The sequence below is a fragment of the Leguminivora glycinivorella genome, chromosome 4 (assembly GCF_023078275.1).
Source record: "Leguminivora glycinivorella isolate SPB_JAAS2020 chromosome 4, LegGlyc_1.1, whole genome shotgun sequence".
In the NCBI taxonomy this organism is placed as follows: domain Eukaryota; kingdom Metazoa; phylum Arthropoda; class Insecta; order Lepidoptera; family Tortricidae; genus Leguminivora; species Leguminivora glycinivorella.
In genome coordinates, this window is record NC_062974.1 from 16,966,315 (window position 1) to 17,038,403 (window position 72,089).

General features: G+C 38.5%; 2 protein-coding genes and 1 long non-coding RNA gene across 3 annotated transcripts; 1 reads left to right on the forward strand and 2 right to left on the reverse strand.

Annotated features, from left to right (window-relative positions):
* Positions 1–5,291: 5,291 nt before the first annotated feature.
* LOC125225542 (integrator complex subunit 6) lies at positions 5,292–34,975 on the reverse strand. Its single transcript, XM_048129302.1, is given in 17 exon segments — positions 5,292–6,948; positions 7,904–8,027; positions 10,614–10,789; positions 13,652–13,817; positions 14,628–14,864; positions 14,866–14,952; positions 15,175–15,375; positions 16,888–17,097; positions 17,482–17,676; positions 18,061–18,291; positions 19,076–19,228; positions 19,375–19,557; positions 20,088–20,308; positions 30,596–30,776; positions 33,669–33,908; positions 34,544–34,621; positions 34,715–34,975. Coding segments are annotated over 17 exon segments (3,030 nt in total). The 5' UTR covers positions 34,832–34,975; the 3' UTR covers positions 5,292–6,718.
* Positions 34,976–36,533: 1,558 nt separating this feature from the next.
* Positions 36,534–54,283, forward strand: LOC125225729 (snurportin-1). Its single transcript, XM_048129571.1, has 8 exons — positions 36,534–36,868; positions 37,086–37,176; positions 37,999–38,169; positions 38,958–39,149; positions 40,619–40,749; positions 41,409–41,557; positions 42,746–42,897; positions 52,802–54,283. The coding sequence occupies exons 1-8, from the start codon at positions 36,726–36,728 to the stop codon at positions 53,009–53,011; spliced, it is 1,239 nt and encodes a 412-aa protein (XP_047985528.1). The 5' UTR covers positions 36,534–36,725; the 3' UTR covers positions 53,012–54,283.
* Positions 44,211–46,946, reverse strand: LOC125225730. The gene is made up of 3 exons (XR_007177007.1): positions 46,798–46,946; positions 45,151–45,153; positions 44,211–44,575 (listed from the first exon to the last, which is right to left on the reverse strand). It is a non-coding gene; the product is annotated as an uncharacterized LOC125225730 (long non-coding RNA).
* Positions 54,284–72,089: the final 17,806 nt, after the last annotated feature.

The following is a 72,089-nucleotide window of genomic DNA, read 5'->3' on the forward strand; positions in this document are numbered from 1 at the left end:
AATATCTTTAAAAGCATTTTCCAGAGCTGCAGTTAACACAGGCCGTAAAATTTTCATAGGCCCGTCCTGAAACTGCGCGGGAACATAAATTGTAGGCGTGTTAATACACTGGAGGCGTTGTGTCATGAAACTCAAGAGAGGTGCTCCGGTGCGCCTTTTGTATGCCCGGGTGTGACTAAATAGGTACCTACAGCCAAGCACGATATATACCGGAACTAACAGAGTCCATACAAAAAAGTGTACCCCTGAAATGTGGGTATTTTAGGAATAAAACTAAATAGCGCTGTTTCGCAGCCTGGAGGTAGCAAAAATCATATTTCCCCAAATATTTTTTCACCTCGCTAGCTCGGAACGGACTTTTTTATTCTTTAAAAACAGATAGCAATATCGCATTTTATCCACAAGAGTGCAAAGAATATTTGAAATCCGAACGTGTCATTAGTTAATTTTTTAAATATAATTTCTTGTAAAGGCATGTCCCAGACAGGACAATTTTCTCCCTGTGCTTAAATTGTCTTAACAAATCATGTGATGCGAACGTAAAAATAATTTCATATCGAATTGTATCCGACTAAAAACATTAAATTGAAACAATTTTATAACATGATTTTACCATAAAACACTTAAAATCGTACAAGAAATTGTATTTTTGACTCTTCCATTGTACTTATTCAGAACGCACCGTAAGTAACATTGCAATCTCAAAACGCGTGAAACAGAACGCACCCAAATAGAATTTTCTTCTTGATTCTTAATTTGAAACTTTTGTGGTGTCGGTCGGTGCATAGTGGAAATTGTAATAAACGCAAATTGACTTATTTCTGTGCAATTATGTTCCAGTTGTTTTTATTGCGTGTTTCCTCGCTTTAGTGAGGTGAAAAGTTATGTGTTACACACGGGATGCAAAGTTATTTTACCTCGTGTGTATTGCAACACTCTCTACGCTCAGGATTCTATTTTTGAACTACTCGCTTCGCTCAGGATTCTACTTTCGAACCACTCGCTTCGCTCGTGGTTCAACCATAGAATCCATTCGCTAGCTCGTAGTTCAACCCTAGAATCCATTCGCTAGTTTGTGTTGCAATTCCACACTCGGTTAAAATACAACTTTGCTCCCTTGTATAACAACTATTGCGTGTTTTTAATTTATTAAAAGAACAAATGACATATACGACTGATGACATAGACACGCGGATTTAAAGCACGTGATAGAAAGTATTTTTTTATTAATTAAGGCGACGACCTCTAAAATATCGTACTAATTCTTAAATATCATACATGTCTAAAATACGAGAAGGCATAACTGGCTCCACAGATATGCCGTTCGGGCCCTATTGAGTTTATTGCTAACCGCCCTTAAGCCACCCATTATTGCTACATGCTTCGCACACCTTTCAGGGTATGCGAAGCTCCTAGAAAAAAGATAGGTACGAGTACCTAAATAATAATTATGATCCCGTGTCTAAAGAATGAGAATACAAAAATAAGTTAGAGGGGTGCTAACAGCTTTATGTTAATCTCTACATATCGCCATATAAGTAGAGATTCTTTATATATAGCAAATATGCACATGCGTGAATCACTCGCAAGTAAACATTTTACGATACTTTAAAAATACTCGAGCGAAAGTTACATTTTAAGAAATAAGAAAACTTATGCAAAGGGTACCTTGGCATGAACTTTAGACATGGCATATCTAGCCTGCCGAATAGACCGAAAAATACAGAATAGGTAAGAGTTACGACTTCCATAAATGTTAATATTGCAAATCATGTAAATTATAGACTTATAAGTAATTTGAAAACAAGGGCACCGCATAGGGTAAACTCGCCTCATTCGGTGACACGCCTAATTCGATGATACAAGCTTTGAAGCACTATTCCGAAAGACGATTTTTAGGTGTTTCAACGAATTAGACCGTTTTCACATTATCCGATCCGATATCGGATGTCGGAAAGATTTCAATACAAAAAATCCAAGATGGCGCCTGTAATATATGGGATATCGGTCCGACATCCGATGTCGGATCGGATAATGTGAAAACGCACTTAGGCGTGTCACCGAATGAGGCGAGTTTACCCTACATCTACATCAATTATAGGTTCATCAAGATAGTTCACATTAAATTAAACATACATTATGGCACATAAAGACTGTACACGATAAAATCCGGCCATGCATGACATGGAGTATTTTTTCCCGAATCCACATTTTAAGTAATTTTTGTATTTTTATTAACCAGTATATCTTAAACTATATAATAATAGTAGCTATTCGTTGTAAAACTCACACTTACTCGTGAAGTGTGAGTTTTCGCCGAATATAGTCGATAGTAAATTTCATTTTTAACCCCCGACGAAAAAACGAAGGGGTGTTATAAGTTTGACGTGTCTGTCTGTCCGTCTGTCTGTCTGTCTGTCTGTTTGTCTGTGTGTATGTCTGTCTGTGGCATCGTAGCTCCCAAACGGATGAACCGATTTAGGTTTAGTTTTTTTTGTCTGAAAGCTGAGTTAGTCGGGAGTGTTCTTAGCCATGTTTCATGAAAATCGGTCCACTATGTCGCGGTCGGGGGATTTTTCAAAATTTTAATTTTTTGTCCAGCGTTTTTTTGTAACTATTTCAAAGCAGTACACATCTTTTTTGAAAAACCCCCATAGATGTAGATCGTCGGGAAAACCTCGGCACTTATTCCACAGCTGGAGCGTCCGCGTCAGGAAAATGATTGAAGTGCTTGGGTATAAATTGGGTAAAGATATTGCTCAGGGCATTATATTTTATTCATTATAGAGGTATTATGAGCAGAGTGCGTAGCCGAATGCACAAACGGTCACGAAACGCTCACGTTAATATCTCTTTCGTATCTATCTATCTCTATCGCTCTTGTGTACTTATATTGGTGCGACAGAGCCAGACTACATTTCTGAGGCGTTTCGGTGGCTAACGGCTACGGGTTACGGGGCCTGGCCCGATCAACGTCAAAGGGAGGTACAAGAGGCTAGCTAGAAGATAAAGTTATTTGTGAAGATCTTGCTGCTCCGGTCATCTTTTTTGTGAAAAGTATGATCGAGTTTCAAAATAAAATAATCGGCGCAATGTATTTTTAGGTAGGTATATGTATATAATATAGGTTTATAATAAATAAAAAAATCACATATACAGTTTATGGAAATCTATATAATGTTGATGACAATCCTATCACATTCACTGCCATGTCAACGCCACTGTTTTACTAAAATCCTACACTATGCCAGTAGAAATTACTATATTTTCATTCTCATGCTCATGCTTCGTTTTGAACACAACTGCTGCGTCGCCGGCATAGGCCGGTAATTTTGTTTGAAAATTTTATTGCTATTTTTAACCGCCGCCTCAAAACTCTCAAGGAAGGTCGTCTGTGTTTTTTTTTATGTTTGTTCCACGATATCTCAGTCGTTACTGGACCGATTTTGAAAAAAAAAAATTTATTGAACGTATATGCATACAGATTGGTCCCATTTTTCTCAGAACCCAGTTCTGATGATGAGATCCTGAAGAAATCGAGAGAACTCCTCAAATCTGAAAGGCACACATATGGTGATTTTTGTGTTTTTTAAGGAACAGCATGCATTTAGGTACGGAACAGTGACATTTGGTGCAGTGGAACTGCTGATGATGGTCAGAACGGAACTTCTCAAATCTGAATGGCACACTTATAGTGACTTTGGTATTTTTATAAGAACAGCATGCACTTACGTCCAGAACAGTGACATTTGGTGCAGTGGAACTTCTGATGATGGTCAGAACCGAACTCCTCAAATCTGAACGGCACATCTTATAGTGCCTTTGGTATTTTTATAAGAACAGCAGGCACTTCCGTCCAGAACAGTGACATTTGGTGCAGTGGAACTCCTGATGATGGTCAGAATGGAACTCCTCAAATCTGAACGGCACACTTATAGTGACTTTGGTATTTTTATAAGAACAGCATGCACTTACGTCCAGAACAGTGATATTTGGTGCAGTGGAATTGCTGATGATGGTCAGAACGGAACTCCTCAAATCTGAACGGCACACTTGTAGTTACTTTGGTATTTTTATAAGAATAGCATGTATTTAAGTTCAGAACAGTGACATTTATTTAGTTATGTTTGTTAAGAATATTGAGTTTTCAAGTAAAATTTTGTCAAGCTTAGATTTCTTATAATCGGATTCATGAGGAATTGTTGAGGAAACTCCTCAAACCTTAACGGTATACGTATATTCATTTGTGTTGCCATCAAATAATTAAAGTATTAAAAGGAGTTTTAAGAATACCTACAGATTTCTACATAATCCAACATTCGCAAGTAGCTTTCACCAGAACCCCAAAGGCGGCGGTTTTTTTTTCTTAAAAATTATAACTATAAAACTCCCGTGAGACTCAAACATATTTAAAAATATTTTAAGCGGGTTACTCACGTGTGTCACGTGTACGTGGTATGCGTCGCGCTCTCGACATGTAAAGTCGGGGTCGCTACTCTTGAGAAAGATCCTCGAAAATGGATCGAAACATGTCGAACGCTATATCGACTTAACACGTGAGTAACCCGCTTAAAATATTTTTAAATATATTGCTATTCATGAATTCAGTTATTTACCTAGTTACAATCAAACCGTTATATCATGTGGGTTCGTTAAGCGTTAAATATATATTAATTTTTGTTTCGTAATTTTCTTATAGGCGTATCACTTAAAACCCGCATTGGTAACAGCGGGCAGTAAAAACCACATTAACCGGACAAGCGCGATAAAGCACGTCATTTAGATACTGGAATGGATACAAAACGTAAATAAATCTCTCTGCGCAGTAAATAACAGACGCCATAGAACGCGCCTAATAATGAAATGTGGAGGTTGCAGTAGTCGCCATATTAGAATTAGGTATATATTTATGTAGACCGGTGGATATATGAACGTTGTGATTTAGTGATAGTCGGTCTGTTGAACATTCAGGTGAACACCTGAATATCGTATTATGCATTACGGAGAAAGTATGCTCGATAGAGGTAGGTACTTTACATTACACAAATAATTAGGTACCTATGCAAATATAATAGCTTATTTCGATTTCTGAAACCAATTCTATTCTCTTCGTCATCTGCATAACTTTACCTGCCCTGCCATTAAAAAAAATATCCTGAAACGCTTTTTCTATTACCACAGTAGTAAGAGCTAAAATTTCCAAACAAGTTATTGAGGCATATTTTGAGGCACAAACGCTTGTGATAATGTCACGACAAATAGGTATATGGTGTACTAATAAAAACTCGTAATGTAAAAATCCAATAAGGATTATAATTTATTTAAAAAAGATATATACACTTTACAATTGACCAATGCATTGAAGCATCCTACACAGACATTATCATTGGTATAATACATTATATTTATTATATACAATATTTTTACAAATCTCTGAACACTATTTTAATGTCATTTTATGCTTTAAAATTCACAATAAAAGATGATTTCATTAAATGTATAGAAGTTTCAAGTTAAAGGTGGAAATTCATTAACAATTTAAGTACTTATTGCAATTTATTTCAAATGATTCCACAAATGAATCATTATCTTAAACTTACATATTGCTTTTCTCAATACAACTATTATTGTGAACACAAAATGACAATAAAATGAGTTCAATTTGATCAAAACTCAGACTGACACATTTAAAATGAAGTTCAATGCAGATAAAATAAATGCTTTGGACATCATGCTTAAGTGGTAATACAATTACTGTTGAGATTAGGAAGACAAGGCACGTCTTCCAATGTACTGAGAGTTACTTAGTGTATAAATTAGTGATATTATTGGTAGAAGGCGGAAACGTCGTCGTAGGGACCCAACTATGGTTCAAACACTGATACCATTAAAATAAATTGGTAAAGGAGTACTAGAGGTCTTGTCTAGGTACTGCACCAATGGACATCTCAATCTAAGGAATGTATTCTACGACCTAATATTAAAACTAATAAATTTTAGTGTGCCCCATAACAAGATTCGCGTATTTTTTTTTGTCAAGACGATAAGCTTAGCACGAGAATACGAGAAATTTCGTACAAAGTTTTGGGTTCCTATCTTTATTTCATGCGCGTAACTATAAAGCTTTCCCGTCCATGATACCAGCTTTCAACGCATTCACTGGCAACGTCTTTATAGGGCGTAGTTCTTAGCAGATTCCAGAGTTTTACCACTTTGTAGGGAAAACGAACAAAAACCGCACCGAAAGGATTCCCAATACTCAATAAGTTATCGCTATTGTGCGAGGGATAGCAATATAATTACGCACGTGGATGTACGAAATTTAAAGATTCCATTTATATCAAAATAAACTGTACAAGTAGGTCGCAGGATACACCCTTAGAACATTCAGAATGGTACATATTGACGACCACAGAACGCTTAAAATATTAAGTATGGTACCTTAGGATATTAAACAAGAACACATTTTAAGTAAATATTATTGCATGTATCACATTACATTACTTCTCACTGTGTAAGCGTTTTGTTCTGTTGCTTATATCACTATAAAGTGTTAAGGCAAAATATTTGCGGTATACGACGACATAACCGATAACCAGGCATCCGATGTCGATAGAAATCTCTTGAGCGATAACTGGTATTAAAGTACCCACTTTATTGCGCCTTTTTTATTACGGCTTGTTTCCAAGTCCCGTACGTCCGTCAATTTCACGTAACACTAGCTGTAGTTGTTAGTAGAGTTACTATACACGGAATTGGTTAATCTTTTCATGTTTAGCGAAGCACTGTTACCGTTCTTCTCTAGGCCAGCTAAAAAGTCTTCCAATAGTTTCGCTAAAGCCTTTCTTTTGAACCTTAACGATTCGTTTATCACTCCACGTATTAGTTCTTTTTTAACGTCAACACTGCCTTTCAATTGTTTTAATTGTTCAAACAACTTCGCGAAATCTGAAACAAAGTAACACGTATTAGAATAAGAAAAGTAGCTTAATTTATCCATATCTAAAAATATCATAGGAATTTCAGAAAAAAAGGGTCTTAAACTGGGTACAAGATAAGAGTGAGAAATGTCGGGATTCAACGTCGTATCACACGTAGAAAACGTCCTTACCTAACTACAATTAGGTCGAGCGGGACCTTTGCCAGGCATGGCACTACCGGATCAAAGTGATAAAGAAATGATAGCGTAAATGTTCGGACGATTGCGGGTCATTTCTGGAGAATAACTCAACCTGCATAGACGAAATGGCAATCGCTCACCCGAAGCATATTGTAGAGTTTGTTCTCAGTGAGACAAGTGAGGAGTGTCTTTTCAAAAGGGCTTATTTCCATTTTTTCTATTTTTTTAAACTATGAATGCAGTTTTTCTTAGTATAGAAAATTACGCGTTGTTTTGAGATAAAAGTTTAAAAAGTCTCGCATTGATCTTTAAAAAAAAAGATATAATCAAAGTTTAAAACACATTTTGAAAAATGTGTAATGATTATTTATGTGGATAAACCAATGTATGTATTACAACCACATTCATATCAACTAACGTTAATACAAAATCCAAAAATAAAATAAAACTATTTTAAAATAATAACATTTACGCTACAAGGCCACAATAAAAGGGCTTAATTTCCAAAAGTTCGCATCAAAAGTGCTTAATTCTCAAAAACATATGGTAATTAAATATTTATTTAGGTACACATGTTACGTTTGATGTAATCATAGCATTAACGTCAACTTACAATATTACAATTTTGCAAATTAAATATTAATTTCAAAATCAATACTGTGGAATTATGTTTTTCTCGATTTCCCAAAAAAAGATCAAAGTGGAAATAAGCCCTTTTGAAAGGACACTCCTCAAGTGACGTACTCGAAGTGAGCAAGTAAAAATTAATGCTGGTATACTAACCTCTACCAGGCCGACGCACGGCTCGATACACTTCTGATCTGACAGTGAGGTTGTGTTTCCTGATGTCTGCGAGCTCTTTTCGAGTCGGTTGAGCAGGCGCTGGTGGCGGGGATGGTTTTTCCACCTAAAAAACAAACAAAGAAAAATAGATAGAAGTCAATATTTTAACTAGGGAATGCAATCTCGACGAGATTGGGGCCCAAGCGAGATCTCGGGAATTCATGAAACCAATCTCGCGAGATCTCGCCAATTTCGAGATCTCGCGAGATTGGCCGGTTTGTGGGTTTATTCTTGTAAATAATCACAATATAGCAATGAATAAGGATAACAATAATAAGAAAGATTGCTATTATGAAACAAATATTAATCTTGACTATTTTTTTTATGTATTAATTACATTGTTTAACATAAATTATGTACCTCACAACTCACAAACTTATTATATTAATCTATACAAACTTTTTATAAAACTTTGCAGTATAGATTATCATGTAAGAAAATAAAATAAAATTATTCACGAATGAGTAGAAGCGTGCCAAATTCAAATTCATTGCCATGCCAACCGCGAACAGTACACAGTAGAGACTACTTAAAAATTCCGCAACGTATGCCTTTATTGATGAAAGGATAAAAATTCAAAAGTCAAGGTTATCCCTACCATCATTAAATAGACCCACATAAAAATATTAGCTGTCCTCAATTAAGCCCACGGGCCCAGTCCCACGGTAAGCTCAAGAAAGCTTGTGTTGTGGGTACTCAGACAATGGCATACATAATATACAAGTACTTAGATACATAGAGAACATTCATGACTCAGGAACAAATATCGGTGTTCATCACACAAATAAATGCCCTTACCGGGATTCAAATCCTCTCGGATCCGCGATCCGATCCGCGGCGTAGCAATCAGGGTCACTATCCGCTGGGCTAGGCCAGACCGGTCGTCAAAAATATAATAATAACATATTACATTAGTGTGACTATTAAAAAAGGAATAAAAAAATATTTAATACAATAATTAGATTTTTGAGTGTAAAATAGAAATTGTTATTGGTTGCCTAACAAACGATAGCCGTAGTAAGGTTGTTGTAGGCTTCTGCTCTCTCGACATCCAACAAAACTCTGTGCACGAAAATTCGTAAAATAGATGGTTATATATACACAGATACACACAGCCGTAAGTGTAATACCATAAAGGCGAATCACGCAAATAGCCCTGGCTGACACCCTTTGAATTATTTCGAAACAATCTCAATCTGTCATTCGTCATTCCGAACTGAGATAGGTAAATTATTGAGAGAAATAAGAGTTGACGAGTTCAGTTAAATGATATAGTTCATATAAATCACTTATAACTTGCGAACGAAATATGTCTAGTCATTTCGCGAGCTTCGAATAAGACGTTTTATGCTTGAGTTCAATCTCGTTGATCTCGCGAGATCTCGTCGATTTTTCGGCCGAGATCAATCTCGCTAAAAATGACCGAGATCTCGTACAAAAGAGATCTCGCGAGAACGAGATTGCATTCCCTAATTTTAACGTATTTACGATATAAGTGAGACGAAACTTTGCTACAGCATAATTTATACAGAATAAGAATTAAATCGCACTTTTTTTGCTTTCATGGTGTTGGTGGTTCTTGGTATTAACTATAGGACTAACGGTTGTTTCCAGATATCCTTGAATTCTTTGCATTGATTCAATAAAGCGCTTTAGCGCAAATCCCATTAGCACATTGCATTATCCTATTTCAATGAGATAATTTGTTCAAAAGTTACACTTTTAAAACTTTTATTTAATGTTATAATGCGAATTTTAGTAAATAGCATAATTATAATATTTCAAGATGCAAACAATTATGAAAAAAAAAATGCTAAGTCATAATTAAATAAGTCATAAAACTGAGGAATCTTCAGTCTAAATAACAAGACACAAGAAGGCTGCAGACTGTACTCGAGCAGACGTGGTGTGACAAATTAACAGTAAATCGAGGAAAATATTGCCTAGAACGCGGCTTGACGGTCCGAGTTGCATGTAGGGAAATTGTTTCGCGGGGTATTTCGTACCGTGTTACTCCTAATGGCGGTGGATTCCTATCAATGTCCTTAGCAGAGGCACGTCAATACACGGACCGATTTGTTTCGCGCGGCAACATCCTCGCGAGGTATCTTCCGTGTAGATCCTGTATTGGATGATTCTTAACTTCCGTTTCGACTGTTTCCTCGGTCGGGCCAGCGTGTCAGTGCCAGAAGCGATGCCCGGTATGATGGCGTTGATCTCCAGCTCCTGAGAGTCGTGTAAAGGCGCTGGTGCGACCACGGGTGCCGCCTCAGGTGAGCACATCAGCTTGCTACTATCCTTTCCCGAGGCCCGTTACACAGACCGAGTTGTTACGCGTGGCTATAACTTCGCGGGGTGTCATAATCTTTATGAATCCTATATTAATGGATGCTTACCTTCCGTTTCGGCCGTTTCCTAGGTCGAGCCAGCGTGTCAGTGCCAGAAGCGATGCCCTGTATGATGGCGTTGATCTGCAGCTCCTGAGAGTCGTGTAAGGACGCTGGTGCGACCACGGGTGCCGCCTCAGGTGAGCACATCAGCTTGCTACTATCCTTTCCCGAGGCCCGTTACACGGACCGAGTTGTTACGCGTGGTAATAACTTCGCGGGGTGTCATATTCTTATCAATCCTATATTGGTGGATCCCTTACCTTCCGTTTCGGCCGTTTCCTAGGTCGAGCCAGCGTATCGGTGCCGGAAGCGATGCCCTGTATGATGGCGTTGATCTGCAGCTCCTGAGAGTCGTGTAAGGGCGCTGGTGCGACCACGGGTGGCGCCTCGGGCGATGGCGAGCGCGGTAGCTTGCCGCCCATCGTTGTGTATGCATCTGTGGATACATTATACAGTCAATGTTTTACTTTTTAAATACACATGTTAGTCTAGTTCCAGTTACTTAGCTAAGGATCGTTTTAAAACATAAATTCTACAATAAATTGAAATAGATATCATACACGAAAGAAAAAACGACAAGGGCCACTGGTGGCCGAGCTGGGAATCGAACCCGGGTCTTCAGCTTACGCAGCTAACGTCATTACCACTAGACCACCCGCCCGCCGTGGTACCCGACGATATTTCTCTAGTGTACGTTATCTCTGATAAAGCTAGGCGCCTTTTCAATAAAATAATTTGATTAGTTGTAAATTCTACTATGTTTGATTCTTTAACGCCGCACACTATAGGCGTACATCACACGTGCGTCATCGTTTACCTTCCGCATTGCATGTTGAATTATTAAACCATAGCCACGCGCGTTTGTTGATATCTTTAGCGGTCAAAGGTATTTTTTGCTAGATAATTATTAATCTGTACGTATGTACAGGATAGAAGATGAAATTAATTTTATCAGTTGTACAGCATATTCAAAGATAGATAAATAACTTGTAGTTAGCGGCTTCGATCATAATGACTCTTAAATACCGGTTTTTAATGTATAATAATTAGCAAGGTTAACTAACCGAAGCAAACATGCATTAAAAATGTACTTCTCAAATCTCACACAAAGATCAGACAGGTCATACGAAACGTTGAACCGTCATTTATAAATTCATAAATATGCAAATGTGAAGTCGCACAAATGAGGTCACGAGTTGATTTTAAAAATGCTGTCAAATAAAGAGTCATCCTGTTTACAGGGTGTCCACTACTAAACCCAAAAAAAAATCCCTGACTTTTCCCTGACTTTCCATGACCATTTAAGAAAATTTCCCTGACCAAATTTTCATTCTTTGATGACATTTTACCACTTTTGCTTAGGGTTGCAAAAAACGTTTTTTTTTAGTCTTGAAAAAAAACCTGAAAAAAAAGCTGTTTTTTTAGGGTTCCGTACCTCAAAAAGGACAAACGGAAGCCTTATAGGATCACTCGTGCGTCTGTCTGTCCGTCTATCACAGCCAATTTTTTTCTAGGATATGTTTGATTTGTAAGTACGAAATATTAAAATTTGCAAGGCAGTTCATACTTTTGTACCTACGGTTTTTTTACCTTTATGTTAGCTATTAAACTTTAATTTCTGGTTTTATAAAACTAACAGTAACGAAATCTGTAGTTGGTAGTTATCGCCATTTACTTTAGGCTATACCAGAGCGAGTTTGAGTTTCGGCGCCTTTGGATAGTTTGGATGGATACACCACGACAGAAAAAAATATCGCGAGCGCAGCGAGCGCGAAATTTTTTCCCCTTTTATACGTCCCGGGGCTGATAGTAGTTATTATGTACATAACATAGCAAACAAAATGGAGTACCTAGTCTATCAGAGCAGAGTCAGGAAAGCAGGCTTGAAATGAAAACGAGATTCCGAGCGTAGTGAGCGCGAAGTATTGACTAAGTAACTAAAATACATGACCTAAGTCGAAATAGCAAACGCGAGCGAAGCGAGCGTGAAATTGCATTTCCAAGTGCTTTGAAGTACTCTCATCGTAACGCTCCTATGCTCCTTTGACTCATTTTATCAATAAAATTGCACCTCTATGTGACGTATTGCGCCATTGGCTTTATGAGGAACTCCGCTTTGGATTGTCGGACAGATACTTAGAATTTGGACAGCGACGTAACTTTGTCTTTGTCGTTTTCACGTCGCCCTAGCAAAAGCACCTACCTTATGAATGTTGTACATGGTGATATTGTGGTGCAACTTTCCAGTTCATCTAAATCACAATAACTGAATTTATTCCCGACCCCCCCTCGCCATTTCGGAATATGTGGGTGGGGCACGCAATGTAAAGAAAAAAACCTGGATTTTTCAGCATCTACGATTTTGGGCCGTCTATTCCGGCTAAATTAAGGACAGCTAGAGCATGAAGATGAGGGATCATTAGCAATCACTGGGATGGAGGCCAGGTACTATACTTGTCATAAAAAGTCTAAAGAGACAATTCTAAGTTGCCTTAAAATTACTACCGGGAATCCATCTTTGCTGTCATGGATGTGGCCAACCCAAGAAATCATATTATTATTTCAATACTTTTAGATTTTTTTTCTTGGTGCCAAATTTTTCCCTGACCTCCAAATCATTTCCCTGACTTTCCCTGACTTTCCATGACCACTATGAGCTTCCCTGACTTTTCCCTGACTTTCCAGAAAGTGGACACCCTGTGTTTAACTAAATGTGAATTTCTTGATACGTGCCGGTGGTTACGTACATCTGATACATCAGAGCGGCAGGGACGCGCAAAAATATCTGAACATGCCTTAAGTAATCGCCTTGTTAATAGAGGCGTGTGGATATTTATGATCACCTTGGCCGGTCCGATATATCTGATGGCGACTGTACACGACGCTCGTACGTAGATACTAACAACAACACTCTTAGCTAACCATCGGTAGACTATGTCTTTGTAATAAGGAAAAAATAAGGATTACAAATGTACAGCTAACAGTATCGTCGATGGTACGTGCGCGGCATATTAATTAGCAACTTACAACTAACTTTCTTAATTCCTTAGTTTCTTATATTTACTTTCCTTCCTTTGGTATGACAATTATACAGACCTTAGGGAGTATATCTATCAAACCGGTACAGTTAGTATCGAATAACAGGCAACACAACTTTATTCTTGTGATAACGAAGGTATCTTACGATGTGTCAGTCGTTTCGGTTGACACAGTATATTAGTCGCCGCTGATTGTTCACAATCAGCATCTAATCACACTGAAGTGTGTTGTAGGTAATAAAGTTGCATAAAGTGCTCACCTCCGTTGAGGAAGGGTTTGACGACAGGCGGCAGGTTGGGCGGCGCCACGGGCACCGCGGGCGCGGCGACGGCGGGCGCGGGCGCGGGCTGCGGCGCGGGCGCCAGCGGCGGCTCGCTGGGCGCCACCGGCGCGCCCGGCCCTCCCGGCTCCAGGTGAGGAGGCTCCTGCGAGTAGAAGCGGGAATTTTAATTAGATATACGCATTTTACAGTATAATAAGGCAGCGCGCTGATTGCATGCGGTAAATTGACTAATTATAAACGGCTTAGAGCATGCTGAGGATTTTGTGCGTTCAATTTTCGGGCCGTGAGGGTTACAATTTTGAGTTACATTTTTAAATTCATACATACATATTTTATATGAATCGATATGAAAAATATCCTCTTAGTTACAGAAAATTCGCTTTTGAATAGACAGGTAATACCTTACACAGTGAGGTATGTTAGTGTATAAAAATGTATGTTACACATTTAGCCAGTAGCGTCGCAAGATAATTACTTCGTCCGACAAATGGACAATTTAAACGTTACAACTAGGGAACAAATCAAATTATTTTTATTGAATATTTTTTGATTTGTTCTTTTTTTATTTGTTCTTTTTTCAAGTAGTCACACTACTATATATAAATTATAAACTGAAATAGATATCATACACGAAAGAAAAAACGGCAAGGCCCACTGGTGGCCGAGCCGGGAATCGAACCTGGGTCTTCAGCTTACGCGGCTAAGCTGCAGACCCGGCTAAGCCGCGTAAGCTGAAGACTCGGGTTCGATTCCCGGCTCGGCCACTAGTGGGCCTTGCCGTTTTTTCTTTCGTGTATGATATCTATTTCAGTTTATAATTTAAACGTTCCCCAGTCGAGGCAACGGCACGTTTATATTGGGTATTTGTCGCGTGAAGATATCGCCCCACATCTCGTTTTATGATTAAGGGAATTTTTATATCACTAGCTGGTATATGTGTGTATTGTCATACCTCAGGCGGACGTCCGGAGGGCAGGTCGGCGGGCACGGGCGCCAGCGGCGAGGCGGGCCGCCGCACCGGCTCGGGTGCGGGCGCGGGGGAGGCGGGCGGCGTGGGCGCGGGGGCCGGGGGCGGGGAGGGGCACGGCGAGGGACACGGGGAGAGGCAGTCGGAGGGGCGGCGCGCGGTGAAGTGCGCGGGGAGCGGGCCGGCCTTGCGCTTGGGCGGCGCGGCGCGCGGGGGCTCGGCGCGCGCGCTTGCCCGCGCCGCCCCCGCCGCCGCCGCCGCCGCGCACGCCGCCCAGCCCGTCGATGTCCGCCTCGTCCACCATCATGCGCTGCAACGACGTATGTACAAGTTAAACACTCGTCAAACGAGACGCATTAAAAAAAAAACAAGAATATTCGGAAAAAAATTTATTTATATAGTCCTCAAAAGACATCGCTTCCGATATCATATTCGAATTATATGTAGGCAGGCATACAGACCTATGAATCATATTTCTATGACATAGAAAGATTCAGGTTCAGATAAAATGTGTCAATGAAGAATCACATACCTTGTCTATCTTGAATGGATTTCCGAACATATGTTGTCGCACGGGCTGCGTTTCGATCTCCCTGAGTTGAGGCGTCATCCGCTTGAGATACTCCTGGTAGTTCCCCATCTGAGCGACCGGCATTGAATGTAAACTGTCTTCGTCTACCAGCCGCGTGTGCGCCAGCGATGGCTGCAGGAAGTTGGCGCGCATCCGGACCACCTGTAAGTATAATGTACTGTAGTGGGTTGGAAGTGTAACGGGTCATAAGTCAGGTCCACATAGGGCGAGCAGCGTCACGAAGCCAACAGCCAATGTAGATATGGCTCGGCTGAGGCAGCACGCGCGTCTTTGTCGAGCGAGCAATCTACCTCGGCTGAAACAGGTGAAGGATAATGCCTCGCGAGGCTGCCTGCTCTTTGTGAACTTATCTGAATAAGGACCAGAACAAGAACCAGACCTTTCAACGTCACTGCACACTCATTTTGTGTATGTATTATCTGTGTAAGATGTGAAATAAATTGTATAGACTTTTTATTCGAATATTACTTGAGGTGTAAACTAAACCTAGCCCACACAACTTTTAACGGAAATAATTCTTGGCTCCGCCTGTAAAGAACATCCGAAAATAGAAGAACCATTTTTGACCAATGTGAAATGAAGACCTTGGCTATCGCTCGGTCAATACATTTCAAGTACATTACAATTTAATGCTTAAAACAAAAAGGTCGGTTGATCAGAATGATGGCCTTGGCGACATGTTTACGAAAGCAGGATGGATCGATAGCGCACGCACTCAAATGTCACTTGCGCACACGTTTATCTACCGAGCAAGTAGTGTAATATTTTAAGTAGCGTATTATGTACAATCGTTTTTATGACCACCTTACTATGAAGTGAAGAACATGTAATCATAACAATAGACAAAAACCCTTGCCCATTCTATTTGAAGCAACAGAATAAACATTGAAGGAGTTCCCAATTTAGCCTTTTATTTTTGTTGAGCCTTAATAATTCGACTGACCCTGATATATCAGAGTTCTGACGTAGGCCTAAAACGAAGCCGCCGTACTTATTGAGCAAGTCGCAAAACACCAAGAAATTTCTTATTTGATTTGTTCTTGCGACGCTTAATTTCAGACGCCACGTAAATGGACAATATGAACATAACTGAAATAAATGTCACATACAAAGAAAAAGTGACCAAGGCCTCCAAGTACTAGCTTTGAACACTTGGAGGCCTTGGTCACTTTTTCTTTGTATATGACATTTATTTCAGTTTATTTTTAAAATAGTAGTGTGTCTACTAAAAATACAAATTATGTTCTATGAGGATAAATTAATTTTTTCTAAGAATATGGACATCCAACAGATCAAGCTCCGCTCCACTGTATATCGAGAGGGTTTCTATGAGTTTTGTTCCGTCAACGCGATAGGCCTACTACGAAACCGGAGAACTCATTGAACACCAGTTGAGCTGCTCGCGTAGCGCCGAGAACGTTTGGAGACTTATATGTAGCTCATTAGACCCTTTGTTAATGTACATACCTGATCCAACAGATCCCTCCGTTGTATATCGAACGGGTTTCTATAGGTGTGCGGTGCGCCTGATGCTTGTTCCATCCACGCGATAGGCCTACTGCGAAATGCCAGAATTCGTTCTGCCGATTGCGTAGTGCCGAGAACTGTTTCTGGAGGCTCATATACCTCATTATACCCTTGTATTGTACATACCTGATCCAATAGATCCCTCCGCGGTATATCGAAGGGGTTTCTATAGGTGTGCGCCTGATTCTTGTTCCGGCCACGCGATAGGCCAACCACAAAGCCCCCGAATTCATTGAGCTGGTCGCGGAGGGCCGAGAATTTGTCTTGGAGGCAGGGATGCGTCGTCAGGTCCTTCTTGAGCGGGGATCGCGGCATCACGCGAACGCTTTCGGCCACCTGTAAATATCAAGCATTATGTATTGTTACCGTTAAAGATTTAGGGTTCCTTACACCATCCACACTTGACCATTATGAAACTTCTTTTTAATGTTTTAACAGTGACATAGTATGTTGCAACTTGCTAACTGACCGTTACTGGGCTCATTGTTGTATGCATTAGAATAGTAGTAGTAGTAAACTCTTTATTGTACAATTAATAACAAAAACACAGTAATTACAGTAAAGAACAGTACAAAGGCGAACTTATCCCTTTGCTTTTTCTTTTACAGTGCAGTGCCGGGCAGTCTCTTTCTAAATTAAGAGTCAGACTGATCGATTTATGTTGACAAAGGGATTCTAAAGTAAATAGCTTTTAATAAATTATTTGAAAACAAAACTTACCTTTTGACTATTATTCGAAGAAGCCTTATTAATGACATCCGCACACAGCTTCTCAAATTCAATTTTAGCTTGGTTTTTCAGTCTTTTGAGGTAATTCAGTACGGAGAAGCTAAGAGAGTTATCCTGCGTGTCAGGGATGAGACTTTGGACCAGCGGCGCCGATGCACCCATCTTCGCCAACGCTCTTCGTAGTGGCTGAAACATAAAACGAATGTATGAAAAAAAAATCATTTTGATTATATTTTTAGGAACAGTAATATTAAAATTGAAATTTTACGCGGGTTTGAAAAGCAAAACACTAGTGAAAAACTAGTTTTATTTAAACGGGTAATAAAAATAAACAAGATTAAGAGATGATAGCATTATTAATTATTAGCCTCATCTTTTATTTACTAACTTAATAGTGAAAAATTCACATGACTACATTTATTGCGCCCATAGTATTTTTTACCGCTCTACAACATTATCAAATAGCAATAACAGCATTATCAAAATGGAGGGCTTCAAAAAGTGGGTTTATGTACTAATGGGTTAAGACGCATGACGACCACCTTTTATTACAAAACAGAAACAACTTACCGTGACATAATACGAAGGCATCCTATCTAGATACTGCTGGAAAGCCAACTTCCACTCCGGGGTGGGCTTACACCGATGCACCTTAAACAGATCATCAAGCAGCGGCAGCAGCACCGGGTAGTTATATGGGAGCACAAACAAATTCACACACGTGAGATTCGTTGACGCCTTCAGGTAGCCAAACGGGTGGGTCACTTCGGAGTTCTTGCAACCACTGTTTGCTACGAACACCTGAAATTTGTTACATAAACGTTAGTAAAATGCACATTGTAGAATAATTACTGAAGTATTATAATGTAATTGATGAAGTAAATAGAAAAGCAAAATGTAAATATAATAACTACTCTTACTTTAAACTAGACAATATTACGACATATATAAGACGACTTTAAAAGCGCTATGAATTAGTAAATCCACTGATAAAACAGAGTGATAAACTCTCAAAAATAGTTTGACTAAAATGCTGATTCTAAAATAGTTAACATACCACATGTCATCTAAATCTTTACAAACAAAGATATATGAAGTAAGGTTCCTTTTCTGATGATTATGCCAAAGAACCACAAAGCTTTTACCTACTAAACCTTTAAGTACATTTTCTGGACTGCCTTAGGTCGTTAGTTAGACATTCAATAATACCTGGGTACCCTGTTTAAAGCTTGGGACGTTATTAGGCGTAGTTTATAACCTAAATGAGTCAACAATATGTGAACTCCGTTACAATAACCTCATGATAACGTCAACAAAACGAAAATAAAAATGTAAGGCATTGGTCCCACCGCGAGCGAGTAAGGCTATGAGCTATCGGCTATAAAAACGAACAAAAGATAATATTAAGCACTTCCGTGCAAATAAAAGAGACGCGGCGATTTTGATAGATCACCGCTGGGCGAGTAACTATAATCATCGCCGTGTTTCTTTTATTTACACGGGAGTGCTTTTGTTCGTTTTTATAGCCGATAGCTCACAGCTTGACCAGTGCCTAAGGTTGCCACAAATATAGAAGGTTACTGACCTGCCAGCAAGTGGTGGGCTGCTTCCTAGCGAGAATGAACTGCGTGAGCGGGCTGGGCTCGAGCTCGTACTTGTCGAAGGGCAGGTTGTCGATCACCATCGGCTCCTGGCTCGAGCACGTAAACTTCACCGCGGGGTGCGCGGAGCGCGGCGGCTGAAAACGTACAAATCACGCTGTAGAGTCATAGTCAGTTCCTTCTCTTTAGTGTGTGTCACAATGTTGTCCTGTGTTTAGGGTCTGTGGCAAATTTCGGAGGCCTGGAGTGAGAGCCCTCCTGTGTCTGTCTAAACTCTGCTTACCAAAGTAGGCGCGTTAGGATCGGGCCTGAAAGACTCTGGGATCGGCCAGAAGCCGACAGCAAAGCCCTTCTGCGAGACGGTCCGCGGCACGTAGATTAGGCGGCGGCAGGAATGCCACGCCTGCGGCGCGCTTGGACCTTGGTTGGTGGTCATGCTGCTTTGGTACGGCCCGCCGTTCCATCGCTGAAACGTAATTCGTAATTGTGGACATTTAGCGATTTTCACGTATCATTTGATCAGTAGAATAAGACCTCTCATTGGATTAAGAGTTCTGTCCTGTTTCTGTCATGCCTAATTGTATATACAAATTATTTTTATTTTGCTTAGATAAGAGCTAACAAGTATTTAACACCAGAAAATTAGTAACTTCATAAAATTAAATCATGTTAATGTTTCTATAATAACGACGCCAATATTAAGTTACAAGTTGAATATAATATATAAATTATAAAATAAACATTTATAGAAGTAATAAACCAAATACCATACTACACACTTTCAAAACAAAAATGTATCAATACTATGCTATTTTCTGTAATTTTCTCCCTTACAAATAAAATAATCGTTTATGCATCAGAATCAAGAAAAAAAAAACTATTGCTTTTTAGTTTCATCGAAAATAAATCAACGAAAGTCACTTTGGATAGGCCGGCAGGGTTCCGTATCCAGAAGTGACTTGGTCGTTAGCTAAATAAATATAAATTATAACTTACCCCATTCCTCTCATTATCCGCTTCAATCTCCTTCTCCTGTTCCCCATGGGACACCTCAGGTTCCGCCGGTTCCGTCCCATCTTTGACCGTCCCCCCGTCGATGGGTGGGGGATCGGGCCCGATCTTCTCGAAATTGATCACCACCCCGCTTTGGACCTTTTGGACTAAGCTGTCGATGCATTGCATCAACATTCGATGTGACGTTATGCAGTAGGAGCGACCTGTAACAATTAATTTAATTTAATGGATTTATTTAATGAACTGGACCTGGGTGGCTCAAGACCGCAACAAATGGCTACAACTGGAAGAGGCCTTTACCTCATAAAGGGTTCTGGTGTGACATTACAAGGGTCATGCCAAAAGAAGTTAGATACTCCATGGTCATTTGATTGATACTGGCCAGTTATACACCAATGTAAAGGTAGGTTATCTGCTTATAAATTTAAAAATGGAACACTTGGAAATTCTTAGGATTCCTTTTTTAATTATTTTTTTTCTAAATAATTTTGGCGGGAATTTTCCGCAACAATGGAGCTTTCTCGACGTGATTTTCGTGTTATGATATATTATGACTTTAAAAAAGGTTTAACACCTCAAGAGTGTTTTGAACTTTTAGTCTCAACTTTTGGAGAGTCTGCGTGTTCACGTGCAACTGTTTTCAATTGGTTTGCTGAATTTAAAAGAGGACGGGAGAGCTTTGAAGATGAGGCGAAGACCGGACGGCCGCCAACCGCAGTCACTGAAGAAAATGTAAAGACTGTGGAAAATAATATTCGTGCGAACCGACGAATTACATATGTAGAGCTCGAGCGTGAACTGGGCATTGGATCAGCAGCATTGCAAACTATAATTCATAGTAAACTGTCTCTTCATAAGCGTTGTTCAAGATGGGTGCCGCACAAGCTCACCGATTTACAGAAAGACCGTCGCGTGGATTGGTGCAAATTTATGATAGATAAATTCGACGCAGGCGAGAACAAAAACGTATATGATATACTTACAGGTGACGAAACATGGCTATATAACTACGATCCCGAAACAAAGCGACATTCCACAGTATGGTGTTTTGAAGATGAGCCGACGCCAACAAAATGTCGCCGAACCCGAAGCACACAAAAACAAATGGTTGCCTCATTTTTCTGCAAGACGGGACATATTGCTACAATAGTGCTAGAAGATCAAAAGACAGTTAATTCAGAATGGTATGTGACAGTTTGTGCCCCAAGAGTACTGTCAGCTTGGTGTGACAAGCGGCCGAAGTCAGGAACCCGGCACCTGCTCTGGCACCACGACAACGCTGCCCCGCACACTTCCGCTAGAACACTTGACTATTTCAGCTCAAAAAACGTGACTATTCTGCCCCACCCCCCATATTCCCCTGACCTAGCCCCCTGTGATTTTTATCTTTTTCTTAAAATTAAAGAAAAATTAAAAGGAAGGCGATTTGAGAACAAAGAAGATGCGTTGGCTGCGTATAATTACGAAATTTCTGAGGTGTCTAAAGAAGAGTGGTCATCGGTATTTTCTAAGTGGTTTAGACGGATGAAAACGTGTATACGTGTTCACGGTGAATACTTCGAAAAAATAGATAGCTGTAATAAAAAATAAAGTATGTAAATTTTGAGTATCTAATTTCTTTTGGCATGACCCTCGTATCTATAATAGTTAAGGTATATATTTTCTAATTTCTGTAATATTTTACTGTCTTACTAGAAGTAAGAGGCTTCTTTATTATTATTATTTTATATTTAATGAACTGGAAAGCGCAACGTCACTTGAACGGAAGAAAAATTTAATTTTGAAAATAAAAACCGACATATTTGACCGTTTTCCATCAAACATGGCTACGAACTGTTCGTAGCCAGACTAATTCAGCTTTCAAACAAAAAAAACTAAATCTAAATCGGTCCATTCGTTTGGGAGCTAAGATGCCACAGACAGACACACAAAGACAAACAGACAGACACGACAAACTTATAACACCCCGAATACTAGACGAAAAGAAGGAAGCGTTTTTCCCCTTCCCGATGCACCAAGCGTGACATAAAACATAATTATTAGGTACAGTCAACCAATTGGAACCCTAGGCCACTCTACAACCATGTCAAAATAACAAGGATTTGTTACAATCTGATTTATAACGTCAGTATGACATAGTTCTACAGTGGCCTAGGGTTCCAAATGTTCCAATTGGTTGACTGTACCTACTAATAAGAAGTCAAATACACAGCGCAGGAAGTTCTTATAAAAGATATAAACCTTTAAATTCTGACAGTGCACAATTGCGCATGTGACACCCACGTGGGTTCAAAGAAAATGCCAAACACAACATATAACGTTGTTAAAAATATAACTAATACCGGTTATAAAACCGGTAGAGGTCGGGTCAGTTGTTGACACAATTTATAACCCATTTATAACAATAAACATAATTGAATTCCACGCCGACTTGATCACTCCTGATTCCTAAGGGGTTTTCTTTTTTAACTTATTTGTATTACATATAGATATAGGTCAAAAATGTGTTTATTTATTCAAGCATGACCATATAATGAGGCTGCGTATAAGTGATGACATACTCCCATAGTAATTGTTTTTATAGACATATGACGTCATTGATCTTGCCGTTTTTTGTTCATGTTTATACAGCGTGTGGATTCCATACGGGCGAATAATGTATCCAGTTATAGTATCTAATCATACGAATCATATAGGATAATCATTTTATTAAAAAGTGTTATTAATTAAGAGTAACTATTTTTTTAAATCTGACCAAGCAGCAATGTACGCCGTCCATATTAACTTGACATGACAAATATTCGCCCGTATGGAATACACACGCTGTATTGGGTTAGCCAACAGAATAGCAAAAAAACTAGTCATGAACTTCAGACCACGTATCACGACTGTTTTAATATTTTACTTAAAATCGCACGAATTTGATGTCCTATTATGGGGGTCTCAATATGTATAAAAGAAAACTAAGGCATTAAGTCGCAGACGCAGACAGACAACTATTTCACCATACCATACATAGCGTTTACTTTTATGTAGTGAAACTAGCACAAGTTAACAAGTCTGACTACAGCTCTACGGTTAAAATAGTGTTCATGATAATCATAGAGAGCTGTACAGAGAACTCTCTTCAAAATGTGCAGGAATTAAAAATATATACAGTATATTGTAAAAAGGCGACACAATTTGACAATTTTCTTTGTAATGTGAAGATTTATTTTAAACTGGTACAATGTTGAAACATTGGTATGAAACAATGGGTAAACCATAGACATTAACAAGTTATGAACCGAGTTACTTCTTGATTTTAAAACGTTTTGCCTGAAGAGAAACGGCAAGCAAACATTCACAAGTAGGTATTATAACATTTTATTTTCAACTACGCACATTAACATTGTCTCCCAAGTTAAGTGTCTCCAAAGTGGATGAATCATAATAAAATGCGTAAAAAAGGAATTACAATTTCATAGATGTTTATGTGACAGAGATCACCTTGACACTTAGTGAACCGTATACACATACAGCCACAAAAACTAGTTGGACAGGTTTAGCGTAGGGCTCTCACTATCCCCTTTTTCGCACGGAGCGCATTTGTTTTAAATAATTGACGTGTGAATCATGCTTAAAGGCTCTTCCTTTAGGGTTCAGTTCCAATGGACCACATTAGTATAAACCGAGGTTTTTTTTTCGCTAAATTCGACGCGTCGTTAGGCGCATTTAATAGAAGCTACTTGGTATATTATACACTAGCGACCCGCCCCGGCTTCGCACGGGTACTATACCTACATGTAAACCTTCCTCTAGAATCAATCTATCTACTAAAAAAAACCGCATCAAAATCCGTTGCGTAGTTTTAAAGATTTAAGCATACATAGGGACATAGGGACAGAGAAAGCGACTTTGTTTTATACTATGTAGTGATGTAGTGATGTATATGTAGGTTTTTGATAAATTCTAAATTAAACTTTTTGGTTTTTCATAGATTATAGATTAGAAAAAAAGTGGTAGCATTTTTTTTTTCATTTTAATGCTTCCAAAAATATAAAATACATAGACTGAATTAACTGTCGGTTCGTGAATAGAATTATTATACTCTTACCAATAATGTCTAGTGAATATTCTAGCAGTATAAAAAATGTATGACATTGATACATATCATATAGTACGGAACCCACGGGCGAATGAAATGCGATTTTTACATTTAATCAGTAACCACAGATCAATTTGAATAATGTACCTAGTTTATGTATTGATATCAATGTAAGTAATAATTTGTTATGAACTTATGAATCTTATTAAAGTGTGGTCACGAAAAAATCTGGTCGGACATGAAATAGTATTTTTTTTATCTCGAGTGCACATTTTAAACCAATTTTCCATTTTTAATAATCTATATGTATAAAACTATATTTAAATAAAACCTACTCATTATAATGCATGAGAATGTGTGAGATTTCGCCAAATATATTCCATCATACATTTTATTTCTTGAACAGCGTTTTTTGACAATCTTCACTCGCTTCCTATCCCAATTACACAACTGGAGTTATATTTTTACAAGCTGTTTTACACACGTTAAAATGTATTTTTCCAAAAAGAAAACTTCCTGAACCCCAATTCGACCTTTGGAAGTCAGGAAGACTTTCTACTCCAAGCACTGAAAGGGAGATTTTCTATGGGAGAGCTTTTTTGTGAAAACGTTGAATTCACCAAAGTTAAAAAACCTCATAACTATTTCAATCAGATTACAATTAGAAAAATGTTTACCATTGTGAAATGAACATGTAATAACGTATAAATTTTGATTATTTAATTAAAAATTAGACTTATTTTTAACAGGAAAACTTTGTAAAGACAGCCAGAAGCCACTGTTCACAAAAATAATGATACCACTGCTAAAATTCGTAGGTCGCCTATAGTTATAGTATTTATGTTTCTATGTTTAATATGTTGTTTGATATCCATAAATTATTTGAAAAAAGTGCTGCTTGAAAATTCCCATTTGATTAAAAGATTTACCATTCCATGTCCGACCAGATTTTTTCGTGTCCACACTTTATTATGATCGGAAGCTATTGAAATACAAGAGATATCAATTACAGCATATATTACTAATTTCAGTAGCTTGTATGTGTAGTAATTAAATATGCACTTAGGGCCCGCACATGGATGATCATTAGAATATTATATTTTTTATTAATGTTCCCAGTTTATTGATATTTTGAGGAAAATCCTTGGCCTAGTAATCCACTTTGCTGAGTGAACATATGACAAAAAAATCCGGTTAATACCCATAACTCGAGTGTTTAGAATTTTCCTATGTCTCACATGTAATCAATAAGATATATTACCCGATTTCTTAAATAAAATTTGTAAAAAATATATACAATTTTATTGAATATACTTATTGCATTAGTTTTAATTTAATCATTTATTATGATATTAAAATTACGATCAGAAGCTATTAAGTACGAGGGTCATGCCAAAAGAAGTTAGATACTCCATGGTCATTTGATCGATATTGGCCAGTTATACACCATTTTAAAGGTAGGTTTTTTGCTTATAAATTTAAAAATGAAACACTTGGAAATTCTTAGGATTCTTTTTTTAATTATTTTTTTTCTAAATAATTTTGGCGGGAATTTTCTGCAACAATGGAGCTTACTCGACGTGATTTTCGTGTTATGATATATTATGACTTTAAAAAAGGTTTAAAACCTCATGAGTGTTTTGAACTTTTAGTTTCGACTTTTGGAGTTTGCGTGTTCACGTGCAACTGTTTTTAATTGGTTTTCTAAATTTAAAAGAGGATGGGAGAGCTTTGAAGATGAGGCGTAGACCAGATGGCCGCCAACCGCAGTCACTGAAGAAAATGTACAGGCTGTGGAAAAAAATATTCGTGCGAACCGACGAATTACATATGTAGAGCTCGAGCGTGAACTGGGCATTGGATCAGCAGCATTGCAAACTATAATTCATAGTAATCTGTCTCTTCATAAGCGTTGTTCAAGATGGGTGCCGCACAAGCTCACCGATTTACAGAAAGGCCGTCGCGTGGATTGGTGCAAATTTATGATAGATAAATTCCACGCAGGCGAGAAAAAAAACGTATATGATATACTTACAGGTGACGAAACATGGCTATATAACTACGATCCCGAAACAAAGCGACAGTCCACAGTATGGTGTTTTGAAGACACAGAACACCCCACTAGAAGCCAAATGCAAGCGATATTGTTCGAGACACAAATCACCAATCCTTGCGGGGTGAGGCGGGCGCGCACGGTGCTGCCATTGGTCGTTTCAAATAATGGCGCGCCTTTATGATTAGCAGTAGGGATGGGAATGGGACATGTCTATTATAGACAATGGTACCGGTACCAGTACTGTGGTGAATTTGTTTTGCAACAAATTATAATATTATAATTGAATTATAATAAGGCCTAGTTACCCTTCGGGTTGGAAGGTCAGATGGCAGTCGCTTTCATAAAACTAGTGCCTACGCCAAATCTTGGTAGTAGTTTCCAAAGCGGACCCCAGGCTCCCATGAGCCGTGGCGAATGCCGATGCCGGGATAACGCAAGGAGGATGATAATTGTGATAGCATCTCAATAAAAATCATTCTAGTAACTAATAACTAAACTGTGCATTTTTACTTACGTTTACTAAGTTAAATAACCAACTAAATATTCTAAACTAATCAATGAACTAAATACTACTACAGACTCTACAGATTCTAGATAATTATTCACTATTACAAATCTGCTTTCTTTTATATTTCATAAAATGGTAGCACATGGTACGAACGGCAGTACGAAGTTCCCGCAACAGACATAAACTAACATGGCCCCATGCCTAGTCGTTTACGTGAAAGGGATAGCATATCACATTGTTAACTCGGTAAAGAGGGATGGACGCGCCTCGGCGCCGCTCAGCACAACCATATTGACCAGTATAAATGAACTCCGCGGACAATAAACAATATTCAACAAAATAATTAATTTGACTTAACTGTGGAATGTTGTTCCATCTTTTTTACATGTAGAAGTGTTAGAAGACTTGCCACACCACTTTATGCTGTAAGAGACCATTGTTTGCAACCAAAATTGATTATTTAAGATTTTTTCCCGAGCGGACACGGACACTGTTAGCGGGTCGTATACTTGGGCGCTACTGATCGGTGTCGCACGCGTTCAAACTTTTATAAACCTGATTTGTCGTATGCTTGGTGACCGCGAGTCGCCCTGTAAGGGCCATCTTGTTGTATTGATCTGTGTTTGAAGATGAGCCGACGCCAACAAAATGTCGCCGAACCCGAAGCACACAAAAACAAATGGTTGCCTCATTTTTCTGCAAGACGGGACATATTGCTAAAATAGTGCTAGAAGATCAAAAGACAGTTAATTCAGAATGGTATGTGACAGTTTGTGCCCCAAGAGTACTGTCAGCTTGGTGTGACAAGCGGCCGAAGTCAGGAACCCGGCACCTGCTCTGGCACCACGACAACGCTACCCCGCACACTTCCGCTAGAACACTTGACTATTTCAGCTCAAAAATCGTGACTATTCTGCCCCACCCCCATATTCCTCTGACCTAGCCCCCTGTGATTTTTACCTTTTTCCTAAAATTAAAGAAAAATTAAAAGGAAAGCGATTTGAGAACAAAGAAGATGCCCTGGCTGCGTATAATTACGAAATTTCTGAGGTGTCTAAAGAAGAGTGGTCATCGGTATTTTCTAAGTGGTTTAGACGGATGGAAAAGTGTATACGTGTTCACGGTGAATACTTCGAAAAAATAGATAGCTGTAATAAAGAATAAAGTATGTAAATCTTGAGTATCTAATTTCTTTTGGCATGACCCTCGTATAAGATAATAAGTAAGTTTAAGCAATTATAGCGAAGTAGCTTGGCGATGCAGCAATAGATTTTCCACTAATGGGTACTTTATCCTGGCTTCAAATATATTTCTGTGCTCATTGTCATATTTTTAAACATCTCACTAATTCATCATAACCAAATAGATATTTTGAGTTTCACGTTTAAAATAACGTCAATATGGGTAAGTGAGTCATACTTTTATAAAAGTTAACTTGCAACATATAGATCATAAAGCTGTATTTCGAAACGTGTCTTACCTAAAGTACCATACAGTAATATTTAACTTTAGCTAGAAACCATCTATTTTATGTTATTTGATGATTAAGAGATGGTATTTAATGTTTTAAATGAAAATAGCGCCAGTCACACTTCTCCGATAAACTGAGGTAAGTGTAACTGCACTGTTAGTAACGCTAGGCAGATTTTTTTAATTTTAACGTGTAATAACCTCGATACTAAGTAAAATTACTAAACGAGGATAATTCAATATTTTGAGTCTATAAGATGTATTGATATGATCTAGCTAGTTATGATCATTTATGATAATATTGATAATATAAAATCACAGGAACTGTGGCATATGTCTTCGTAGCTGGGGTCGAAAACCTTTTTTATTTAAAATGCATTTTTAAGAAAATACATTATCCCATTTAACCCTACCAGTAGGCCTAGCACATGATGGCCGCGGGAGTATGTCGCCGCGAGATAGATGCCACGTCTTCTTCTAACTGTATTAATGACATAAGGACGGGTAGTCTATCTCGCGGCGACATACTCCCGCGGCCATCATGTGCTAGGCCTACAGGTGTTATAACACAGATTCTTTTTTTGGCTTTTTCTAATGGGTAAGTGACAATATACCAAAATATCCCGAAAAATCCGGGGGTAAGAATTACATTTATGGTTATCTGGGTTAAATATGAGCTTAGAACAAAACAACGAAAAAAAATTCTGTAGTTACATCTTGATAGGCTCCATTCCATCCAATTTCTGGCATGATAGTGACATCAATCATGGATTCCAAACAGATGAAGGAACTGAATACTGAAGTCGATAGTCTAGACGGCGGTGTCCAGCACAGTCTACCACAAACCACGACTGCAGATCATATCAGAATTGAATTATCAATTAGGTAACGACGGTAACGTACCAGGAAGGTTAGTTACACTTACCCCGTCGCTACACTTACCCGTATTGACCTTACTGATGTTTATTAGGCCAAAAAAATGTGTATTAAACGGTATAGAGGAAAATGCTTGGAATACAATTCTGGTCCCGCGCCGTACCCCAAGAGCCACGTGATGGGGCTTTAAAGATTTTACGGTTACATCTCATTGAATTTGTTACAAGTTTTATTCCGCTGAAGAATATGACACACTATCAATGTTACGTAGCAATAAGAGACGAACGCGCGCGAGTCCAGTTCACCCGAAACGGGGAGATTCCTACCTCAAAATTACACCACTTCTTCTTCTTCTTTGTGTAAAGGGATCAAGTAAAACTAAATTTTGGTTTGCCAATGCTTAGCCACTTCAAGCCCTCGAGGGGTAGCCCTTAAGAGATCTTCTTCAGTACACGTTGTTGAGCACCGGGGGCACTGTCGCATATGTGTTGTTGTTTGGGGGACGCCACAATCGCAGAGTATGTCCCCATGTCGCCCAATCCCCCATTTCTGGAGATTATCCTTTGATCGACCCACTCCCGTCCTGAGTCTGTTGAGAGCTTTCCAGACTGCCCACTTTTCCTTTCCGCCGGGAGGCAGGTGTTCCGCTGGTGCTATATGTAGCGATGCATCGTTGAGTTTGGAGTTCCATGCATTAAGACGAGCTTCCCGGGGAGTTTGGTGCTGGAGAGCTGAGTTTGTGACGAAACTTTTCCGGGACTTTAGCCTTGCTTTTATTGGCTCGTGGTGGTGTAGGGGGTGGCGTGGGTCGCGCAATTGCTTATCGCGTTCTATCGCCACAACCACGGCTCTGCGTATATCCGACGGTGCAATTCCACTCAGTTGGTATAGGTGGTCACGTGTGTGGGTTTTAGGCATCCGGTTATTAGGCGGCAAGACTCGTTAAGACATGATTACACCACTGGTAACTGCTCAAATGGAATCCAATAGGATATGAGTCAGGGGACAGTGGGGACACGAATCCAACGCCGGTCAGACCCTTCTTCTTCTTCTGACATCCTATGTCCCTCTCGACTGCGGGAATGCTTGCCATTCGAAGCGTCATTGAAAACAATAGCTGGTTCCAACAGAACAGCTCCCGTGTCAGCTCTTAACCAATGATATGGTGTTTTTTACAGACTTAGAGCCCTCGCAGACACAGAGCGATCGGTGGCCCATTTCTCGAAAGGTACAAGCCTTGTATTACAAGTGTGTTTCCATGACAACCCATACGATTTGACAGTTCGCGCACTTGTAATACAAGGCTTGTACCTTTCGAGAAACGGGCCCCCGGAGTTCTCGGAACTCTTGAGCGGTCAACGGTCACGGTAAGCGGGGGTACCGGCGAATGGGAGCAACCAATGAAAACAATCGTTGGTCCCAACGGAATAACTGCAGAGTCAGCTTTAAACTAGTCTTATGGTTGTTTTTATAGGTTAAACGTAAACACTTACCACCAGTAACTTCACACATGGCATCTATAGGCGACGTATCTGACGGCACCAGGCCCGAGTCCCTTTCAACTGCGGGGGTACCGGCCAATCGGAGCACCAATGAAAACAGTCGCTGGTCCCAACGGAATGGCTCCCGGGTCAACTCCGACCCAGGTATCGGGCAGTTCATTGGTAGATTGAACTGTAAAAAAAGATAATTTGTTATTATTAAAAACTCATCAACACCAGAATTTGGCAGTCCTTATTATGGAACATTCTTGCACAGACTAAGCTTCATGATAAGCTCAAGAAGGCTTGTTCTTCGGGACTTGCGAGTACACAGACAATGATAGGTAAATGTTTAGATTAACCTCCTGGGGTTCAATGTCCTAATACTAGGACAAAATACCTATGATGAAATTTGACTCTATGTTAAATAGAATTGAGTTGCTTTTGTTTTGATTCGTTCGATTTTCAAAAAAAATAAATTCAGCCCTTATTTATAATATATTTCTATATATAAAACAGACCGGATTTCGGTACAAATACACATAGGTATAACACACAGATCAATACAACAAGATGGCCCTTACAGGGCGACTCGCGGTCACCAAGCATACGACAAATCAGGTTTATAAAAGTTTGAACGCGTGCGACACCGATCAGTAGCGCCCAAGTATACGACCCGCTAACAGTGTCCGTGTCCGCTCGGGAAAAAATCTTAAATAATCAATTTTGGTTGCAAACAATGGTCTCTTACAGCATAAAGTGGTGTGGCAAGTCTTCTAACACTTCTACATGTAAAAAAGATGGAACAACATTCCACAGTTAAGTCAAATTAATTATTTTGTTGAATATTGTTTATTGTCCGCGGAGTTCATTTATACTGGTCAATATGGTTGTGCTGAGCGGCGCCGAGGCGCGTCCATCCCTCTTTACCGAGTTAACAATGTGATATGCTATCCCTTTCACGTAAACGACTAGGCATGGGGCCATGTTAGTTTATGTCTGTTGCGGGAACTTCGTACTGCCGTTCGTACCATGTGCTACCATTTTATGAAATATAAAAGAAAGCAGATTTGTAATAGTGAATAATTATCTAGAATCTGTAGAGTCTGTAGTGGTATTTAGTTCATTGATTAGTTTAGAATATTTAGTTGGTTATTTAACTTAGTAAACGTAAGTAAAAATGCACAGTTTAGTTATTAGTTACTAGAATGATTTTTATTGAGATGCTATCACAATTATCATCCTCCTTGCGTTATCCCGGCATCGGCATTCGCCACGGCTCATGGGAGCCTGGGGTCCGCTTTGGAAACTACTACCAAGATTTGGCGTAGGCACTAGTTTTATGAAAGCGACTGCCATCTGACCTTCCAACCCGAAGGGTAACTAGACCTTATTATAATTTAATTATAATATTATAATTTGTTGCAAAACAAATTCACCACAGTACTGGTACCGGTACCATTGTCTATAATAGACATGTCCCATTCCCATCCCTACTGCTAATCATAAAGGCGCGCCATTATTTGAAACGACCAATGGCAGCACCGTGCGCGCCCGCCTCACCCCGCAAGGATTGGTGATTTGCGTCTCGAACAATATCGCTTGCATTTGGCTTCTAGTGGGGTGTTCTGTGGTATAACATCACACAAATAAATGTTTTAAAGTTTATAACAATCCCTCCAATCCCTCCCTTATCACCAGAAATGACTCTGCTACCTAAAACTGATTTTGAGTAAAAATCTCTACATATACACAATAATGTTATGTTATTGGAAAATGTACTACCCGGGATTCAAATTCTGGACCATTGGCTTAGCAGGCAGGGTCACTACCAGACCATTGTCATTAAATAAAGTATTGTCTATAGTTCATACAGCTTCAAAACAAAGTACTCACTACTCAGCTAAGTGAATAAAGTGGTTTATGCATATTACATCACATACACTACGAAATTTTATTTCATAAGCACAGAAGATATTACACTGTGGTTGAACCTTCATAAAACAAACTTCTGATAAGAGAGCTATTACTATAACTATAACCACAGGTTTGTGTTGCGAAGTAAACCTACTGAAATCAGCAACTCGGCATGCCGTTGCCATTTATCATCTAATTTGTGTTGTACATATATACCTGTATATTTGGCCAATTTGATCTTAAACAAAGTACTATTCTAAACTTTTTTTTTTTAATGAAGTAGGAAAATGAGGTATTTTAAATCACAAGAGATCTAGGTCAAATCAATTAAGGCATCTAGAATCAAATTATTATTTGTTGGAGAATGACTTACTAAATGTTTGAAATTACTTGGTTGCATGTCATAAAGTGACACCTCTAAAACTCACTAAATATTAATTATTATGACAAGTTAATAGTCACCATGACTCACCATGAACTAGTAAAAAAAAATTTTTTTTTTTTGTTTGCAAATTTGAACTTTTAGATGTTACTGATAATTTTTATGTTGCCCTGTATTCATAATTGTAAAATATACTATGTTATTGAAGGGCCTCCCTTTAATATACTAACTATAAGTAATAAAATGTTATCAATTCATCAGCAACATGGGTGCGGGGCCATTTGTCTGTAATTGGCCACTTAATAAATTGTCTATTGGTTTAGGTAACTTTGTAAATTTAATTTGATTATGGAAGCCATAAATCAGTTTAATTTCAATAACAAGATGTTATTAACAGAACACAAGACTTGAAACACATTTAAGAGGAGAAATAACTACTACTAATTGGCTCATGTGACTTAAAGATTGGCCTAACTTAATACAATATAAAATCTGCCATTTCTTCAAGAAAAAGGTTTGCATGACTTCGCTTTGTGGTGATAGACTAAGGTAAGACTGAGGCACCATGCCTAATGCCTAAGCATTTGTTTAGAATCTTTGGTTAATATTAAAGTATTAATTATCTATGTGTGTAATAAAACATTATACATTGCACCTAATTATCATATACATAACTAGCTTAAGTGATGTGACGATTTGTTTATACCTATGTAATTTAAAAATGTCTTGTTATTTCACTCTGTATGGTATAAACAAACTATAAAAAAATGTTGCATGAATACTAACTTCTTCTTGAATGCCAGCATTACTTGATAGTTTCCCTCCATCAGTAATAACAACAATGACGGAAGGCTCCAAATAGAAGGGGCACCTGCCCTGGCCATATGTGTCTATGCCTGTCTGCATGCGGTTTATGTTCAAAACATCAAATGCATGTTTTAATGCTGCACCCATTGTTGTCAATCCGAGGCATTGCAAGTTTTTCAGCTCATTTATAAATGTTGCTAAATTTTCCTTCCATCCAGCCTGGAAAAGCAGAAAAAATAGTTAAATACATTTTACTAGAAAGATACTTAGAGCAGTATTACATGTTAAAAGAAATATAATAGCATTACATAATATGAAATATATATTAACTTGACTTTTTAAATCATATAATTTACCATCTAGTCATGCCTGATCAATTGATCATATAAAATATATAAGAACTAAAATTCATTTGATAATATGAACAAGCTCTATTAAAATCCAACATGATGATTTTCTGACATTTAAAAGAAATACTAATCACGATTACTCTATTCCACGAGTAATGAATAATTCAATTCACTGTTAAGTGAAGTACACCGTGGTAGTATAAATTCATATTTCCCTCTCTTATCGCCATTTTCGTCGAGTACAGGATTGGCCAATAGGATTGTGCGACGAGAGCGCAGTCGCGAACGCTATCGCGGAGGCAGCAACGGTGGCGGCAGCGGCTTGTCCTGTTTACGTCGTTCTGTCTATTTCAGTAAAATTCGCACCTTCAAAGTATGGACATGGACTGGACTGCAGATCATTGTGGTTCTACTAAGGATGCTACAAAACCGGCGTCACTATGCCCCTTTATGCACATGATAAAGAAAATAATTTGAAAACGTGTTTACTTCGATAATACTAACCTTGATGTTCGCGGGTGGCTCTTCGAAAGTTAGAAGCATATACCTGTCACCTCTGCTTTCAGGGGAACGTTGACGTACCTATGAAGTAAAATTATGCATTTTTAGCAATCACGCGATAAACAAATAAATCACAAAACGAGGCGGTTGACGAGTCGATGACACTGCACGTACCTTTACGAACGTTTCCACAGCGCCCTTGGCTACATCGAGCAATGTTGGGCGTCCGCCCAAATAAGCTCTTTGGTTCATAGAGGCTGATGTATCTATTAGAAAAACTATTATAGTCATCGTGAATATTGCCTAAATATTCCTCTAAATACATTAAAATATGCGCACTGTAATGAACTAAGAACAAAAATGGCCGCTACATCGTACGCAGACTCGTTGACAGGCGACCGTCCGACAGCCGCTTCGACGAGCAGCTGAACAAGCTACGCCACGAAGACTCCAAAAGTACCACGTGACCTAATCATACGTTCGGTTATTTTCGGCTTCCAATAGAAAAACGTTCGGGTTTACTCGGAAACTCGGCAGCTTAGCTGTAATGTTGCCATAATAAGTATCAAATTTTCCCTGTTTAGTTACCACATTCGGTTCTCATTATACATTTATTATGAGTCATAGTAATTTTTTTTAACGAATATTTTAACCATTGCTGATATAAAAATAATAAAAGAAGAATTTCGTTGATAAACATATGATAGTGGACTATCGGCCTTAGACATACATATAACCTTGTTTAATTTGTTATTATAGAAAACACATACTTAATAGTTTTTTTTTCCAAGTGGCCAAATTTGTTGTTCAACTGCTCGTGTTAATATTGATACTCGATTAAGCGAAAGGGATTTCCATGTTCTAAAAGGAATCTTAAAGGTCATAAGGCTTTCAAGACAAGAACTCACGAAGGTTAAATCAATTTTGCCAAATACAAGATTTTTCACTACACTAACACGAGGAAAAAAGTAAATACACACTGAAAAGCATCAAACTAAATCAAATCCATCAATTGTGAAACATTTACGATTTAGCTTAGAGCAACAGGTTACAATTTATATGAAATTATTTGGTAGCTTGGCACTCTTGTAGATACAAAGCAACTTCCTCATCCGTTTGAATAATCAAGAAAACCTTTACCAGTTGGTGTGGTAAAAAATAACAAAACGTTTCAATATGTCTGCCACAAAAACCTATAAATCCTATACCTTGTGTTTAACTACTTGAGAAATTCATATCGATTGAGATCAAGAATATGAAGAATATCAATCACCATCCGGCACTGAACAGATTCATGTGCTATGTCAACCCCATTTGATAATAAAGGCCAGAGATTATCTGTCAGATCAGATATAATGTAATCTGTCAGATCAATCTGAAAATTCATAATCTTAAAAAACAAGATTGTGTTTGGACAGTCGCGAAATTGTATGGAACTCCGTGCAAATATTTACTTGGCATACAAGATACATAATAAAATCAACAAATAATTAATAACAAGTACACTAAATATGATGCCATTCAGCGTAAACCGTGTCTAATAGATGCGGTACTGCTTTTCAAGCCACCCAGATTATTTTAACTGAATACAATGAAGACGCAAATAAAGTGACAGTGCAGTCGCCTGAAATTTAAGAACTTTAATTTTTATGGTGCGACTATAAGTTTATTATGTTACTAAATTTACAAAAAATGTATACGTAAATTTTTTACACTTAAAATGAGTTCATAGTCATCTTCTCTCTTTATTTTCCCTATTTAAGGGGTAATAATTATTGATAAGACAACATTAGCCACTGACGACTGATAAGTTCAATTGGTTCAATTACACTTTTGACGTCAAAGAACACTAAAAATAGTACAATATTATAAATAAGCGGGTTAGTTTAGGGCTCACAAATCATAAAACACATTTTTTTCATTACTGTTCTTGAAATGAAAAATTAGTAATACGCCTTTTTTGGCTCTTGCAACATTTTTGAGTACTGTCACTGTCAATGTCATGCTTCGTTTTTATACAGTAAATACAGACCGCGAATATCAATAGGTTTACTAAAGTAAAAAGTGAAATAAAAAAATAATTTCACCTCTAAAATTACCGGTCTAGTTCTCAAACCTTTCAATTTAATAATTTATTAAATCAGACGTCCAAATTCATACATTTCACTCCTTTACCAATCACAATATGGACGAAGTTTTAGAAAAATTAGAATCCACAATTATTACTCCGGAACAAGAAACCAACGATTACCAGGCACTATACAAGAATTGGGGCAGATTGGGAAATCAGGAGGAGAGGCGTAAGGAGCTACTAGAACAACAAAAAACGTAAATAACTTTGTCTATACAAATTTATTTTTGCCAAGTCCTTAAATTTAATAACCTCTTGTAATATATTATTCTGATGCAGTGCACTATTGAAAAGTGTTTACATAAATATATTGCACTCAAACTGCAAAGTCTTATATAGAGTAGTATTATGATAATATGAGCGGCACTAAATGTGCTGTGTAAGTAATAACATGATTCTGATTGTTTGTTTCAGTAATCGCAATGACAAAATTGATGCATTTAGAGGAATACTGGAACTTGTTAATGTGGTAGAGGAGAGAAACATTTTCAAGCCTTACAATCGGGTAACACATTTTAAAATGTTGTATGTTCTTTGTCATTTTAGTTCTGCCATTAGTAAAGTACTCTCCACTTTGATTACTATTCTTTGGTACTTTTTTCATCAATTAATTTTATTTATGTGTAAATGTACAAGCTTTGTGATCCAATTGATATAATATCCATTTACAGAAGTTAACCTCCTGAGTCCTGGTGCCCTCGTACGTACATAAGGTTGAACATTTACACGAATAAAAGAAAATTCTAAATTCAAAAACACATAAATTTACCAGGGATCCAGGAGGGTAATAATTATATAATTCCTGAAATTGTTGCCCAAGACAAAAGTGCGATTACATTGTTGATAACATTGTTACTAATTCCAATAAGGCCAAGTTACCCTTCGGGTTGGAAGGTCAGATGGCAGTCGCTTTTGTAAAACTAGTGCCTATGCCAAATCTTGGGATTAGTTGTTAAAACGGACCCCAGGCTCCCATGAGCCGGGATAACTCAAGGAGGATGATGATGACTTTGATCACATTGTTAGGACTGCTAGTTATAAGAATGGACTAAATAATGATAATGTATATCCCATCAAAAACATGAATGTGAAATGAGAGCCAAGTTCAATAATGTGATGCATACATATGCCTTGGTTGTTAACTTCAACGAAAAAGAAGTGAAATCTAAATGGGTGCCAAGTCACTGCCAAGTTCAATGGTCCGTCCTGAAATTTATTTATAACAACATAAAATATCATTTCTTCATATTACTTAGGATAATATATTGTAGTCTGAGGTCTGACTTGGCGAGTTATCATGGTATTCTGACCCAAAATAATTTCACAGGTACATTACCGGCCAAGCATATATGTTGCTGGCTTCAACAAAACCTCTGTCACATACAGCAATGTTCTAATGTTGTCTGAGTGGATGATAGAGAAGCCGGCCGATTTCAGTGAGAATTGGATGGTGGTGCCGTGCCCTAAAGGTGTTCGAATGCTTATTGTGGCTAATCAGGTAAGAGCAGTGTATAAATTACTGTACAACTATCTATCTATCATTTCTACTGTACAGGCAACCAATTGGAACCCTAGGCCACTGTAGAACTATGTCATAGTGACGTTATAAATCAGAGTAAGTAATCTCCTACTGCTTGTCATTTTGACATGGTTGTAGTGGGCTAGGGTGGTTGACTGTACATACATATGTATAAAATGTATTTTATATCTGGCTCTCTAGCCAAGAGTGTTATAGCTATATCTTTTTATCACTCCTTTATATGCTACGAAAGTGCAACATTGCCAGTACAATAGCACAGTGTAATAAAGAGTACTATCATACAGTATGGCCATTCCCGCTCCTCGCTGAAAGTGTCGCCCACCCCCTCTCGGTTACCTCACAGTTACCGCCTGTCAAAAACGCAAACAGTCGACCTGTCATATTTCACTCATACAAGCATGGTACGCGTTCACCTATACGAGCTTAGACTGTGTGCTAGGAACGCGCCTCTTTCATATATTTGAACGCCAGTGTCCGAGGTACTGGGGTACTGTTACTATACCTACTGTTGCCCTTAGCTTCTTCTAATACTGTGAAATGAGTCAATTTACTGCACAAGTGCACAAATCTGATTTAATGCTTTGAATTTTTAACAATGATACTCCTATGTACATGTAAATCTGTGCCCTGGAAAAATGCAAATAAATTCTAATGTCATCTTTTTGTATTTTATAGGCTTAAACGTAAGGTTGATAAGTAAATCCTTTATTACAAAAACATTTAAAAATCTCATGCATTAATTACAGGGAAAAACCAGAGCATACACAAAATATGGGCATTTCAAGATGGAGTTCCGCTCCGCTCTCCCCGGCGGCAACGCCAGTGAATACTCCAGAAGTCGCTGCTGCGTGCTGGACTGCTTCTACGCTGAGAAAAAGAAAATTATGTACATATTAGACATATTGGCGTGGAACAACCAGCCCATGACTGATGGAGAGGTATATCTACATTTTTAACATTTGGATACATAGGTCATCATCCTCCTTGCGTCATTCCGGCATTTGCCACGGCTCATGGGAGCCTGGGGTCCGCTAATCCCAAGATCTGGTGTAGGCACTAGTTTTACGAAAGCCACTGCCATCTGACCTTCTAACCTGAAGGATAACTAGGCCTATTTGGAATTAGTCCTGTTTCCTCACGATGTTTTCCTTCTCCGAAAAGCGACTGGCAAATATCAAATGACATATCGCACATAAGTTCCGAAAAACGTTTGGTACGAGCCGGGGTTCGAACCCGCGACCTCCGGATCGAAAGTCGCACGCTCTTACCGCTAGGCCACCAGCGCTTCTACATCATCCTCCTTGCTTTATTCCGGCATTTGCCACGGCTCATAGGAGCCTGGGGTCCGTTTTGACAACTAATCCCAAGATTTGGTGTAGGCACTAGTTTTACGAAAGCCACTGCCATCTGACCTTCTAACCTGAAGGATAACTAGGCCTATTTGGAATTAGTCCTGTTTCCTCACGATGTTTTCCTTCTCCGAAAAGCGACTGGCAGATATCAAATGACATTTCGCACATAGGTTCCGAAAAACGTTTGGTACGAGCCGGGATTCGAACCCGCGACCTCCGGATCGAAAGTCGCACGCTCTTACCGCTAGGCCACCAGCGCTTCTACATCGCTTCGGTTTGGGTACATGGGTACAGTTTGGTTAATTTTTTTTGTTGAACATAAGTTTTTGACACTTTTCCGTATTGTGCATATTTCGCCCATGTACCATGTATACTTGGTAATTCACACATACATACATACAATCACGCCTGTTTCCCAGAGGGGTAGGCAGAGATCACGGATTTCCATTTACTACGATCCTGACAAATCACTTTCGCTTCACACACTTTCATAACGTTTCTCATACACGCTCGTCGGTTTCGAGTACTTCTGACCTGGCCTTTTTGCAATATTTCCCCGATTGCATGTGTTGATATGAAGCAATATTCTAGCCATGCCTCAGGACAAGCCTCCCTCTGTGCGGTCTGGCCGCTTTCTTGGAAAGGATAAAGAGGCTTAGTTATAAAATGAATTTCTAAAGCTTTGTTTCAAACATACCTACTACTAATTTTAAGATGTAATTTGCATGTAAGATTGTAAACTTGCCATACGATAAATAAAATAAATACTAATATGTACAATATTCTTAATTCCAACTATACAGTGGTTCTTGATTGTCTCTTTAAATATTTGTATGGAAAAGCAATATCCATACTTAATATTATAAATGGGAAAGTGTGTGTGTCTGTTTGTTTGTCGGTCTTTCACGACAAAACGGCGCGACGAATTAACGTGATTTTTTAGGTGGAGATAGTTGAGGGGATGGAGAGTGACATAGGCTACTTTTTGTCTCTTTCTAACGCGAGCGAAGCCGCTGGAAAAAGTTAGTAAGGAACATATTTTTAAATATTTTCAGTTGGAGTTCAGACAGTACTGGATCAAATCTCAACTATTGGAACTGCCCCAGCTGACCACTGTAAGCAAGAAGAACCAAATAGTCTTCCAATTGCTACCAATGGTGCCCTGTACTCCAGACTCATTTAATAAGTATGCTAATTTTTTTGAAATATCTTGGTTCTATAAGATAATTGATATATAAGAAATTTAGATGGTAGAACTTTTCTTACTGGTATGAGAATATGAACCAAGGAGTTGTGCCTGCTCGTTCACTGAAAAGATTGCTTCCAACTAGTACGATCTCCGAAGTGTACTAGTTCGTTCTTTTAGGACATTTAGTACAGTAGTACACCGATAGAGCGAAAGACAAATTGTGTATATGGCGTACAGTAACGCTCGCTCGTACTAGCCGAGTCGGAGTCAGTCGGTTCTAGTTCGGTTGCGGTCGGATCACACGGATCGCTTTGCTGTCGTTGTCACTCCTCGGCTCTTCGCTTCTTTCGCTCCCATTCTGTTGCGCGTGTGTGAGTGTACTAAATGTGCTAGAGAGCAGAATCATTTGGGAGTAGTTTGGTCTAGTACAGTGCAAGGAATTGTGCCTTTTGTACTATTAGTACATGTACTACACAGTCCTAAAGGCCAGGCGGGCAAGCGTGATAAAGCATCACGTCAGGCAGTCCTTTTCGCGGTATCTGTAAGTACGATAGGGACGCACCGACGCTATAACGTTTATCACACTAGCGTGCTACGCCTGCTGGTTGTTAATATTTATATAAATCTGTTTACATATAGGTAACTTGTTCTTCCAGATTCATGATGACATATCCACCATTTGAAGACAACAACCCTACGTTGGATGGCTTGCTGTTCTACCACAAGAAGGCGCACTATGTTTCAGGGGAGACGCCTCTAGTAGGGTGGCTGTTCCCTTATATGGTGCCAGAGGTGCTAGGTTCTGGTCAGTATAAATTATTACTGTAAAATAGGCTAGTTTCCTATACTTAAAATAAAATATTTTATGCAGTGCACCAAATAAATCACAACATAAGTAGAAGAAAAATATGGACAGTAGTGATATGTTTAATCATAATTTCCATTTAATAAGTCAAAGAGAAATACATAAAGTAAATGAATTGACTGTGACGTCACTCCTCTGTATTTCATAGTAATTCCATATTAGCAAATCGTGTTGACAGTTCTTAAAATGAAGCTGATTTGTCTAGTAGGAAACTAGCCTATAGGTACAGGGCTGTACTCTGAAGAATTGCTAAGTAATTGCCACTTTTTATCACTGCATTGCCGTCAGCAGCACGTTCATTGGCTATTGGCGTTTACCTACAGAAAATAAAAAAACATTTTTGCCAAGCATTTTTCGGATGCCAATCAATCCCATTCCTATTCAGGATCAAACCTTGTATGGGGCCAAAAAAAGTTTTACGGTTAGGAAAGCCACAAACCTAAATACATTTTAATTTTACATACCATTGTTCATTAATTTTTCTCCACGGAAGTCGAGGGTCACGGTCCCATATGTCCCATATCTCCCTGGGACATATTAAGTTCTTCTATAGGGAACTTGACAGTAATTAAAATAAAATATTTTATACCACGCACAAAATAAAGCATCAGATAATTATAAGAAAAACATGGACAGAAGTTATTTTTAAATCCAATTCCTATTTAATAAGTCAGGTAAAAATATATATAAGTAGACTTATACTGACCGGGATATAGACCGTGATTACCTTTTTGATTTTTGTCGAGCTCCCGATATTTCGACGCAGTTGCATGCATGCATGCAGGTCTATATCCCGGTCAATATAAGTCTAATGAAAATAACCGTGAAACATTCAAAACTCTTATATATAAGTAACTAAACCCCTGACGTCACTCAATTCGATTTCATATAAATTCCAAATTAGCAAGTCGTTCAAATTCGTTTTGACAGTTCTTAAAAAGAAGCTGATTTGACTAGGAGGCAAGTAGCCTATTCTTCTTTTAATTTTAAATCGAGGGAAGGTCCTCTACGTCCACGGGATCCTGGAGCTGCCCTCAATGACCCATTATCAAAACAAACTTGGCAGATCTAACCCGATATTTAAATCATATTTCAAGACATTAAGTATAATTCTGTTTTCTCTTTCAGAAGTAACAGTACACTCTCAGTTCCTGAGCGCAAAACCGGAGGCTTACGTAAACCAAGCCCAGTTTATACAAGCGTTTGAGGCCAAGATGGACAAGAAGAAGAACCGCGGCAGAAGGTCTAGTAGCTCGATGGATACCAGTGGTAGCACAGAGGTATGAAATCACGTACTTTTGATTTTCTAGAAAAAAGTATATTTAGTATAATATACCGTGTGGTATTATATCGTGGTATTTGGGTGTGTAGCTCGAACATGGGTGAATCCATATAAAAGTAACGTGAGTAACGACTTCATTGCGTGTTTATTTGAACTACAGCTGCAAATTGAGGGATCTATGCATATATCGAGAAAGTAACACTTATTTAGAGATAGATTATCACTTGAACTTGCGTCGTGAATAAACGGAACATGCCATAAAATCGTGAGTCATGTTACTCTTGCCGCGGATTGACCCAGATGCTGCTTAAATCGTCTGTAAAGATGTACAAGGCCTAATGTTGATGATGATGATGATCTTGTGGTACAAGTCATTTCACGAAATAAAGCTGGTACGAATGGATTAAACTAAACTTCGATTGTATGAGTGACACCTATGCCAGCTCTTCTAAATCGACCTGTAGTACACTTAGCACTTCCCAGGTTTTTTTTATCAATTACCTAAGGCTAAAGACTTGATTCTCACAGAACCTGACGCTTTTGGGAATTGTTGTACCTAGTGTACCTACCATTAAAGTACGTCACGCCCGCGTTAAGGTGCTGTTACACGGGCAACACAATTGCCAGCAATTCACATGTCTTTGCCGCGTTTGTTCATAGTTAGTTGGTGCGTATTGAACAAACGCAATGGTATGTGCATTGCTGGCAATTGTGTTGCCCGTGTAACAGCACCGTTAGTGAAATAATTCCTCAAACTAAACGTAATGGAACGGGTAATTTTGGGACATCTTTTTTAGGGTTCCGTAGTCAACTAGGAACCCTTATAGTTTCGCCATGTCTGTCTGTCCGTCCATCCGTCCGTCCGCGGATAATCTCAGTAACCGTTAGCACTAGAAAACTGAAATTTGGTACCAATATGTATATCAATCACGCCAACAAAGTGCAAAAATAAAAAATGGAAAAAAAATGTTTTATTAGGGTACCCCCCTACATGTAAAGTGGGGGCAGATATTTTTTTTCATTCCAACCCCAACGAGTGATATATATTGTTGGATAGGTATTTAAAAATGAATAAGGGTTTACTAAGATCGTTTTTTGATAATATTAATATTTTCGGAAATAATCGCTCCTAAAGGAAAAAAAAGTGCGTCCCCCCTCCTCTAACTTTTGAACTTTAAGTTTAAAAAATATGAAAAAAATCACAAAAGTAGAACTTTATAAAGACTTTCTAGGAAAATTGTTTTGAACTTTATCAAGTTACAGGAGTTATTGGAGTTTTAACATTAGTAACAGGAATTATTAATTTTAGGCTATATTATTACAATTTTAACGATATATCAGTGATGACGAGATATTTGTCGAGAAGGTACCATACAAGGTAAACATACTATTTTAGTTTCTAAAGGTCTTCGATGAGGAATAATTTTATATATTATCTCAGAAATTTTTTTCTTTATCTCATTCTTTTGAGCATTTTTTTCATAGAAGTTTATCACCAAATATTGAAATTGGTATAATATGACCCCCTATAAGTATTACCCCCTTTAACCCATTTCAAATTCCTTTATTGAATACAATTATTTTAATTACTTCAGGAATTACTGTAACTTGAGCACATCATGCTCTTATGGAAAATAATTTTACTCAAACTAATCAAGGTCTTTTTATTACAGTAACTAGCTTTTACCCGCGGCTTCGCCCGCGTAATAAAAGTATTCTTATTGAAACGTTTACAAAAAATAAGATTTTCATTTGGATCCGTAGGTTTCTTTGTAGGTACATCTGTCCGCGATTATTTCCATTGGGGGGTCATTGTAACTGATCTATTTGCTGTACGGTCAGCCAAGAACCTTACACTGCTTATTGGCTGACTGTACCTTACACATATTACTATTGTTTTAAAAGAAATTCTTGCAATGATTGTAGAATTGTTACACAGCGACCACAGCGTAGGTAGTAGGTACGAATATGTATGTATTTTCCTATATAAATATTTATACTCGGGAAACTTCATACAACCCACATAGCCAGTATCTCGACGCTATGGTCGGTAGGGTAAAAAGTACTTCCTTGCATTATCGCTTACAATTTTTTCCATTTAGCTTATACTTATTGCAAACGTAAACTTATAAAAGGCAAGCAAACAACGATCTTCTTACAGCACATTGAATATAATAGTTATCACGGATGCAGGATACTTGCCGATGCCTACTTACTAATCCCTTCCCACTGAGCCACCTGCATTTTACACTGCCTAGATATCGATTGCCGACCGATTATTCCGACCCCTATCCCTATTCGTATCCCCGTCCCTATCTCTATCCTCGTCCTCGTCCCCGTCCCCGTCCCGTCCCTGTCCCCGTCCCTCCCCTATCCCTATCCCCGTCCCCGTCCCGTATTCCTATCCCTGTCCCTGTCGCTGTCGCTGTCGCTGTCGCTGTCGCTGTCGATGTCGCTGTCGCTGTCGCTGTCGCTGTCGCTGTCGCTGTCGCTGTCGCTGTCGCTGTCGCTGTCGCTGTCGCTGTCGCTGTCGCTGTCGCTGTCGCTGTCGCTGTCGCTGTCGCTGTCGCTGTCGCTGTCGCTGTCGCTGTCGCTGTCGCTGTCGCTGTCGCTGTCGCTGTCCCTGTCGCTGTCCCTGTCGCTGTCCCTGTCGCTGTCCCTGTCGCTGTCCCTGTCGCTGTCCCTGTCGCTGTCCCTGTCCCTGTCCCTGTCCCTGTCCCTGTCCCTGTCCCTGTCCCTGTCCCTGTCCCTGTCCCTGTCCCGGTCCCTGTCCCTGTCCCTGTCCCTGTCCCTGTCCCTGTCCCTGTCCCTGTCCCTGTCCCTGTCCCTGTCCCTGTCCCTGTCCCTGTCCCTGTCCCTGTCCCTGTCCCTGTCCCTGTCCCTGTCCCTGTCCCTGTCCCTGTTCTTGCCCCTGTCAAATTATCATGCTAGGAGGTGAAAATCCTTTCTTAGTGCTCCTCTTATGGCTATTTTGGATATTTTAACCCTATTGCACTACGACAGGGGACAAAATTTCTTTTCCACCTCATTAGATTTTTAAATCGTTGTATTTATCGTAATCAGCGACCCGATAAACCATAAAAACGATACCCATATTGTGTTTTTGACTTTACCCCCTTTGCACCCCTTTAGGGGTCAAATTTTCAAAAAACCTGAAACATTTAGTCATATGTCTTTAGGAATCCTCCTGTGAAGTTTCGTATAAAATAGTCAAACTAATCTTGTTTCCCCATACAAACTTTGAACCCCCATTTGAGTCCCTTAGGAGGCGAATTTTGAAAAATCCTTTCTTAGTGCTCCTCTACACTATATAAGGAAACTACGTGCCAAATTTGACATCTCTAGGACCAGCGGTTTCGGCTGTGCGTTGATATGTCAGTCAGTCAGTCAATATCTTCTTTTATATATATTTTTGATATTTAAACCCCATTGCACCACAACAGGGGAGAAGGTATTTCACTTCCGCCTCGTTAGATTTTAAAAACGTTGTATTTATCGTGATCAGCGACCCGATAAACCATAAAAACGATACCCATATTGATTTTTTTGACTTTATCACCCCCTTTTCACCCTTTTAGGGGTTAAATTTTCAAAAAACCTGAAACACGTATTTAGTCATATGTGTTAAGGAATCTTCCTGTGAAGTTTCGAATAAAATAGTCAAACTAATCTTGTTTCTCCATACAAACTTTGAACCCCCATTTGACCCCCTTAGGAGGTGAATTTTGGAAAATCCTTTCTTAGTGCTCCTCTACACTACATATGAAACCTACGTGCCAAATTTGGAATCTCTAGGACCAGCGGTTTCGGCTGTGCGTTGATATGTCAGTCAGTCAGTCAGTCAGTCAGTCAGTCAGTCAGTCAGTCAGTCAGCTTCTTCTTTTATATATTTAGATACTAGGAATTTATTTCACTATCTTACAAGCATATGAATATTTTGAAGCACCTTTTACTATTGCAGATAGAATTTATGGATCAACATTTTTTATAGCTACAGGATTTCACGGTCTTCATGTTATAATTGGAACAATTTTTTTATTGTTTTGAACTTTATCAAGTTCAAAAACAATTTTCCTAGAAAGTCTTTATAAAGTTCTACTTTTGTGATTTTTTTCATATTTTTTAAACTTATGGTTCAAAAGTTAGAGGGGGGGGGGGGGGGGGGCGCACTTTTTTAACACGCTTTTATTAGGTCGTCGTGTATGTAACTATGTATGTAATGGAATCTAAGGAAGCTAATTTAACCATCTTCCAGGAGTCGTAGCGTAATGAAAATTGGCAGCTATATGTAGTTCCGATGACAATACAATAATATGTTACTGTTGAGCTGATCTCATGATGGAATCGGAAGATATGAACTGGAACTACATGATGGAATATCGTATCATAGCCGTTTTTGGGTTTCTTAGAAAAGTCTTGTAATGAACTTTGACTACAATTAGGTTTCAAGGTCTGATGATGAAGCCGAAAGATATGAACTGGAACTACATGATGGAACATCGTATCATAGCTGTTTTTGGGTTTCTTAGAAAAGTCTTGTAATGAACTTTGACTACGATTAGGTTTCAAGGTCTGATGATGGAGCGGGAAGATATGAACTGGAACTACATGATGGAACATCGTATCATAGCTGTTTTTGGGCTTCTTAGGAAAGTCTTGTAATGAACTTTGACTACAATTAGGTTTCAAGGTCTGATGATGGAGCCGGAAGATATGAGCTGGAACTACATGATGGAACATCGTATCATAGCTGTTTTTGGGCTTCTTAGAAAAGTCTTGTAATGAACTTTGACTACGATTAGGTTTCAAGGTCTGATGATGTAGCCGGAAGATATGAACTGGAACTACATGATGGAACATCGTATCATAGCTGTTTTTGGGCTTCTTAGAAAAGTCTTGTAATGAACTATGACTACGATTAGGTTTCAAGGCCTGATGATGGTGCCGGAAGATAAGAACAGAAAAAAGGGGGGGGGGCTCGAGGGGGGAAGCATGAAAGAAAGATCAACGTAGTATTTAAAATAAGTTGGGTTAGCGTTTTCTTGTGACCTTACAGAGCAAACAAAGGGGGGCTCGGGGGGCGAAGCCCCCGCATAAAACAAAGATCAACGTTGTATTTAAAATAAGTTGGGTTAAGGTTTTCTCGTGATCCTTAAGAGTAAAGAAAAGGGGGCTCGGGGGCGAAGCCCCCGCATGAAAGAAAGATCAACGTAGTATTTAGAATAAGTTGGGTTAGCGTTTTCTTGTGACCTTTAAGAGCAAACAAAGGGGGGCTCGGGGGGCGAAGCCCCCGCATGAAAGAAAGATCAACGTAGTATTTAAGATAAGTTGGGTTAGCGTTTTCTTGTGACATTTAAGAGCAAACAAAGGGGGGCTCGGGGGCGAAGCCCCCCGCATAAAAGAAAGATAAACGTTGTATTTAAAATAAATTGGGTTAGGATTTTCTTGTTACCCTTAAGAGTAACGAAAAGGGGGGCTCGGGGGGCGAAGCCCCCCGCATAAAACAAAGATCAACGTTGTATTTAAAATAAGTTGGGTTAGTGTTTTCTTGTGACCTTTAAGAACAAACAAAGGGGGGCTCGGGGGGCGAAGCCCCCCGCATGAAAGAAAGATCAACGTTGTATTTAAAATAATTTGGTTTAGGGTTTTCTTGTGACCCTTAAGAGTAACGAAAAGGGGGGCTCGAGGTGCGAAGCCCCCCGCATAAAAGAAAGATCAACGTAGTATTTAAAATAAGTTGGGTTAGGGTTTTCTTGTGACCTTTAAGAGCAAACAAAAGGGGGCTCGGGGGGCGAAGCCCCCCGCACGAAAGAAAGATCAACGTAGTATTTAAGATAAGTTGGGTTAGCGTTTTCTTGTGACCTTTAAGAGCAAACAAAGGGGGGCTTGGGGGGCGAAGCCCCCGCATAAAAGAAAGATAAACGTTGTATTTAAAATAAGTTGGGTTTGGGTTTTCTTGTTACCCTTAAGAGTAACGAAAAGGGGGGCTCGGGGGGCGAAGCCCCTCGTATAAAAGAAAGATTAACGTAGTATTTAAAATAAGTTGGGTAAGCGTTTTTTTGTGACCTTTAAGAGCAAACAAAGGGGGGCTCGGGGGGCGAAGCCCCCCGCATAAAAGAAAGATCAACGTTGTATTTAAAATAAGTTGGGTTAGCGTTTTCTTGTGACCTTTAAGAACAAACAAAGGGGGGCTCGGGGGGCGAAGCCCCCGCATGAAAGAAAGATCAACGCTGTATTTAAAATAATTTGGTTTAGGGTTTTCTTGTGACCCTTAAGAGTAACGAAAAGGGGGGCTCGGGGTGCGAAGCCCCCCGCATAAAAGAAAGATCAACGTAGTATTTAAAATAAGTTGGGTAAGCGTTTTCTTGTGACCTTTAAGAGCAAACAAAGGGGGGCTCGGGGGGCGAAGCCCCCCGCATAAAAGAAAGATCAACGTTGTATTTAAAATAAGTTGGGTTAGCGTTTTCTTGTGACCTTTAAGAACAAACAAAGGGGGGCTCGGGGGGCGAAGCCCCCGCATGAAAGAAAGATCAACGTTGTATTTAAAATAATTTGGTTTAGAGTTTTCTTGTGACCCTTAAGAGTAACGAAAAGGGGGGCTCGGGGTGCGAAGCCCCCCGCATAAAAGAAAGATCAACGTAGTATTTAAAATAAGTTGGGTAAGCGTTTTCTTGTGACCTGTAAGAGCAAACAAAGGGGGGCTCGGGGGGCGAAGCCCCCCGCATAAAAGAAAGATCAACGTTGTATTTAAAATAAGTTGGGTTAGCGTTTTCTTGTGACCTTTAAGAACAAACAAAGGGGGGCTCGGGGGGCGAAGCCCCCGCATGAAAGAAAGATCAACGTTGTATTTAAAATAATTTGGTTTAGGGTTTTCTTGTGACCCTTAAGAGTAACGAAAAGGGGGGCTCGGGGTGCGAAGCCCCCCGCATAAAAGAAAGATCAACGTAGTATTTAAAATAAGTTGGGTAAGCGTTTTCTTGTGACCTTTAAGAGCAAACAAAGGGGGCTCGGGGGCGAAGCCCCGCATAAAAGAAAGATCAACGTTGTATTTAAAATAAGTTGGGTTAGCGTTTTCTTGTGACCTTTCAGAGTAAACAAAGGGGGGCTCGGGGGGCGAAGCTCCCCGCATGAAAGAAAGATCAACGTAGTATTTAAAATAAGTTGGGTTTGGGTTTTCTTGTTACCCTTAAGAGTAACGAAAAGGGGGGCTCGGGGGGCGAAGCCCCTCGTATAAAAAAAAGATTAACGTAGTATTTAAAATAAGTTGGGTTAGCGTTTTCTTGTGACCTTTCAGAGTAAACAAAGGGGGGCTCGGGGGGCGAAGCCCCCGCATGAAAGAAAGATCAACGTAGTATTTAAGATAAGTTGGGTTAGCGTTTTCTTTTGACCTCAAGAGCAAACAAAGGGGGCTCGGGGGGCAAAGCCCCCCGCATAAAAGAAATATAAACGTTGTATTTAAAATAAGTTGGGTTAGGGTTTTCTTGTTACCCTTAAGAGTAACGAAAAGGGGGGCTCGGGGGGCGTAGCCCCTCGCATAAAAGAAAAATTAACGTAGTATTTAAAATAAGTTCTTGTGACCTTTAAGAGCAAACAAAGGGGGGCTCGGGGGGCGAAGCCCCCCGCATAAAAGAAAGATCAACGTTGTATTTCAAATAAGTTGGGTAATGGTTTTCCTGTGACCCTTAAGAGCAAATAAAGGGGGGCTCGGCAAAAAAGAAATACTTAAATTTTGTTTGAATTAGTTGAAATGTGACAATATTTTCTAATCGAGTCAAACAAAATCCCACTAGCTGAGAGCTTCAAAACAAAGTATGTCTCTCTAATGTCTTCAAAAAGTCCGCGATGGCACATGTCTATATTGTCTATCTTTTACGGATAACTTACTAGGTATAAACATTTTTATGATAATACCGTAATAAGAAGGTAGCCGCTAGTTATTATTAAGTAGCAATTAGCAATAATTATGTACACGTTAAGCCACAAATGGCATGTAAAATCCGCCTACTTGAAATAAATTTATGTATAAATGTTAAAAGTATTTCATTATTAATGACTAAAAAGTAAAAAATAAATTAATAGTTTAAAAAACACTATAAAACACGCTTTTATAAATGCACGTAAAAGCCAAAAATAAATTATGGATCGTTCAAGTTGTCTCTATTTGTGAGCTGAAGTTTAAAAACTATGTGCTTTTAATTATAATATTTGATTGTAAAAGCGTGGGGCGCTGGAACAGGAAAGACTTTCTTGTAAACAAATACTAATCCGAACTTCCTGGCGAATGAAGTTGCATAAGAACATAACGTTTACATATGCCGCCTAAGGGTTACGAAAGAGAACCTAAGATATCTCGTCCACGAACAAGAACTCTGCATCCTGTCACTGTAGACACTTTCCCCTTTTGTACTTTGATTACCGAAAAAAAGCGGCGTAGAAGTGTCGGTGACTGTCGACTCTCCTCGCTACTAGCGCATATTTTGTCTGAGTTCGACAAATTGGTACCTACTTTGAACACTGGCTTTTAATTGATTTGACTGTTTAATGTAGAACCTACTAGTCATGCTGCAACTCCAGTTAGCGCGTCAATCTGTGTAACCTCCTTCCCGTAACATAGCATAATTTGATTTATCAGCAAGTTATACAAAAAGTCTTTCCTGTTCCAGCGCCCCACGCTTTTACAATCAAATATTATAATTAAAAGCACATAGTTTTTAAACTTCAGCTCACAAATAGAGACAACTTGAACGATCCATAATTTATTTTTGGCTTTTACGTGCATTTATAAAAGCGTGTTTTATAGTGTTTTTTAAACTATTAATTTATTTCCTTTAGGAGCGATTATTTCCGAAAATATTAATATTATCAAAAAACGATCTTAGTAAACCCTTAGGTTCAGTAGTTTTTGAGAAAAATACCGGTTTTTTAACCGCCTTCCAAATCTCAAGGGAAGGGGTTCTCAATTCGTCTGTATTTTTTTTTATGTTTGTTCCTCGATATCTTCGTCGTTACTGGACCGATTTTGAAATTTTTTTTTTTGATTGAATGTATATGCATACAGATTGGTCCCATTTTTCTCAGAACCCAGTTCTGATGATGGGATCCTGGAGAAATCGAGGGAACTCCTCAAATCTGAAAGGCATAGGTACATATGGTGATTTTTGTGTTTTTAAAGGAACAGCATGCATTTACGTACGGAACAGTGACATTTGGTGCAGTGGAACTCCTGATGATGGTCAAAATGGAACTCCTCAAATCTGAACGGCACACTTATAGTGACTTTGGTATTTTTATAAGAACAGCATGCACTTACGTCCAGAACAGTGACATTTGGTGCAGTGGAACTGCTGATGAAGAGTGAGCCGCCCCTGGTTAGAGTTCCGTTCTGATAATCATTCTCATCTGTAAGTACTTCAGAATCATCCAAATTTCAAAATTGGTTCAGAAATGACGGAGATATCGAATAACAAACATTAAAAAATATACAGACGAAATGATAACATAATCCAACATTTGAAAGTATATATCACCAGAACCCCAAAGGAAGGCGGTTTTTTTTTTCTTAAAAATTATTTTAATGTGGTGGGATGTAAGATGGTGACAAACCTGCCATTTTATAAAATGAGCCCAAGAAAATCCAGATGTGTTAAAATCATAGTTACCATGATATTGGTACTGATTTGCTATTTTTATATGTCGCAAGAATTTTACTTTCACTATCTGTCCTATTTGTTAATTGAAGAACTGTGATTTTTATGAATAAGCGAGATACCACTCAAAGATGAGTACTTTATTTTACAGCTCGTTAAGTTAAATACTTCAACATGTTGTCAAATAATTCCAGAGATTAGTTAGTACCTATCTCAGATTCTTATAATTTTACTAATTTATCTCAATATTTCCAGAGTAATCCCAAAGAAAATACACTACACAGTACTCAAGCTGAAATAGGACCTAAAGAAACTGAAGAAATGGAAGCTGAAGAAAAACCAGTTGCGATCATAGACAATAATTCAGAAGTTATGGATGCAGAGGAAAAATCCAGTTCTGTCACAGACAATATAGACCTTGATTCTAATCTTATAGTAGATGAAAAACAAAAGATAAGCGTGTAATGCGTGAATTTACTAAATTATTACGATTTTCTACATCTACATGTGGCGTTTTAAGGGCGAGGTATGTACCTTATGGTACGGGTTTGGCGGTTGGCGTTTACGTCTTGTGGCTGCATTAGTATTGGACCGACATTATAATATGGTTCTTTACCTGTGAAACGTCACCAATTTGCTAAATATACAACATTATAGCGTAATTCACATTCTGTACTTTATTCTCAAAGTATAAATACATTTCTGACTGATCCGAATCTTAAATAGGTATATTAGAAAAGATTACACAGATTTTGTTAAACGTTTGGATGTTTTTTGTTCCGTAAAATATGTTAAGCACTTTAATATGGAGTTCCTTTATTTATTGTGTTTTTAATGGCTGTTTTGCCCGTTGTAACCACTTAAATTTGTGATGATAGGTAAGCTATGAAACGTTTAGTTTACTATAAACTCCACTGATGTTGCTTATGTCCATGGGCGGCGATGACTGCTTTCCATCAGGCGGCTCGTCTGCTCGTTTGCTGCCTATTTCATAAAAAAAACTACCTGTTGTTATTTTAAATTATATTCCTCAAGAAATCAATAAAATTGATTGAATTTATGGCATTCTCATGTATTTCGAATTTATCTTAAACATGATAGATATAATTCCTATCCTTATCTTATCCTATCATTACCATCCAAAAGAAAAGGATAAATATTGTTTTTAATGTTATTTATTGACACATTGGGTTTGCCAGAATATAGCGACGAGGTTAGGTATGAGATCACTTGGGTCTTTCAAATCAGTTAATTTAGCGATTCGCTCAAAAATCAAATACCTATTTACCTTTGGCTTATGTACAGATATAGTGCGAAAAGAGTTGCCTTCGTATTGTTACGGAAACGTACGAACGTGTCATGCTGTTTCAGTCAGTCTCAGTACAAGATGTACTGACATTGACTGAACTAGCATGACAAATACGAACGTTTCCGAAGGAAACCCTTTCCGCACTGCATCTGTACATGTATAGACTGTGTTTTGAATTTATTTGTCGATATATTGCTCTTATTGTAAACATAGCGATATTAAACTCTGAATATTGAAGAATAATGTTAAATTGATGTAATAATATATACTGAAAAAAAATTTCAAAGTACCTCGCTATGACCTTGGCCCTGAGTGACAAAAAAAATCCGGTATTATACTTATAACTCGAGTGTTTAGAATTTTCCTATGTCTCACATGTAATCAATAGAACCATTACCCAATTTCTTAAATAAAAATTGTAAAAAATATATACAATTTTATTTAATATAAGGTGCATTAGGGTAATTCCGAATGACAGAAATGCTTTGGTAATTCCGAAAGGGGAATCTTGATATGATGGAAATAATGGTGATTTTTGTGCGACTTTCGAAATTAGACGACTTTTGGAATTACCCTTATGCACCATACCTACCACACCGTACCTTCGCCTACCACATTTCCAGAAAAATAAAAGAATGTCGCGAGAGGGTTAGCAGCGCTATAAAATCGCTGTAAACTTAGCTTGGTCTGATGTCAGTATTTTACATGAAGAAGAGACGCTTAACACTTTCGCAACCAAAACCCGCCGGGTGGGCACTCGTGAATTTTGTTCAAATGCCGGAGAACCCGCTGTGAGGAAGCGCTGGTGGCCTAGCGGTAAGAGCGTGCGACTTTCGATCCGGACGTCGCGGCTTCGAACCTCGGCTCGTACCAATGAGTTTTTCGGAACTTATGTGCGAAATGTCATTTGAACAGTCGTTTTTCGGCGAAGGAAAACATCGTGAGGAAACCGGACTAATTCCAATAAGGCCTAGTTACCCTTCGGGTTGGAAGGTCAGATGACAGTCGTTTTCGTAAAACTAGTGCCTACGCCAAATCTTGGAATTAGTTGTCAGAGCGGACCCCAGGTTCCCATGAGCCGTGGCAAATGATGATGATGCCGAAGATACGCTGTGCGGTTTCTGGCCATACAAGCGGGTGGTCATAAATTATGACCGGTCGCTGACGTAGTGCGCTATTTTTAACCCCTGACGCAAAAACGACGGGTTGTTATAAGTTTGACGTGTCTGTCTGTGTGTTTGTCTGTCTGTCTGTCTGTCTGTCAATCTGTCTGTTTGTCTATGTGTGTGCCTGTCTGTGGCATCGTAGCTCCCGAACGGATGAACTGATTTAGATTTGTTTTTTTTTTGCCTGAAAGCTGTGTTAGTTATCAAGCAGAATTAAACGTCTACGAGCGACAGTTACCTACTACAAATTATGTACCAGATGTTTGGTTGACGTATGGACGGGCAGAGCGGCGGGACTGGTGTTCAAGAATGGACGGTCGTAAGTTCGAGTCCTGTAGGCCTAGCACATGATTGCAGCGAGAGTATGTCGCCGCGAGAGAGATCACATGTCTTCTTCAACTGTATCAATGACATAAGGACGGATAGTCTATCTCGCGGCGACATACTCCCGCGGCAATCCTGTGCTAACCCTGCTGCCAAGGTACATAGCCAAATGCACAAACGCTTACTATAATATCGTCTTCGTGGCTAGCCATCTCTGTCTCACTTCCTGCCAGATTCAGACTCCGTTTCAATCGGCGTCTAGCGTCATCATCATCTTCCTTGCGTTATCCCGGCATTTGCCACGGCTCATGGGAGCCCGGGGTCCGCTTTGACAACTAATCCCAAGATTTGTCGTAGGCACTAGTTTTATGAAAGCGACTGCCATCTGACCTTTCAATCCGAAGGGTAACTAGGCCTTATTGGAATTAGTCCGGTTTCCTCACGATGTTTTCCTTCACCGAAAAGCGACTGGCAAATATCAAACGACATTTCGCACATAAGTTCTGAAAACTCATTGGTACGAGCCGGGGTTCGAACCCTCGACCTCCGGATCAAAAGTCGCACGCTCTTACCGCTAGGCCACCAGCGCTTTTTTATCGGCGTCTATCGTCAACGATTGTTATTTTGGCTAGGCCGGCTGTGTGAATTTTTAAATTTTTCCTTTAGTCTAAAAATGTTAGGGTGCGCGCCCACGGGCAAGAAAGTTGCTCGGCGACTTTCGTATTTGTATGAAAAGTTTCGTCGTTTCGTGTGCACACTTTCATACTAGGCCATGGTCGCGACTAAAAAGTCGCTTCGAAAAGTCGCCCGTGTGCGCTCTCTTATGGATGGAGTCTGTCCGGAAAGGAAGAGTCGTGGATTTTAAGTGATCCTATACTTTCTGTGACTCTTTTCTCTATGCACATACTTTAGTAGGAATGCTATTGAAGATAACACTTTTATGTTATGGATTTATGGTGTTTGCGGAGTGAGATTTTCATAGCAACTCGTCAAGTATATCAATAGTAATAACGTTACCCAAGATTATTTGCTATCGTAAAAATATTAATGGCACAAACATATTGACTAATCTTATTTCGCAAAATAAATACCATTCATTATTTTAGAATACCTATAGAAATTAATATAGTCTGTTTATTTACATGGGCTAGTTAAATCCATAGATTGACTATATTGTGCAAAGTCAGCGCATTATTTTTCAGTACAGATGGTTGTTCGTTGTTTGTTCGTTGGTTGGCTTGTGTTTTAATTTATCGCCACTCGTTTCGAACTTCCTTTTTTTCGCACTTGTATCGTAATGTACTATTATTGTTTTCAACTCGTGTCGATTCAAAACACTCCCTGTACTATTACGTAGAAAAATAAGTAGTAAAACGCAACAGGAGCTTACATTCCAAAAACGAAAGGGAAGACCCCTTTTTTCGATTCAGGAATTTTAGGACAATATACCTACCCATTGCACTAGGATGCAAATAAAAACAGTGCGCGAAAAGAGCACAAGAGGAATATTCTTCAAAAATTCGTATTCTTGACGTTTACTCGAAACCAACGGGCAACATCTTTCCAGATGTTATTCCGAGCACTTGCGCTTTTCGCATTGCACTAAGACAACAGAACAACACTGGAATTTGAAATGTTTTAGCCAGCTTCCTACGTAAGCCTTCGACGACAGGGTTTGTTCCCATCGCTAGCCTTGTGCAGGCAAGGTGTGGTGAAACTCTTATACATCTTTATTCGTAATTGCGTCGAACTCTACTCCTGACTTTCAGTTTTGCTACGATTTCCAATGTATTCATGAGTTAGAAGGTTCTACGCTGGGCGTTTTCCAAATTAAATCCCGAATATCGAATTTCACCAGATCTGGAAGTGTTTGGGCACATTCTTCTCAGAATCACGAGCTGATTCGATCCCGACGATAAAAAAATGTGTCCCAACTTTTCCATACAAAATTCGAGTTTCCAATACGTCACGCTTGTAGTAAGTTCATACTAAATTACTAAAATCGTGACGTAAAAGGAAAAAAAAATTAGGACACATTTTTTACCGTCGGGATCGAATCAGCTCGTGATTCTGAGAAGAATGAGCCCAAACACGTCCAGATCTGGTGAAATTCGATATTCGGGATTTAATTTGGAAAACACCCCGCTACGTTACTGTGGTCACAACTTATTTCAGTTATGGAAGATTATAATTATAGATTATTATAAACCTGTCACTGCAATGCCACAGTTTCGTTTTCTTTTAACCCCTTATTTGCCAAGAGTGGCCCTGAAGCTTTAGTAGTTTCATGTGCTCTGCCTACCCCTTTATGGGATACAGGCGTGATTGTTTGTTTGTATGTATTAAAAATTGGATACCTGTATGATAAGTATTTCTGAAGAAATCCGCCACCCTCCTGCAACTGAAGCCTGCGTGCGTAGCCGAATGGCACAAACGCTCACGAAACGAAATGCTCCTAGATATCTATAGCTCTATCGCTGTTCTCTACCTTTCGCGGCGTTCCGTTTTCGTTTCGCTCTATCGGTCTTGCGTATTTGCGCGACAGAGCCAGACTACCTTTCGCGGCGTTCCGTTTTCGTTTCGCGTCGCAGAAATGCCATTCGGCTGCGGCACCTAGAACTATTTATGTTTGAGTGCTCGCGGCATCTACACTCTTGCGTCCACATATAAATGCGTTTGTGGTTGCTTTAGGCGAATATTTTGAAAGCTATTGGAATAATGACCTAGACACAATGCGCGCTCTAGAAAACTAGAGAGCAAAAGAATTTCGTATTTGTACAAAAATTGTTTGGTTACAAGACTCAAGTAGGTACCTAAGGTGGTTGGAGTTACCTAAGTATAATAAACTACATATATATCATTTTCTCATACCGACCTATTTGCATTTACAAGATTACTCATATAACTACTTATGTAGAACCAACGTAATTCATCACCAGTCTGGCTAAGTCAGTAGTGTAGCCCATGAAGTTAATGTTCCTAGGTTCGAACCTCAGCAAGGAAAGTTCTCCGTTGGATCTTCTTCTAACTTATCTTTATGAAATTACTGAGCACAGAATAACAAGAACTAAGGTGATCCTTCGGTAACGACATTATCCTTACTTAGGTAATTGAGTTGAAGTTGACTAGTTAAGGGATACGTTATTCTACACTTGGTTGTACGACTGGAATCGTAGAAAACTGGTTAATCTTTGACGCTCCGTGGCGTTTCGTAGATACATCTCTGACGCTGGTTTCTCTGAAACGGTTTTCATCGATTTTCGACAAGTTTTGAGTTTCACTCCTAAATTTGCTCTACCGATAGAATTTTTTTATCTCTATTCGTAAGAGTTACATATTATTTTGAAAAAAAAAAAAAAAAACAATTATTCTTATTTTTTTATGAATTTTTTTAACGTTTTATCGATAATTGATTTTACTGAAGGGTGTTGCATAGGTACATGAAATCGACATGTTTGGATTAACCTTTGACTTTTCTAAAAATTCAAGAGACATTTTAATTTTAATCTACCTAACTAAATCAAAAGTTATGAGGTTATGACATAAAAACAGTTTTTGACCCTAAAACTGTTCAACATTGATGCCAAATATCACAGAAATAATGAGCTGTGTAGTAATCATGAGATACTATTTTGTTTAAAGACGATGTTTAAACTATCATAATATCAATGGATTCAACTCGAAGGTCATTGGCGCAGGGAACGCCCTTAATGAGACAGAGCGAGAGATACGCTACGGATCGTGAACGATTGGTCACTTGTCTACAATGTCTACTGCTATTACATGTCAGCGATTTGGTTAGGCTAAGCAAAATACCTATATTTTGCTTAGCCTAACCAAATCGCTGACATGTAATACCTGCGTAAATCATTCAACCCATGTCTGAATTTTTGATTTAATTCCTGCGAGGAATTCTATTCTGAATCGGACCGTGAAAGCCCGATAAGTTCTGAAATTTATTATAGTATGGTCACTGTTTTAAATCTTATTTGACTAGACTTAGGTATAAAATATCTTCGTCGGTTCGATAGTAGAGTATATTTTTCCATCTAATTGAATGTATCCTTTACTCTCTACTATCGACAGTAGGGTACATTATCTAAATAAATGAACTGTCTAACTTGAGTTTGCAGATAAGAGTTTTGAATGATTCACGGTTATTTTCATTAGACTTATATTGACCGGGATATAGACCGTGATTACCTTTTTGATTTTTGTCGAGCTCCTTTTGTCTATGCAACTTTAACATCCACCCGCCTTCGTCAGTTTTTCCGTGATCATGATGCATGCAACTGCGTCGAAATATCGGGAGCTCGAAAAAAATCAAAAAGGTAATCACGGTCTATATCCCGGTCAATATAAGTCTAATTGAGTTTGCAGACTTTGAAACAAGCAAGTAAAACAACAATTTGCTACAAACATTTTGTGACAGTTATAAAGTAGCTAACCATATAGGGAGTCCCTTAGAAAAGGGACACAAAACATACGCTCCGATTGGCAATGTTACGAAGATTTACAAAGGAGATTTTATCGGTCGAGACAAATTAGTTTTTAAATCGGGGGCCCCACATAATTATGTATGTATCTACTTATGTAAGCTAAATCCCTTAATTAAGAACTGATCGCTGCAGGGTCATTGTTTATGTGTTAGGTAGGTACAATGATTGTTTCATAATATTTTTTTGATTTGATATTTTTTAAAGGGATTTAAGTGCAAAGTTTTGTTGGTAGTAATAGAAGAGCTGTGCCTGAAATAGGTGAATACCTATTTGACAGCAAAAGTAGATCTACGGCCTCATGCCAATACCGTTTTAGAATTGTATTTTTTTTTATACTTTAATGTCGCGAGACTGAACTGCTACGCTTAATAGAAATTTCAGCTTCAGCATCAGCTTTCGTTCGTTTGACGATTTTAGTCGCTTTCCTCAAACCCCGTGATGCCTTAAGCACATGGCACATCTTGGCTTTAGATACGCCCCATCTATAGTCTCCTCTTTGATCAGAGCAAAACATATACTTGCCAAAACATACGAGTTGGCAACGTTGCACCGGAAAGTGGAGTTTCACTAGTTGTGTATTAAGCAAGTTGCGCTGGCGAGTGGCCAGTCCGCTTTTGATCCCTCCGGGCTGAAAGTTCAACGGAAATGACAAATGATCGCGGGGAAAAAGCGGTGAACTTGAATGGAGAGGAATTGGTAGGAAGGGATTTATGGTTTAGACGAGTTATCATTGTGTTTTCTGCGGCTTAGGTATAAACAACTAAAGATACATTTATTTTATAGACGGAGGACAAACACATTTCTTAGAAGCATTTTTGTATGTTGCTAATAAAAGTAGGTACCTGTATTCTTAAGACATTGAAAGTCAAAACAAAATCGCAAAAACATATATGTAGCAGGTAATACAGACCCTGTAAGGGCAAAGCAACTTACATAATATAATTATGTACTTATTATAATTACAATTATTTCTTATATCCTCTTATTTAAGTAAGGTCAGTGTCGGGAAGACCGTCTACCCGGAAAGATCGTCTACTGAATATAACTTTTGTACTTATATATCTACCGCTTCTTACACCTCCGAAGGTATACCAATTTTTCATCTTTAATCTGTAAAAACGTTCCATTCCCGGGAGACCAAGACTGCCTTGGAGCTGTTGAATCAAGATCTCGATCGTATTGATGTTTGGTTCGGGCAGTGTGACTTAGTTCTTAACCCCAACAAGACAAAGTTTGTGGTGCTTGGCAATACAGGCCAAGTAGACAAAGTCACCAGTTTTGACCTTAACGTAATGCTCGGAGGAAGTCGCCTCGAACGTGTCACCCAGGCACGAAACCTTGGACACTTAGACGAACGTTTACGCTTTGAACAACATGTACTCGATGTAACTAAAAACTGCTTTTATCGACTGAGAGTATTATACCAGTACGTACGTAGTAACGTAGTAATTTAATAATCATTTTTCCTGTCTAGTACTATTAATGCTCTTAAAACGCATTCAATTTATAGTTTTACGTTCTGAAATATGTTACTTCGAAATTGTGCCCAGTCGGAAAGACCGGCATATAAGAGTAAGGCACCTTTTTTAGGCTTTTTGGGAAATAAGTCGACTGTAAACTGGTGTTGTTGGTTAATTTAAATTGTAAGTTCCGGCTTTGCTTTTGTCTGGACCTGAAAAAAGAAGGTTATGAACCTCATCTAAGGTACATATAGGTATTAATTGCCTTAAAAATAGAAAAATGCTGATATGTTGAAAATTTCAACGTTATTTGTTTTAATATCTATCATAAATCATTCACTGTTGTTATCTACAGAATATAACAATAAGCATGAGTTTGATACTTATTCCCATATGAAATTACGAGACAACGAGCACTAGACGGTCTTTCCGTACTCAGCGCGGGGGGACAGTCAACCCGCCGAGCCTTAAAAAAAAGTGATTTTTATCACATAGGTTTACCGTAACGTAATTCACCAAAGTATTATAACAGCTTTGTAAAATATAATATTTGTTAGCCCATAGGACCATGCGGATTACTCTAGACTATTTTAATTGTCGAGTTTTATCCACTCAAACTTTATTTCAAATTCTTCCTAGCGTACACTGTATCCCGCCGATGCATTTTGGCCGAGAACGTCCCCTTTAATTTAAAGATAAGAAGAAACAATTCTAGAAACAGTATTGAACGGTATTTATGTGTTCTCCTCTTTTTGGCTTTTAGATAATCGCATTGGTTTTATTTATACTCAAGAAAAACCACGATGCCCGTAGGTATTCTGGCCTTCAAGTCATACTTAGTCATATTGGCAGTTTTAAATTTACAACCTTCTTTAATTCAAAAATCGTCTTCTATCTGTTCAAAGCAAAAATTACCATCCAGATTCTTCTGGACTTTGATAAGAGGAAGTTGTGCATATATAGTTGTTACGAATCTCTAAATCACAGTGACCGTGAATCGCTTGAGTTCAACGATATCCATCAAAGCACTCTGTAAGCCTCAGGAGTCTTATCTCGTTCCAATTTGATCTCTGGATAGATACTACTTTCTTCGGTATTGTTCTTGGATATATGTACATATTTAACATTTTATGTAGGTATTTGAGCAATCTAGCAATTGTGTGCGGTATTGGCGCAGTTGTTCGAGTAATTGAAAATCACCAATTTACTGCACAGTTACAAAACAAGAAGTTCTAGTTTAGTTTCTTATTTAGTGTGCAAGTAATTAGTTAGCGTACCTAAAGGGCAAATTATTTAAGCCAAGGTTAACACTATTTCGTAAGTGTGTTTGTTTTACTTAGGATTCTGTCAGAAACACGCAAGAAAGTTTTTCTTGTTTACTGAAATATAATCGTTTCGGTTTACTGAAATAAGATCGTTAGCTTCGATCGACACCTAATAATAATAGGCTTAAAAATATCTTATAGATAATTTTACGTGCTTACACAGATAGAAAATATCTCTTCAACCAAAGAAACCTATTTGAACCAAGAGATATCCAGTTTCCCATATCAGGAAGATTTTAATTACTTGATATAAAACATAAAATGTCTCGATGTTTATTACTTGCACTAACCATTTTATATCTTAACATGATTAGCAAAACAATCTTTTTTTAAAAACTTAATCATTTATTCCAAGAGCGTAAACGTTTTGTTCAGTGATAATTATTACTCAGAAGCAAATCAGCAAGTTCTTAAAAACAAATATAATATTTCTTGGTTCTAAGTAATAAAATTGTTGTATTAAGAGTTATGACGGTTTTCGGTTAAGAGTTATGCATAATTAAAGTAAAAGTTAATGTTTCTTGGGGTGAAACAATTAGTTACTTACACCAAATATATACATTATTCATTTTAAAAATTCTGACGGTATTAGATGGAGATTTACATGTTTGAAGTTAGATTTAATGTTTTTTGGGGTGAAACAGTAAGTATCTTAAACCAAATATACTTACTTCTTGGATGTAATTTATCTTATTTCATTTAAAATATATAATTTCTTGAAATGAAATTTTATATTTCTAAGATTGAGTAAATAATGTTTGTAGCGGGGGTGCGCGCGGGGAGAGAAGGGAAAGCCGAAATGACGTGAGAGGTGTGTATTATGTTCAATAACGCGTACGTTACAAGCTTATAACTCAGAACGAAGACGAGTTCCCCAGCCAGTTAGAGAGAGAGAGAGAACTGGAGCGGAAGCACGTTTAGGATAGTCCTCAATAATAGCGCGTAGTTCCCAGAGGGAAGCAGGGGGCTATTATGTCGGAATTTGTATTCCTATGATTCGATACATATCAAGTTCCAACCGGCGAGCCTAACCAAATCGGGAAAAATCTTAACACCGCGATGTACGAATTCTATGGGCTGGGGTCAGCGCCATCTAGCGGGTTTTTTGGTAACTAAACCGGTGTCGCCGCTCGGCGCGCGAACTAAATCTTGAAGCAAAACTTTATTATTTTTCGATCTAAACGTGTTGATTCTCAAATGGAACTTGTAGGCATTAAATCAAGAATTTGTGATATGAAGCCAAGAATGTAATAAATCTTGACCTAAGTCCGTGTTGATTTTTTATTTAAAACCTGCTCGAATTATGAATGAAGTCTATAAGCATCAAACCAAGAATTATTATAATCAAGCCAAGATTGTTCTAAATCTTGAAGTAAAACCTTGATATTTTTTGATTTGAACTTGTTGATTCTCAAATGGAGCTTGTAGACATTAAATCAAGAATTTGTGACACAAAGCCAAGAACTTAATAAATCTTGACATAAATCTGTGTTTATTTTTGTTTTAAGTTATTCTGGAACTTTGAATGGAGTTGCAAAGCATCAAATCAAGAACTATTAAAATCAAGCCAAGATTGAACTAAATCTTGACGTAAAACCGTGTATTTTTTTTATTTAAACTTTTATGTCTTGACTGTAGAACGTAAAAGTTAAATTAAGAAATTATGATTTCCTATTAAAAACGCAGAATTCTTGTAGTTAAATTGTGGTGAATCTTCTTTTAACAGGTTTTTATTTTTGCTTTGATAAAGGTTACTTGAACCAAAGACGTTTTTTAAGAAGTAGCATATTCATACTAAAACGGTGTAATATTTTGTTGCAAATAAATACTTCTTTGATTCAAATCTGTCCTATTTGTACCAAATGTATATAAAGTTACGACTGAACAATTTTGATTCTTCTTTGAAAAAGGAATATCCCTTTAGGTTAAGACCATGTTATTAGATGAAGAATTATATTATTCCTTTTAAATAACAGTGTTTGAGAGAGTTTTCCGTCTTAAATTAAAATATCTTTTCTATCTGTGTACGTAGGTATCTTAATATTTCACTTTATTTATTTATCTACAGAAACGTATACCTTACCTACTTATAAAAAGAATTGTAAGATAAGACACCAAATTTAGTCAGTAACGAAAGAAGAAAAGTATTGACGTGCAAAACGTGCATAGAAAATATGCAGATGTACCTACTCATTACCTTGCGTTCGCTGTATATTTCCTGTTACACCATCGACGGAACCTGACTATTTCCTCGCCGCCGCTTGTCGTTTTTCTCCGTGTCTTGCCCCAGGTGTTTGTTTTAACCTAATTTCGTTTTATGTGCATAATACAACCCATTGTGATTGCGCATGGAAATGAAATTCAGCCAACAAATTGGGCATAAATAATAACAGGGTACCTCCACGTAGGGTGCGAGTGCGAGTGTCATCTATACTCCGTATAGACAGATAAAGTCTAAGAAAAAAACGTACCTCAGTACCATACAGAAAAAGGTACGGTGGCCTAGATGGCATTACACCTTTGGGGTACGCTCAGCTAGATGGCGCTAATATTAATATTTGACATTTTGACACATATCAAGCTAAGAATATGGGCCAAATTGTCAAAACTGAGGTTCAAAAGTGTTAAGCCTGTGTCAAGAGATGGCAGTCTACTCGTATGCACTGTGATTACACATTTTACTTTGACAGTAACTCTCTATAATACTCGATCCTCTTTGTCTATACTGAGACTTTTTTTGTTTAGGACCATATAAATAGCAACAAAATATACTACTTAATAGTATTTCTAACAGTCGAGCCCATACTTGAAGTCGCACTACATAATATGTAAGTAGTAATTACATAATATTTAGGCTCGATATAGATCCGCGCGCGAGAATGCAATTACGAAAAACGAGACCCAGTAGAGGATTTTGCAATGACCCATCGTCACCATCATTCATACCTACCCATGTCAAGCAAATTGGGCTACTATATTGTCGTCGCACATTAATTGATTGAATAGAATCAAAATTTTGCATTCAGCGCTGCACAAACGTAGTTGTACATATAGTGCAAATGGATCCACGATTTCCGACATTAAAAGAGCAGAAAGCTTGCCCTACGTATAGCAAAGCGAAAGAGCATTATTCATGGCCCTTCTCACGTTATTACCATAATAAAATCTGCGGAAATAAAAAGCGTAATTTGACACAAGCGTCTTGCGGCGTATCCAACAGTTAGCCACGCTATATGGTCGCGATAAAAACGTACTTGTTTTTATTTTAAGAGAAACCATGATGTTTTTATGACAACTCGGTAAACGAGTTTATTGGCATTGCATTTGAGAATGATATACAAGGATATACCCATACATACAGACATACTACTTATATAAATTTACGCCGAATACTTCTAGAAATCATTATCATATCACTAGCATAATCATATCACTAGCTTTTTCCCGCGGCTTCGCCCGTGGACTAATCTAATCTCGTTTTCCCATACAAACTTTGGACCCCCATTTCACCCCCTTAGGAGGTGAATTTTGAAAAATCCTTTTTTAGTGCTCTTTTACACCTTATAAGGAACCTACGTGCCAAATTTGAAATCTCTAGGATAAGGCGGTTTTGACTGTGTTTGATATATCAGTCAATCAGTCAGTTTCTTCATTTCATATTAGAATCGGCCTCTCTTCTAGTACGTCATATTATTATGATCCGGTATTGAGCAAGAACGGCAAAAATGTATCTGTCTACATTCTACTTATGTTCCCTATTATATCTTACCTAAATTTTAAACGAAAAGTAATCGAACTAAGTTTAGTGAGTTGCTCAATGAAACTGGCAGGCAAATTATCTAAACCACGAAACATGTACTGGTCCTACATCGTCGGGCACTTAAATCCGACTTGAATACGAAGCAGGTGCAATGTTGCACTCAAAGATCGTCGAATTACTCATCGAGAGGTGCCTGAGAAATGTATCACTTCGTGAATTAGGTGAGGTATTCTATCCTTGATTTCCATTCGATAGGTATTGCTAAAACTAATAACTACTGGCTGTCTGTTTGTTTAGCTTCATTTTTGGATGCTTAGTCTCAACTATTTTACTTCAGCTTTAATAGGTTAGGTTCCGGCTTTTTGCCTTGACGAATGTGGGCAAGGTTAACGAAACTAAAAAAATCGAAAACCTACATAATGCGTTTTGTATATGCAAGGGTTTATTGTAGATGCGAAACTTGAGAAGGATCTTATATTTTTTCCACCTTCATTTTCTACTTAACTGTGCAACACTCCCATATTTCTTAAGTGGTTTACTTACCTCACTTTATGATACTTTGTTAACACTGAAAAATGAGCTTTTTCGCTTTGGCTTCGTAGGCAACAGGCCAATCGTTCACGCTTTGTAGTAGCGTATTGTAGATATCTCTCTTCATAGCAGATAGAGAGAGGGAGAGAACTATTACGGAGGAGAGAATTAATGGCATTTTATCTACGCGCTCTGCGGGTCGACTTTTGAGTCTCACGCGTTCGAATTCTGAAAATTGTCACTGAAAATAATAGGCAAGTTACCGTTTTCAACCGGTATTTTAGTGACAAAATCCCGTATGCGAGATTCAAAAATCGCCCTCCTGAACCCGGAAAAGTGATCTTGCACGTCTGAGTTCACATAATTTTGTATAGTTTGACCGCCTGTGGCGTAGCTACTGTTGCTGCTGACTGTATTCATATTACATACGTACCTACCTATCTACATCGCAAATTCAAGGCAGGATGCGAAAGTTGAACCAACGCTTGAGAAAGTGTTTGGCAAATATTTGTCAGCTTTCCTTCGAGAATTTTTGTCCACAAAATAAATACGAAGTGACTTTGCGTCGGTTTTCTGCAAAGGACAACAATGGCGCGTGTCCCCAATAGATGGTGAGAATTAAAGTGTAATGATTTTTATGAGGATATGGCTTGTAATGTGTTTAGTGCGGACGTTGGAGATCCAGGGTAATGATGCTGGGAATAATAGCGTCCTGAGGGGCAGCGAAGGCGTTAGGAAAATGATCAATGTGGCGAGACTTGTACGTAATTTATTATGCTGTCATTCTTTCCTAGCAAGGAGGAAGGCAGGCTTCCTATCTGAGAATAACGTAATTATTTGCTAATCTTGTGCGTATATTCTCATACAAACCGGTAAATATATGTTGAGTTACGTAGGTAATTATACATCGTAACTTTTCCAGCAATATCGGTGCAGCATGGTTGATAGTGATACATGTGTTTTCTAGGTAGGTAAGTAGATGACCAATGAGCAGGCACACTCAAAGGTTATGACAGATGGCGCCACCTCATTAGTCCATTACACAGATGAAGAATTTCATACGTTAGAGCGGGAAGATAATATTTTTTCTCTCTCTCTCGCATATGAGTGACAATGACATGCGTAGGCACTTGCACAGGCGCCGCCTGGCGGGATAAAATGTCAGTGTGCCTCCCAATTAAGGCTCATTTTATTTTACTGTTAATAATCCTTATTAATTATTCCAGCTGGTATCGGAAAAAAATTCACCACAAGAACAACATATATAAATATGCTTATTTAAAGTAAGCAAATGTACCTACATAAAAACTATGCCAGAGATTCACCTACAAATTGAAATATATGTGCTGCATTTTTCCACGTCCCATCCATCATTCAACCCGTTGTCACCACATTCCAGCGTATAAAAATAGCTTAAATGCAAATGTTCCGCAAGTTTGTGAAGCACGATAACTTGTATCCTGAGAAATGGGCCCGGACTAGAGTGTTGGCTGTGAGAAAATTACGCCATTCGTTACTTGTAGACAGGCGCTCCATCGTATAAAAATCGGTTTTCACGCTGCTCCAAGATTAAATACTGTTACCTCGCCGTGTCTACTGAAGAAAGTGTACCTAGCTATTAGGCTCCCCACAGACAGTCTTAAAAATTCATAATCTTAAAAAAAACTTGTATGCAATCTGACAGTTCAGATCTGTCAGTGTCTTGTCAGTGTCAGTTTGAACTGTCAGATTGCATACAAGTTTTTTTAAGATTATGAATTTTTAAGACTGTCTGTGGGGAGCCTTATACTGCGCCTGTTTATGACGAAAATAGAGGACACGAACCTTTACATATGTATAAAACGTAGTTCTTCTTTACCTCTCTAGATACGTAGGTATTGAAAATATTTTGTACAAAATCTGTGTTGTTCGCTCCTAATTTTGATAGTCACTCCTTTTATTACATTAGCAATAGTTAACCCATTCGCTGACACTAGGTACTATCGGCTGCAAAAAAACATGGAGAAATTATGAATGAATTCATTGATAAATTCGCCATGCACTTTTGCAGCTGATAGTACGTCGACAGCCGAACTACTGCCGCAGAAAGGACAACCTGTACCTATATGTATTTTCTGTGACAATACGTCGAAGGGCGGAGCACTGTCAGAGAAAGGGTTAATAGAAAAATTATATTAAACTATTATCCAAATTGCCAATAAATTGTAAATGAAATTGGTAGAAATCTTAATAATACCACAGCTTTTTACTTCTCTCTATTTTTATCCCTTTACAGTCTAAGTGTTATTGTTAGCAAAAAAACTTATTCGCTTAAGAATACTTAGGTTTTTATGGGTGGCTCTGAAACCGGAGAATTATATGTAAACCAGAGACAGCGCTCCCTCGACTCAATTAACTAAAAGTAAATCTAAGCGCGAATAATTTCCTTTGCAATCTTGATGAGGATTAGCGTTCCTCGGGTATGCTTTTCTTTTTGTTTTTCATCGAATATTTAATGTCACTAAACCATAGACACGTACGGCAAATGAGAACTTTACGGTATTATCCGCAAGTTAGTTTTTTTACATTATTAGCACAGTATAATAAAGAGTACTATCGTACAGTATGGCCACTCCCGCTCCCCGCTGAAAGTGCCGCCCACCCCCTCTCGGTTACCTCACAGTTACCGCCTGTCAAAAACGCGAACAGTCGACCTGTCATATTTCACTCATACAAGCATAGTACGCGTTCACCTACACGAGCTTAGACTGTGTGCTAGGAACGCGCCTCTTTTAGATATTTGACCGCCAGTGTCCGAGGTGTGTTATTAGTTACATACTTACGTTGGTTTACGACACTAATTGATTCATAGAGAAGACGCTATACAAAGCAGTAAGACGATACAGGAGGGGTCAATTCTCCATACAAACGCTCTCTACTATTTCCTCCCTGGTTTTTGACGATAGAGCAATGATTTTTTTCAACACAGATTATTATTCTTAGAACAAATTAAATTACTTTCATAGAAAATATTTTAACTTGTTATTTTAAGTAGTAACACTAGCCACGCCACGCTAGGGCGCCACGAGCCTTCGGAAATGTCATATACTTAGAAATTTCGACCCTTGCTTTCGTGGACCGATAGCCGAGTGGTTCTGGCATTCGCCCGGTAAGCGGAGTACGCTGGTTCGATTCCAGCTCGGAGCACTGGAGGCTTTGGTCACTTTTTCTTTGTATATGACATTTATTTAATGTACAGATTATTATAATTTTTATCTGCGTCGGACCGTTTTGATTTTTTTGATATTCTTATTTTTAAAGACGCTAGAGCCGAACAAAAATTTATAAAAACGGGTTTATTGATTACGGCGAAAAAAGGTGTGGTATTCAAAATTGGTAATAATTAGCCAAAAAAACTAAACGGTCCGACACTAATTGTTTCATTGTTATTCAGATTCTCAAATTTCGTTACGATTGATTAAGTTTTGAAGGAGGAAACAGTCGAGAGCGGAACCTCGATTTTAAAGATTTTTTCGCTATATCTTTTAACTGAGTTGTTCTGTAGGGACAATTTTTTTTGGATAAATCTAGTTAATAATACTAGTATGTTTAACTAAAATTCCCAAATTGAAAGGGGGCTCCTTTCCATTTTAGCATTTTCGCTCCTGTAGCCTCTTATGATCGGCTACGAGTACGAGTACCTACCTATAGCGTTACGAAAACGATCGCAGCTAGTTCTTTAAACACTGGCCATATAAATTTATTAAGAGCGTTATAACATTTCGGCGTCGGGCGAAATTAGGTATTTTACCCGCCGCGCGAGCCCAATATGCCGACCCTTTCTAGCACGTCTTATCACTCGCTCGCACTACAATAATGGACAAAACAATCTTGATCCTTTCTATGGAATTTTGATAACAACCACAATCTACTATCTCGATATAAACTTTTGGTTTCTAATAAACATTATTTTGTACGAAAATACGAGAATATAGCGCGAAATAATATCAATTATGTTAAAATTTATTTAAAAAATTAAAGTAATAATTATAAAAGTAGATCCCATCCCAAATATTTGCTTTTGTTATATGATAAGTATTAGAGTAAAGTATAATTATATTAATATGATGATAAAATAAGACAAATACAATTCTAATTACTTCAAGGTGGTGCTCAGGGTCTGATGATGGAGCCAGATGGTGGTCACCAATACCAATGAACAATAGGACTATACAACTTCGTGGTTTACATGTCATTCTAGCATTTTCACTTTCACATTTCAAGTGCATATACCACGAGTATAGGTTTTCGGGTGTGCTGATTTAAAAATTAATGACCGATTTGGAATCTGACATTGCTGACTGTCACTTTGACACAAAAGTCGTCATGGGTGTCGTAAAATAGGTTTTAGGGGGTGCTGATTCCAAAATTAATGGCCAATGTGGAATCTGACATTGCTGACTGTCACTTTGACACAAAAGTCGTCATGGGTGTCGTCAAATAGGTTTGCGGGGGTGCTGATTCCAAAATTAATGAACAATGTGGAATCTGACATTGCTGACTGTCACTTTGACACAAAAGTCGTCATGGGTGTCGTAAAATAGGTTTTAGGGGTGCTGATTCCAAAATTAATGGCCAATGTGGAATCTGACATTGCTGACTGTCACTTTGACACAAAAGTCGTCATGGGTGTCGTCAAATAGGTTTGCGGGGGTGCTGATTCCAAAATTAATGAACAATGTGGAATCTGACATTGCTGACTGTCACTTTGACACAAAAGTCGTCATGGGTGTCGTAAAATAGGTTTTAGGTGGTGCTGATTCCAAAATTAATGACCAATGTGGAATCTGACATTGCTGACTGTCACTTTGACACAAAAGTCATCATGGGTGTCGTCAAATAGGTTTGCGGGGGTGCTGATTCCAAAATTAATGAACAATGTGGAATCTGACATTGCTGACTGTCACTTTGACACAAAAGTCGTCATGGGTGTCGTAAAATTGGTTTTAGGGGGTGCTGATTCCAAAATTAATGACCAATGTGGAATCTAACATTGCTGACTGCCACTTTGACACAAAAGTCATCATGGGTGTCGTAAAATAGGTTTTAGGGGTGCTGATTCCAAAAATAATGACTAATGTGGAATCTAACATTGCTGACTGTCACTTTGACACAAAAGTCGTCATGGGT

Bases quoted from the DNA above. Each gene is read 5' to 3' on its own strand.
- LOC125225729 (XM_048129571.1), top strand. From the start codon at position 36,726: ATGGACGAAGTTTTAGAAAAATTAGAATCCACAATTATTACTCCGGAA. The intron at 36,869-37,085 runs GTAAATAACTTT...TGTTTGTTTCAG, and splicing joins CTACTAGAACAACAAAAAAC to TAATCGCAATGACAAAATTG. The intron at 40,750-41,408 runs GTATGCTAATTT...TTGTTCTTCCAG, and splicing joins ACTCCAGACTCATTTAATAA to ATTCATGATGACATATCCAC.